This window comes from Acipenser ruthenus, chromosome 19, assembly GCF_902713425.1.
Source record: "Acipenser ruthenus chromosome 19, fAciRut3.2 maternal haplotype, whole genome shotgun sequence".
Classification (NCBI taxonomy): Eukaryota; Metazoa; Chordata; class Actinopteri; order Acipenseriformes; family Acipenseridae; genus Acipenser; species Acipenser ruthenus.
Window position 1 is genome coordinate 7252882 of NC_081207.1, and position 60948 is coordinate 7313829.

General features: G+C 39.4%; 1 protein-coding gene across 2 annotated transcripts; it reads right to left on the minus strand.

Annotated features, from left to right (window-relative positions):
• Window positions 1-22260: 22260 nt before the first annotated feature.
• Window positions 22261-60142, minus strand: LOC117424828 (mitochondrial dicarboxylate carrier). 2 transcript variants are annotated; one of them, XM_034041537.3, is made up of 11 exons: window positions 59348-60137; window positions 51113-51232; window positions 44955-45069; window positions 44679-44727; window positions 38422-38463; window positions 30930-30973; window positions 29888-29958; window positions 29233-29325; window positions 28702-28779; window positions 22814-22870; window positions 22262-22609 (listed from the first exon to the last, which is right to left on the minus strand). In XM_034041537.3, exons 1-11 carry the CDS (start codon window positions 59435-59437, stop codon window positions 22508-22510), a joined length of 861 nt encoding a protein of 286 aa, XP_033897428.2. In that variant the 5' UTR covers window positions 59438-60137; the 3' UTR covers window positions 22262-22507. The 2 variants fall into 2 exon arrangements, with proteins under 2 accessions (XP_033897429.2, XP_033897428.2); XM_034041538.3 differs by lacking the exon at window positions 29233-29325 and having other exon boundaries at window positions 22261-22609; window positions 59348-60142.
• Between the last annotated feature and the right edge of the window lie 806 nt (window positions 60143-60948).

The following is a 60948-nucleotide window of genomic DNA, read 5'->3' on the forward strand; positions in this document are numbered from 1 at the left end:
CGATCCTCAGGCTTTCATCTAAATCCATTTAAATAAACAACTATTTAACTAGACTGCTTCTGGAAAAAGACAAGGTTATACTGAAACCTCTTGGCTGATTTATTACATTGCTCTTAAATAACTATAACATAGGGGATAATATACTGTATGATAATATACTGTATGATGTTTGATCAGGGGGATAAATTCATGTGGTTGGCTGGTGTATTGACTGGAATAAGATAAATCTAGTGTACTCATTGCACACAAACACCACATTATGAATAAGATCAACATCCCTGATCAATTGGTTAACACTTTGCGGTCCTATGTCGGACCTGGTCTGACATTGCAATTATTCCTATCCAGTCCATTGTCGGACCCTGTCCGACATCATCAAAAAAACGCAAAAAACGGGTTTCTAGTCGTTTTTTCTCTGGAAAAGCAGAGAAAACCATTCAATGGCTGAGACAAGCCGATAAAAAAAAAAAAAAGAAAAAAGGGAGTATCTCATGAATAGTCATACTTGCCCCTGGCATCACATAGGGGCGGTCATAAGGAAACAAGCTGGCTGTTACTGAATCAGCGCACAGAGACTATCCCGGACATTTGCAAAGCTTTTTTGAGATGTTATAGTAATAAAATAATGACTTGGATCGCATTATTGAGGAGTTTGGTGATAAAACGAGTGATCAGGAGATGATTGATCGGTATGTACGACTACTATTATTATTATTATTATTTATTTCTTAGCATATGTGAAAGCGATAGCGAACGAAAGGGTGGGGCGGGGCTGGAGATGCCTAGTGAGTGCTTTGTTGATATGCAGGGCCATTTAAACTCGTTTGACTGTGGAAAAAATACTTTTAAACAGCGCGTCTAAAATTAACTGCGCGTGTGAAAATAAATTGGACCTGACGCGCGATTAATAAATGGACTGCAAAGGGTTAAAGATCTCAGAATAGAAGAAACAGAAAAAACTTAATTTACAATGATGTTATTGTGCAACAATGTAAATACTACTTTATCATGGACAAGCCAAACTGGTTAACATTTAAACTACTGAACACTCTGTATCAGTGTGTCAGGATGTGAGTGGTGTGGGAATAATGAGAAGTCAGTTTTATTTTAACTCCTGTCACCCCGTATACCAGCAATGGTATGGGGGTAAAAAGTCCTTTAATCCACCCATGCATGGCAAAGTGCTCCAGGACAGGTGGTGTTCTTGTGGTGCTGTGCTGTGCTGTGCTGTGCAGGGGTAGTTGTGCTCCGGGGTTTGTGCTGGCTCCTGGCTGCAGCTCCCTAGCTTCTACTCATCTGCCAACACAGAAATGCAAAACAAAACAACAGCGCTCCAGTGTGTTAGTATTTTCAGGGGAAGAGACCGTACTCATGTAGCTGCATCCCCTTTATGCTGCCAAACTTCTCCCTGTGATCAGCCTGGCGCCACACTCTATCCAATCATTGCGTGCCCCACAGCTGATTACAACAGATTTGTTTAGCAGTCTTGCAACTATGCTCTTTGTTCAAAATGGCCAACATCCAGTTCCGTCCTACCATCAACTCTGTGAAAGTGTTCCACCAACCTAGTGCCCTTCCTGGTGGGGAGGTAGACTTGCAGCTCAGTGCCACTTCGCAACTTCAGTACAGTAAAAACATTATATATATATATATATATATATATATATATATATATATATATATATATATATATATATATATATTTCCTCTTGGTGCATAACCATTGCCGCTGCATTGCCATTGTAGGCTTTTGAAGAAGGAGGAGAGAGCAGTTATGTAAGACATACATTGCTGGAGAGATGGTTTCTTGTTTGTTGGCTTAACAGAGTTGAGGGTTTAAAAGTACTAGGTGGTATGTCATCCTAATGAAGACTACTTTGTTATTTCAAAGATAGCGCAGGATTGTTCAACATACATATCAGCAGCTTCTTTGAAGTTACTGATACATTGTTTCAGCATGAAGTTGAAAACTTAGTTAAGTTCTGTTCAGTTCTATGAAGCAAAACTACGAGACATCAGTTAATACTGAGGCATGTTTGCCAAAATATCTGTCACTTTGAGGACTACATAGCGCTGTAGATTTAAAGAGGGGCAGTTAGTTACCATTACCCCCTTTGGAACTGTCAGTCAATGCATTATAAGGTCCATCTTAAAGTACTACTATTAATAATAAATATATTACATAGAGCATCTTTTGTGCAAGAACTATAATGAACTGAGGTGTTGAGCTGCTAGTCCATGAAGGCCATTAAGAAATTAAAAAAAGAACAGTCCTGGATCTAGCAGGCAAAGACTGGAGGACAGAAGTGATATGGATTCTGGCTGGGGCAAATGAAAGTGAAAAACATGGCAAAATAATTTTGGAGCCTGGTAATGCAAACAGGAAGACTAGTGCTTGCAACAGCCCAAAACGTGAGGTGACAAGAGTTTGAAATAAAACTTTGGCAACTCTGGTAGAGAGCTGTTTTATTACACTTTACTATGCTTTTACTATGGTGTCCATAGCATTAGTCCATTCTGTTACCTATCATAAGGTTCTCAGCTTTGCTAAATGAAGGGACTAACAATTGTCAAGTATTATTTTGACCACTTACAGAATGAAATTGTATTCCTATTAATATAAGCTATGTTGTTGTGTTAGGCTGATGTGTCCATGAGTGCGTTTTTCCTTCTGTTGCATTTGGATTTATCTGATGATTTCATTTGAAAGAAATTCAATACGTTTACTGACTGTCTGGGTCTTAGATAACAAACACTTGGCTTGGGTTTAAATGGATCCCCCATCTGATTTGAGAAAGACGGTGTATCCATAAATCCTAAGCCGGTTATAGCTTATATTCCAAAATAAAATTATATTTCATGGAAAACAGCATGTCAATGTGTCTTTATTTCTGTCTATTTTTAAAATATTAAAACTGATTTAGAGACGTATGCTTCTTTACAACCAAGAATTGAATAGGTATTAACAACACTAAATTAGCCTTTGTGCTCCTGCAGGGCAGGGAACAAAAGTGGACTGGGGCTAGTCTGGCAGACAGAGACTTCCTATGCTGGACCCTTGCCTCAAAAGCTTGGTAAAATCTGTTGCTTGTGTAAGATCCATTGAATATATTCAGAAGGAGAAATGTCTTTCTGATGTTTTAATTGTAGTTTTGAGTTGCAGTAATATCCAACATTTGTGATCTAATCTAGTACGAAAAAAAGTGCAGTTACAGTATGTATAAACAAAGTTTGCAAACTGGCTAAACTTGGATTCGTAATGGCAATGTCTTGTACAAGCCGTTAGACTAGTGCACTTTGATTCAAACAGACTAAACTTTCATGACTGAAGTTACAGTTTGACTAAAAAGATTTTCCTAAAGAAAAGATACTCACATTTTACCATTTGAATTAGATCCTAAACAATTTCAGCTTTACAAAGAAAGCCTTGCTTTTTCTACAACTCTGACATTATTCTCCTTGATAAATCTAAAAAGCTCCTAATGCTAAGATTTCTAAATTAAATTAACAAAACTATCAATTGGGCCATTGAAATAAAGCACAAGCTGACAGCAAACTGCAGCTTCTGTTATATAAAATATAAAAGTGATTATATAGTGTACAAATCTACATGTAAGTCAGCAAGCTAATTAATGATTAAGAGTGTGCTGAGTAACCAGTATAAACAAGCATCCGTACCGATTGGGATTTTACACTACAGCATTAAAGCACTGTCTGGTTTTGTGTAAGGGTAGTAATGTCCACAGTTTCTCCTACTCCCACTGCTAATATTTATTTATTTATTTTTATTAAACAGATTTTACTAGTTGCTTAGTGACTACTGCGGTCTTTATTGCTACAAGTGTGTATTTGTTTCTTTAATGTAAAACACTAAATCGTCATGACATGCATCAAGTTTGGACTTACGCCTGACTGGTGATCACAAGAATCATATGGAATCATACAGAATGCACAGTGCATTGTGTGGGCCTCTTGCTACAGTGTTTCAACTTGTCAGATCTAATTTAACAGGAGACAATGCTCATTCAGAATTGCAGTATAAGCTTGCATTGAAAATCAGTGACCAGTTTTGTAAACATAGATACAATGATATTCATGATGTCAAATGGCTTGTTGTATTAAATTATGGCGACCCAGTTACTCTGCTCCACTGGAGGATAGATCATTTAATTATAGCAGCTAAAGGTTATAGTAGCTTAAAGGTTATAGCAGCTAAAGGTGGCATAATGTCACATCAAGTCATTTTGACCTCTGTTTGTCTCTCAGTGCCCTGCAGAAGGAATAAGCACACCAAAACATAACTTTACATATTGGATCCAATCTGCTCAACACCCCTTCCTTGAGCCATGCACAGGATTTGAACACAAATATTGCTAAAGAGATCACTAGGTCTGAAATCACTTAGGGGATAAGAGAATGGTCATAGTATCGATGTACAGTACCTTGAAGAAATTCTAGAAGAACGATTACCAGAACAATGATTTTTTAAAGCAAATTCTGTACAATCAGCTACATTTTAGAACCCATATTTTACAATTTGATTTGTTTTATTTTTGAAGCCATTAAACAGAGATGTATTTTAATACCGTGTACCACCATTATGAAAGGTAAACATCTAACAATGCATGTGCTTCTATTTAGTGCATTCTGAAAATTCCAGTGGTTCTCAATAACCATTATTAGCACTATTTGTTTTTCTAAAAGGAACACTCACCCATTAAGAAATAACTTAAGACGACTAACACATCCCTGCATTTAATGTTACAGTGGTTTATTTTGGTGCATAATCATGTTTTAGAGTAAAAAGCTTTGAGAATCGAATCCATAGTTTTCTTTGACTAGGCCCACTAAAAGGTTAAGTTTCCTTGGTGTCTGTAAAAGAAACATAAAAGTTGGAACACATCATTAAAAAAGCCCATTACCATGCTGACATTTCACATACTCAGCGGAATACAATTCTGAATTACAATTCATTTTTTTTTATGTTGGCAGATGAAAACTGAATAGAATTTGTCCTTTAAAAAAATAAGTAAACAAAGAGTTATTATGAAAAGGGAAATTGAATAAACTTATAAACACTGAAGGTGAATAATATGTAGTCTTGTTAAAATGCTTTTTCTTAAAAAAAAAAAAAAAAAAAAAAATTCCAATATATATATATGTATAGCTAAAATGCCTGTGTGTAAGAATGTGATTTGTCAGAAGTAATGCTGAGGCCACAGCACAACATGTTTTATACGTATTGTTCAAATACTCTGGGAAATAATAAACTGTGGAATAACCCAAACAGTAACCATTGCTATTATTTAAGCTCAAACCAGAGAACTCTTCAGGTAAAGGTCACAACCTTGTGATGTATTATTATTATTATTATTATTATTATTATTATTATTATTATTATTATTATTATTATTTATTTCTTAGAAGATGCCCTTATCCAGGACGACTTACAATTGTTACAAGATATCACATTATACATTATTTCACATTATACAGATATCACATTATTTTACATACAATTACCCATATATACAGTTGGGTTTTTACTGGAGCAATCTAGGTAAAGTACCTTGCTCAAGGGTACAACAGCAGTGTCCCCCACTGGGGATTGAACACACAACCCTCCGATCAAGAGTCCAGAGCCCTAACCACTACTCCACACTGCTGCCCCATATAATACTCCAAGGGGACGTATTATGCTCTATAAGATAAAAATTACATAAAATATCCCAATGCTTCTATTAATTTAAAAATAGAAATCATATCTTTATTTAAGTGAATAACACCTTAAAGTGTGCTCCAACAGACTGGCAGTCCCTACATTTAAGTATAATGTATTCCGCTTATTTGAAATTAAGGTGGACCTCAGAGTTATCAGGAAGAAGATGCTGGGAATAAGGGAAAATGCTGGTTGACTGCCCAGGGCCAGTGAACAGTGCATTAGGGTCCACATTTTGAAGACCCTAAACATGGGAAATACTAAACTGAAAAACACTGTGAAAACCCCAAAACTACAGTGCTACCAAACCTCTAGAATTCTATAGTTATTAGTTCTAGTTGAATACATTCTCTTGTTTGAATTTCTCTGTGGAGCCTTTTGAATTCTGAAAGACTTACTGGATTGAACTGACAATTTGTTAGAACTGATTCCTAACAAACCATTCTCTCTAAACACACACAACATGTAATAATAGACCTATGAGCCTAATCATTTGTAAATAAACATTGGCAAACACCCCCCCCCCCCCCCCCCCCCACAAAATATCAAGAAAAAAACGTTTCTATGGCCAGTACCAAACCTGACAAGGCTTCCTTGCAACCTGTAACACCGACAAATAAATAATCTCCTTGTTTTATTCTCTGTAGATACACAGGCATCCATTTTTCACTCTCAGCTGTGTGTATACAGATGACCTGGTCTGTCAAGCACATTTCTTAGGGACTGCTGCCATCTGCCAGTAAAAAACAAAACTGCATACACTTTTGCAATACAGTTTTCTTATTTTTTTCACTGAATACATGTTAAACTTTGCAGATGCAAAAGCCTGCATGCTATTCTCACAGGAGTGACAAATTTGGACTCGCGGGATAAGCAGCTGGGTGGTAAAGTAATGTGTGCCCTCATCGGCAACATTTACTTATTTAATTTTAAATCGTTCCAGTGCCTTCAAAATAATGTTTTGGCTGTTTTAATAATCTTCCCCTGCCATGGTAAAGTGATATTATTTTAAAGTGCTCACTCGCTGCCAGGCTTATTGTCTTTCCTCCATCATCTGATTGATCTGCTCCAAATTTAGTAATTTAGTTTCATTCTCACCATTACTTTTTAAAATCCATTTTGTTTTTATTTGCTACTGTGAACGTTGGAATCTTAAATTAGGCTGATATACCATTTATACAGCAGTGCTAATAAGTGGTGATCCTCTGAAATAAATGTTGATTATCATTAAATGTTTTAACGCTGGAATGGAAACATCTTGGTTCTTGTTCCATAGCCATAGGGCCTAGAGCTTCTCCTCTTCTGAGTCTAATCAAGCAATAAGGGATTGAGTTACGAAAGAGTCTGTTGAAACTTTGTGGAAAAGCTGTCCCCCAGACTTGAATATCCTATGACAAGCCATCTAAAAGATATGTAGGTCAAAACTAACTTTAATAAAGATACATAGGTCAGTATTACCAACGTCTTGTGGACAGCAGCAACGTCGCAATAAAAATAATACAATTAAGAACCGCTATAAAGTGCTTGTGTTGGTTTAACCTCATAGCCAGTCACATTTGATCAAAGCACAGAAGGTTTGATGTTATTTTGACATTGTATCTATATATCTATATCGCCCATTGTCTTAAGGTTAAAAGCAGAGCATTGGGCTGCTCTGAAAAGGGGAAGACCCTGGGCCAAACTGTATTAATGTAGCTGTTGAATTCTTCGATCAGTTGTCTTCTAATGTTGTAGAGGCAGAACCTCAAGAAAGTGAGCTGGATGAAAAAAAGTTTTTTAAAAAGCTAATAGTTGCTTCTATTCACTTTAGTAACATAATAACAGAGGAGCAAGGTTACTAACAATCTTAATTTGGATGATGAAGAAAATCATGGTATGAGACAACAGTAAAGATGTCAATTGAATATGAATATGTACTGAATATGACTTATTGTCAAGAACTTTTTGCCAATCAAGCTGCTAGCTAGCTATAACAACCTGCTCTCAAGCTAACCTCTTTGCAGTGGTCCTTACTTAAGATGGTATGAGTTCTGTTATCACCAAGTCTGCAGCGAGCTCAGGTCCACAGAAACAATCAGTCACATCTTTCTCTCCTTTTCTGTTACACAATTTAACTGTCTGGTCTTAAACTGTCAATCAGATGCAAACAAAACAAATCTTCTGAATTGCAGGCTACACACAGAGTAGTATTTAATTATCTTACAGATCATATTGTCAGGTAGCACCAGTAGACCTTGGTGAAGACTATATTATATCTTTGTGTCTTAAGGGCTGTCATATAATGTCTACAGGGGATGAAAGTTACCACAATAGTCAAATATTCAAAGTCTAAGTCTTGGCAGATTTTTTCTTAAAAAAAACAAAAAAAACAACAGCAATTAATTAGAAACCACTTAAGACTACATTTATATACTGATGCCTTGGATAAAGGCATCTGCCAAATAAATAAATAAATAAATAAATAAATAAATAAATAAATAAATAATAATATTAAATGTCTGAGTTGATAACTGGTGGTTTTTTGACGTTTAAACTGCTCTTTTCACCACCTCTCCTTTAATTATTGTTGGTATTTTTAATCAATAATCCCATGGCCCAGCCCATATTAGATTCATTTTCCTTATTATCAGTTGGGCCATGCCATATTCCATGTAATGCTTATTTAACACATATCACACACTCGTGTACACTGTATACTGTTTGAGGTACACATGGCCTTTCTACGTGGGGTTGTTTGTCCTTCTTGTTTGAAAATTGTGATTGCAGCTCTCTTTACTGAGTATGGCTCTTTGTGCAGATATAAGATGAATAAAAGTCATTAAGTACATAGACCTCTTTAAAAGCACAATTTACAGAGGTTCCCCTTTTCCAAAAGATAATAGGAAATGTCTCCACTGTTTCATTAGCAACCTCTTAGACAATGGCCGTACATTAGCATAGATTTCCATTCATCGGAAATACAGCTGCTATCCGGGCTAGTCAGGTCGGCTGAGGGGAGATTCTCTCTCTGATGGGGTGTTTATGTATGGGATATCACAGTGTTGTGGACAGCTGTGTAATGCTCCTTATGCCTCAGTTAATGGCCTTTTTCAAAGAAAATCTGTATTTAAATCTTCCTAAAGTTATGAGATGAACAGAAAATGCTAACCTACAACCAGTGACTTCTGAAATGAGTGTCTAAGGATGTAACATTCCTTTATTAGATAGGTGAAAAGATACTGACATCAAAAATGTGAATCCACAACCCAAAAAGAGAAAACAAAATCAACACTGTATTTGTTTATGATAGTGTATAGAGCAACATTTACTGTCGAAGATGTTTTTTGTAAAGAGCCTTTTTTAACTGTATCATCATCAATGCAGTGATCTACTCAGGACTCTATGTCAAACTAGGCTCGGGGTGACCCTGTGATGTAAAGGCAGTTTGTACTAATCATGTTGATTGTTTAACGGGCCATGCCTCTGTGCGAGTCATTGCACCCCTGATTTGTTACAATGTGCTTTTGTAATCTATTCTTATTAGAACATGGCTTGAGTCACTACAGTGACTCCAGAATGGGGTGCTCAGATTGAAATTAACTCATCAAAGGGGCAAAAGTGATTCATCTAAAAAGCCAGGGTCCTCAGCAGTTCAAGATGTGCAATGGGAAAGAACACTTCCCATCCCTGGAGGTGCAATCAAGTGTGCAGTAAACAACTTTAAGGAATTAATTTAGTGTCCCTTTGCTGCTGGTACAGTACATCCCAGGGATTTTTACACATCTTGCTGTCTCTGTTAATTCTGCTGTTACGTAAGTGGGGCATCTAGGCATAACAGATTGAGTTCTCAGTGGATCTTTAAAAGCTCCTATAGCATGAAACTGCCACTTACAATTTTTTTTTAAAACTGGCAATACAGGACTGTAGTTCTTTTTATCTGTCAATTGCCCTTCATATTGTGGTACACAAGCAGAAGCGATGGGAAACTGCTACATATGATTCTAAATGGAACCTATAAGGAATCTGACTACTGCTGATTTCTTTAAAGGATTATTCCTCCTAGTCAGTAAACCATTACACTGGGGTTTTCATTAGCTCGACATACATCATGCTTTACTTACACACTGCTCCCAAGGCAGCTTACAATGTCACAACCCAACAATTTTTGGTAACGGAACAGTAAATGTTACCAAAACTGAAATATATATCAATACATTGGGGAATGTTTTTAGTCTTTAATAACTATTCCAATATATATATATACAAATCAGTATTTCATAGGCACTTATAAGCTGTTTGCTTCACAGTTTTAGGGAAACATTCTCCTGTCAAAAATGGGAGCCAGAAACTGGAGTAAATGCTTTGAAAATAGATCCAAGAATTCTTATTGAATCCATATGACAGCTAAAGCCACTAGGAATGACCGTAGTAAATTGTGGTTAAGCGTAGCTGTGTAAATGTATGGTAACGCATGGTAAAAGACTAGCATGGCTCACCACTGTTCAGCGTTAGGTTGACCATGGGTGTAAACATTGTGCTCATTACCATGCGGCTGAGTGTGTTCACTAAAGAAGGTTCATAAATCTTTTTACTATCCTCTTCCCTTTTCATGATGCCTGAGATCTGGATGGCACTGGCGCTTACTTCTATAAATACATATTTATTTTATAAACACAGTCCCATAGTTGATTACAGTTGATTGAGACTAAGAAATGCCACAGGTGGAAACAATGGCCATCTATATTAAACATTGGTTTAAAAATCCCTATGTGGTTGGAAATGGTTGCCTGGTATATCCATCTGATTTGGTCAACCATCCATTCTTGCACAAGAAATTAAACTTTCACAGTGAAGATTTAAACACTGGCTTCTCTCCTATCATTATCCTCTTGGAATGCTGGCAGCGCATGGACTGGCGAGGTCCCGGGTTGTAGTAGTTAGTTGCCTTTTCATAGCCGTATATTTTTTTAATTGCTAGAAGCGAGACATTGGCATTTTAATCATTTTTTTAACAATTTCCTATCCTCTTACAGCTGAATTTCCATCTACAACCCTTCTTACTTTGTATAAACTCAACATACCAGTGGTGCCATTTCAATGTAATATAACTAGTATCCAACAAAATACCTATTACAACCTTTTATAAACCAATTAGACTTAACAAATGTTGTCAATTAAAACAGACAGCATGCTGAAAAAAATATTATATCTTATTGCAAATAAATATATCCTATATCAGTAAAAAAAAAAGATGAACTTCTGATTCAGAGCACAAACTATTCAGACTCTTTCATCTTAAACTGTGTTTTATGTAAGAAGAATTGCATTTGTGGGTAATATTGAAAAAGCCTTGTTTGTCATATTAATAAGAAAACAGCTGGAAGATAAATAGATAACTACTGCAGGGAGTTCCTGGGACACTGATCCATATTTATAAATGTTATGTTATTATAACCTGGCTGTCATTATAAGAAAAAAATCCAATAGGCTTTCTAATAAACTATGTTTGGCTTCCTTTTCCAAAAGCAGCTTTTAGAATGTTGACTATGTGCCCAGAAAAACTAATGAATCTAGTCACAGAAAAATAGGAGCCAGTCTGTTTTTACACTATAAATGTCTCTTTGAGGGACAGCTCTTCTCTGTCATACTTGGCACCTTCAACACCACTGGGAAGACCTTTACTTTGAAGGAGTGCCCTGCTCTGGAAAGAGCAACTTGAATGTAAAAAAAATGCAGCAGTAAAGATTATTACATAGAACAAGTGTTGTGTTGAAGGGGGAAATATTACTGGTTGCACTATGGTGTACCAACTGTACTTGCAGGGTAGACATGATCCTGAGAGCGCTAGAGAACCCACAGCAGTACTTTAAACTTCAGCATTTTAAAAAGTCACCAGAATGTGATGATTGAAACACAAACCAACCTAAACAACAGTAAGAATACACAAATTAAGATATTCCATGCCCATAAATTGCTCCTTACTCAAACACAGTTTAAACGTAACCCCTTCAGCTATCTTTTAAATCAATACGGCTTACAGACAGTGGATGTTTTTTGGTTTTAGTTTTTACTCTGAGGAGTGTATTCATGCAAAAAGGACTCACAAGACACTTTTTTCAGTTAGCCTATGATAATCTTACAGTATATCCACCTTCAGTCACTGCGTGTATAATTGTACCATGTTAAGTTTCCTGTCTATTTTATAATACATAATGTTTTTTTCAAAGTTTTGGCAGGGCAACTTCTCGAATTTCATAGAGGACACAAATGGTTTTAAAATTATTAAAAATGAAATAAAAAAAAGTTATTGACCAAAGGGGATATACAAGCCCCTCCTATACTGTTGCAATGGCAGCTTGTATTACTCTCTTTAACTTTGACCCCCTTCTCCACCTCGTGGCTTACCTTCTGGGAAAATCCACTATCCTTTTTTTATCTTGACTTCAGCTTAGGCTGAAATTCAGGGGAGGATTATTGAATGACTGCTCTCTCATTAGATCACCTCCTCGTATGCTATATCAATCTCAGGTAAACTCATCTGGGCGTTGCCGTCGCAATCCCAGTTGTAATCCTACCCTCCATCTCCCCAACTTCCACCTTATTGCAGGCAGTCCCCTTGATGGGGCAGGGGAAGGGTGTGGCTATATCACGGGTCCACCCTGCTGACCAGCGTCCAAGTAGTCCATAATCACCACACCCATACAAGCAGTCATGATCTTCACTCTCACCACACCCATACAAGCAGTCATGATCTTCACTCTCACCACACCCATACAAGCAGTCATGATCTTCACTCTCACCACACCCATACAAGCAGTCATGATCTTCACTCTCACCACACCCATACAAGCAGTCATGATCTTCACTCTCACCACACCCATACAAGCAGTCATGATCTTCACTCTCACCACACCCATACAAGCAGTCATGATCTTCACTCTCACCACACCTATACAAGCAGTCCCAACATTGAATAAAAGAAGAGCACTATCTTCTCTTCATTCTCTACAATGGAGGTATCAAGCCCCATCATCCTGCATCAAACTGCATTAGGTGAGGCACACCTTTCCATCCATTCATCTGAACACTCTAGTTTGTTTTAATCTCAATTCCTCAGGTGGCCCCATTCCTACTGAACAAGGTCTGGTCACATTCTTTTTATTTTTTACTTCTGTTATCCTGTCAATAAAGAATCACATTTGATCTGGTCAGTGTGTTTTAATGATGCTTTGTGGAATCTGTATTCTGTCTACTGTAAAATCCTTCAGTTATTGAATGGATTACCAGGAGCTGAAAAAAAAGCTGAAGCTAATGTATCAGGTCACATGGATGTGCCTTTTTGCACGCCCTTGTAATTTGCCCGTATAAAGCAATGCTTAAGAAAGCCGAAATACATTCCATGAGCACCCAGTCAGAATGGTAACGACTGTACAGTTTAAAAGAAAAACACAGTGCAAGTATAAATCAATGCAACTGAGAGGTCTCCTACTGGGCACATAGCAGACAAAAACATAAAGCATTGACACGTTTCTAAAATGAAAAAAAGGCTTTGCTTTAGCAATGCATAAACAGTTTTTCCATGGCATCACATGTCATTCAGCCAAGATGGAGTTGCTTCTTCATATAAACAGCTTCACCTGGTTGATATAAACTGCTTTGAGTCTCATTTCTGCATTTTAAATGGGTGTTTTATATGGTTTCAGTTTCATATTATTTAGTTCCTTACCTGTTTAATATCATACAGCGGTATGAATTGATGTTCCTCTTTCTTCCAGATCATGTTTAAATTTTACAGGTGGCACCAAGGTAGAAGTATTTAAAGAATGTGCACCTTTAAAATTAGAGCTGCAATGAATGAACCACTGAACCACATGGCTCCTTGCTGAGTAATTTGCTTTGTAAAGCTGGAAATAAGGGAGAATAGTCCAGTGGTGTGAGGTGAGGGGGCACAGCAAAGGGGCGGCCCCCCTGAATTTGGGAGTATTGGTAGGTATTTTTGAAGAAGGCTGAACAGCCCAAACATTGGCTGCTAAAGTATTTTCCTTTCCAGGCTTAAAGTAGAATAAAAGCAAACCTTATTCCTCACACCATGACTGACAAGCAGTCATCACCACTCATCCCTGGCACGGACCAAGCAGGAGGGAGTGCGAAAAAACAGATGACAGATTGAAAAAACATCAGGGCTTCCCGAATATCCCTGAAGGGTAACAATACCTGCAAAGTGATGATGTGTAACTGTGGTTGACTGCATATTTATTTGTTCCTTTCAACCATTTATTTATTTCATGGATGTATCATTTGGGGGGGGGGGGGGGGGGGGGACAAAAAAATCCACATCATAATGATCAAATTGCAGCTGCAAGTAGACCATTACCATTAATTCTTATCATTAGAAAAAATATAAAATATAGTGTGTAATTTATGTCTATGGTTTAAAAGGTTTGTGAGTTTTTTTCAAGGTTATTTCCCCCCCCCCCCCCCCGATACATTTCTTTAACACTGCCTTAATGGTAATGTTTGTATTGATGAGGCAAATGCGCTTGACGAGCAGCAGGTCCCTATAGGGATTCAAGCTCAATAGCAGCCTTTTTTTTTTTTTTTTTTTTAAATCATACCATTTAGAAAATGCAACCTATCTGCCTGTTGAAGTGAACTAGAGAGTCGATTTAAATAAAGCAAAGTTTGAAGTTTGCAGAAGATGACAGATCTGCGACCTGCGGGGCATGGTTTGTGGATGTAGCTGCGATTTACTGCTCAGGGAGAGGAGAGGTTGTGTCTCCTGCTTCTTGGTTATTAGCCATTGTCATGGAAACCAGGACGGAAGGAAAATCCTCATACTCCCTAGCTGAGGGCCTGCGGTGCCAAAACCTTGTTGGTAGATGAGATTGGAACAGCAGCCATGTCAAGGCAGTAACCCCGGGTTACCAGTTACCTTGGAAACAACAGGATTTTCATTCTGGTCAACACTAATGAATATTTCCAACCTTCACTGGAAACCAGTAAATAATAAAAGCATATAAAAATATACAGTATTCAGTATACAGTATATCATAACATTTTTGCCTTGTACTACATGAACTGAAGTGTCACCTTCCATGTAATTCTGTAAGGCTGCAGATTCAAATCCTGCATGCTGTGTGATCAATAGTAATGTCTCTTAAAGATCAAGCAGCACAACTGTCATTCTAGATAACTGACTACTGCCACTTCTGTTCCAGTTTAAATTCATAACGGAGGGACCAGAAATAGACATCTGCTTTCAGTTGTACATACATTTGAAAATGCTGGTAGGAAGGATGTTTTATAATTGCATTAAAAAAGCATGAAGTTATGCACATAATGGAACACTTGCAATGGAACACCCTGTGCCATTATGTGAGTGTAATATATACCTTTTCATTCTTTAATGCTCAGTGGTTGCACATGAATATAACATACTGTATGTGTGTGTGTGAAAGGGTTCTTTCTTGGGTTGTGGGGATTCACTGGGCAAGGTCATAGAGAGTTGTTTGACGTTGCCACGGTGCACAGGCACGCAGATTTATTTATTATCACACAATGTAGTGCCGTGGTACGTGGCCGCCACTAGCGTACCAGCAGTGGTATCCCTAGTGCGGGTGAAAACACTCAATCGTCTTGACACAGTGTAAAAATGTCCCAAAACAAAACACAGCTAATAAGTAAAAGGTAGTCAAGCTCGGGTCATGCACTATCTCCACTATAAGGAAGGTCCCGCTGTTAAAAAGCTGAACTGAACCCTCACTATAGTATTGGGGATCAGTAACCAAATTCCATAAACTCTCCATGCTACGACACCACAAGTCCTGGTTCACGTACCTTCCGATCTCAATCCTGACGATCCTGAGTCACGCACACGCCAACATGTTGCTGTTGTCCACTGTCTTGTTTTATTTCGCTCTCACGTTTCACTGATAACTTTCTTGAGCCGAACACTGACGCTTTCAGCCAGACCTAGATGTAATCAACTGGCTGTCAGTGCATCCTCACTGCATGGTAGGAAGTGGACAATTACACAAACAAAACTTGCCAGTGTGTAATAAATTTAAAAATAAATGTACACAAGGTAGGAAATTATTTTAAATCTTGCATATACAGTGCCTTGCAAAAGTATTCAGACCCCTGACCAATTCTCTCATATTACTGAATTACAAATGGTACATTGAAATTTCGTTCTGTTTGATATTTTATTTTAAAACACTGAAACTCAAAATCAATTATTGTAAGGTGACATTGGTTTTATGTTGGGAAATATTTTTAAGAAAAATAAAAAACTGAAATATCTTGCTTGCATAAGTATTCAACCTCTGTGTTGTGGAAGCTCCCAGTTTACACAGATGAAAGAAATTGCCCTAACGAGGACACAATTACCTTACCATTGGCCTCCACCTATGAACCATTAAAGTTGCTGTCACATTTTCTGGATAAAAACCCCACTGTTGAAGGATCATTGGTCAGGCTGTGAATCTGAAGGAAAATAAAGGACAAAGAGCATTCTACAGAAGTTAGTGATAAAGTAATACAAATGCATAGATTAGGGAAAGGGTACAAAATAATATCCAAGTGTTTGGATATCCCAGTGAGCACAGTTGGATCAATAATCAAGAAGTGGAAGCTGCATCACACCACCCAGGCACTGCCAAGAAAAGGCTGTCCCTCAAAACTCAGCGCTCAAACAAGAAGGAGACTTGTGAGAGAAGCCACAGAGAGGCCAACAATCACTTTGAAGGAGCTACAGAGTTCAGTGGCTGGGAGTGGAGTAATGGTGCACCAGTCAACCATATCGAGAGCTCTGCATAACACTGGCTTGTATGGGAGGGTGGCAAGAAAGAAGCCGTTAGTCAAAAAGTACCATCTGAAAGCACGTCTGGAGTTTGCCAGAAAGCATGAGAGTGACCCAGCTGCGATGTGGGAAAAGGTTTTATGGTCAGATGAGACCAAGATAGAGCTTTTTGGCCAAAACTCAAAGCGCTATGTGTGGCGCAAACCCAACACTGCCCATGCCTCAAGACACACCATCCCTACAGTGAAGTAAGGTGGTGGCAGCATCATGCTGTGGGGATGCTTCTCATCAGCAGGGACTGGGCATCTTGTTAAAATTGAAGGAAGAATGGATGGAAATACTGCAAGAGAACCTGCTTCAGTCTGCTAAAAAACTGAAGCTTGGGAGGAAATTCACCTTTCAGCAGGACAATGATCCCAAGCACAAGGCCAAAGCAAAATTGGAGTGGCTCAAGAACAAAAAGGTGAATGTCAGTCAAAGTCCTGATCTCAATCCCACTGAGAATCTGTGGCACTATTTGACAATTGCGGTCCACAAGCGTCGTCCAACCAACCTGAACAACCTGGAGCAAATCTGCCAAGAATGAGCCAAAATCACTCCGACACTGTGTGCAAAGCTGGTACATACTTACCCCAAAAGACTTAAAGCTGTTATTGCAGCGAAAGGTAGCTCTACCAAATATTAATGTGTGGGGGTTGAATACTTATGCAAGCAAGATATTTCAGTTTTTTATTTTTCTTAAAAATATTTCCCAACATAAAACCAATGTCACCTTACAATGATTGATTTTGAGTTTCAGTGTTTTAAAATAAAATATCAAACAGAATGAAATTTCAATGTACCATTTGTAATTCAGTAATATGAGAGAATTGGTCAGGGGTCTGAATACTTTTGCAAGGCACTGCATATTGATTTCCATATTAAATTAAGCCATTTCTGTTATTATTTTATCATACTGTATCTCATCCATAGCACCATTCTACCAATGGCTCCTACCCATAGTACATAACCATGGCATTACTATTGTGATTCAAGCGCATTTTGCTAGGAGTGATGCTGGTAAAGATATTGATCTAAGTTTAATGGTCTGGAATAAATGTCATCTGTGAGAAACATCTCTTTGCTGAGTAACTCTTTTGAAAAGCTGAAAAAGAGGGAGAATAGTCTCTTGATGTGAGATGAGGGGAGACAGCAAAGGGGTGATCTTGAGCAAAGGGGTGAATTTCAGAGGATTGGTGGGTATTTGCGAAGTTAGCTGTTGAGTTCTTCACCCATGCATGCATTTGAATAGGTCAACCCCTATGATTAAAATTAATGTACACACCCATTAAGAAATGATAATAGCTTTAGAACTCTAAAGCCCCTTTCACACTGGCATGATCTACCCGGGTCAGAACCTACTCGGGCAGGACCCGGCATCATGCGGGTAAAGTACGTGATTTCACACTGCTTTTGATAAAGCAGGGTTGACCTGGGTGACAATGCACGTATCAATGCCCCGGAAGCAGCTTGTTACAGACGCTTCCATCTAAGCGTCTCTGGATTTAATGATCAGCCCAAATGTTGATTAGAGCAAATGTTTCTTTATCCCTGCTGCAATCTGGCTCATGGTGTGTCTCAAGCAACAAAAATATGGCTAAACAGAATAAACAGAAATGTTCCTTGTGGAAGTGAAACTTTCACGCAGGCACGGCTGTTTGTTATTGCATCGGCTCACGAACGGCAGTCAAGCATTTTGTCTCGCTCAACCTGGGTCAAAGCGTGTCAACCCACACCCTGAGGTGTGTCACTGGGACCCGGGTTAAAGTGGTTTCACACTATGCGGAATTGTGACCCAGGTAGCCAGTGTGAAAGGGGCTTTAGAAATCATTTTATGAAAATCAAAATAGAGTACACATTTCTCTTGACCTTTCTCTCAGCCTTCATGGAAATAGATGACTGGACACATAGCAACGATTGGATTAGAATGAAATAATAATCTTGAAGAAAAACCTGTCCCCGGACCCAGACCCAGGTAGCAGTGACAGTGTGAAAGGGGCTTGAGGTATATATATTTTTTCTAGAATCCACTTAATTTACAAGATTTTGTTTAAAAAAAAAAAAAGACAAAAGATGAAACAGTTGTAATTTTCTTCTTTATTTGTACCCAAAATTGCAGCATTCGTTGGAATCAGATTGTATCCACTACAGATAAAAGTACAGCTCTTCCTCACTTGTTACGTAAACTAACATAGACTTACAGTTTAGGAACAGATTTAACACTGAAGAAATTTTAGATATTACTTTTTTTAGTTCCACTTCCTTTTTTAGACAGCATTTAAAAATTAATCAATATATGCCGCAAACTATGAGAAAATATTGTAAATCAGCAAACAAACAAAAATCAACATTTTAGTTTTTACAACTATAGGATAGTGTACTGTAACAGCAAACACTGATGAAATTCTCTTCACATTATTTATTCACATTAACGATAGCTTCCAATGCCATTTTATATCTGTTGACCAGCATTGAAAAGGTGCTATAGTGCCTCTGTATTTTGACCCACTGACTGCCACTTCTTTTAGCTGGGGCAACCCCACTGCAGTTCATTGATACTGGTCAATGTTTGTATAACAGTCTTGTATAGTGCAGTAGAAAGATCACTTTATATGGATTTTTAGATCGAGGAAATTAGAAGACATTATTAAACTTTAGAGTGAATTTAGCATTCCAGTTGACTAATGCACATGACCAAAAAAAATGGCCTATAGTCAAGCGGTCAATATAGTACCCTGTGATGCCACCCAGCAATAAACAAAATGGTGGACTAGCACCACAGATTTTCTGGATAGATAGACAGATAGCTAGATAGATAGACAGATAGATAGCTAGATAGATAGCTAGATACAAAGATGTTTTTTTTAATACTGGCTATTTAAAAAATAACAATTTAATAGAAAACTATACAGACTGTTCCGCTTCAGGAAATAATGCCTGCAGTCAATATATCTATATATCTATATAAAATAACTTGGCAACTAATGGTTCTTGCTCTTCTACCTGTGGAATAAGTGTGTAATTACAAGGAAATGGCCTGTGCCGTGTTGTTACCATTACAACAAGTTACAAAATGTTGTTCACAAGCCCATGTAATGAAATAGAAGAGCCCAAATAAATCAGGTTTTCACCCAGTCATTACAATGTGACTATGTGGCTGTGCATGCATTTAAAGACTTACCACATTGTATCTTTAATTTAACCAACACTGTGTAGAACTGTCATTAGACCAGGTTCAACAAACCCCAAATCTGACTGTGGGCATTGAGTGAATTACTTGTGGTTGTGGGTCAAGGCAACGCAGAATCTGAGAAAGTTCAACAAGTAACATTTTGTTTCCAGATGGCATTACAACTGCAGGCACACAAGCCAGAAAAACACACAACACACAAGCCAGAAAACAACACAATAGTTTCACACTCAAAGGTAACATTAATATGGAAATGCTCTAGTATCCTGTGCTGAGTGCCTAGACACAAAAAATGTTCTGTCTCTTGCCTTTAATACCTTTCACCACAGGGCATTACCTTTCTATTCTGAAAACTCCCTTCAATAATCAAGATTTTCTCATGACTGATTTCCTTTTTGTCAACAAGCAGTTTGAGGTTGGCCTCAACGGGAAAGGCGAAGGAAGGACTTCCTGTGCAGACAAACACCACTGCCTATACTCCAGCATGGTTTCAAATCTGCCAAGATTACTGCCTCAACTTTTTATGCATCATAAAGACTCAACCATGCATTAGAATTACATAGAAATTAATCTATAGAACCTTGTTAAAGTCAGCAGTCCCTGGTGTCAGTAATGTTTGAAAGTGTGGATAGATTATGCCTTTGTGCATTACGCATTCAGCGCTTTTGAAAGATATTACCTTTCAGATTTACTACCTGTATAGAGCTTTTAGATAATGCACGAAGAGCTTGTTATAAGCAAGTGTGCATATATTTACAAAGACAAACTTACATCAGTCTATTGATCACTATTCCCACAAGGCACTGACCAACATATGTAATTTAATAATATATATATAGATCCTATTATGCCTTATCTATTTGGCTATACAAATTATATTATATATATATACAGTGCCTTGCGAAAGTATTCGGCCCCCTTGAACTTTGCGACCTTTTGCCACATTTCAGGCTTCAAACATAAAGATATGAAACTGTAATTTTTTGTGAAGAATCAACAACAAGTGGGACACAATCATGAAGTGGAACGAAAGTTATTGGATATTTCAAACTTTTTTAACAAATAAAAAACTGAAAAATTGGGTGTGCAAAATTATTCAGCCCCTTTACATTCAGTGCAGCAAACTCTCTCCAGAAGTTCAGTGAGGATCTCTGAATGATCCAATGTTGACCTAAATGACTAATGATGATAAATAGAATCCACCTGTGTGTAATCAAGTCTCCGTATAAATGCACCTGCACTGTGATAGTCTCAGAGGTCCGTTTAAAGCGCAGAGAGCATCATGAAGAACAAGGAACACACCAGGCAGGTCCGAGATACTGTTGTGGAGAAGTTTAAAGCCGGATTTGGATACAAAAAGATTTCCCAAGCTTTAAACATCCCAAGGAGCACTGTGCAAGCGATAATATTGAAATGGAAGGAGTATCAGACCACTGCAAATCTACCAAGACCTGGCCGTCCCTCTAAACTTTCAGCTCATACAAGGAGAAGACTGATCAGAGATGCAGCCAAGAGGCCCATGATCACTCTGGATGAACTGCAGAGATCTACAGCTGAGGTGGGAGACTCTGTCCATAGGACAACAATCAGTCGTATACTGCACAAATCTGGCCTTTATGGAAGAGTGGCAAGAAGAAAGCCATTTCTTAAAGATATCCATAAAAAGTGTCGTTTACAGTTTGCCACAAGCCACCTGGGAGACACACCAAACATGTGGAAGAAGGTGCTCTGGTCAGATGAAACCAAAATCGAACTTTTTGGCAACAATGCAAAACGTTATGTTTGGCGTAAAAGCAACACAGCTCATCACCCTGAACACACCATCCCCACTGTCAAACATGGTGGTGGCAGCATCATGGTTTGGGCCTGCTTTTCTTCAGCAGGGACAGGGAAGATGGTTAAAATTGATGGGAAGATGGATGGAGCCAAATACAGGACCATTCTGGAAGAAAACCTGATGGAGTCTGCAAAAGACCTGAGACTGGGACGGAGATTTGTCTTCCAACAAGACAATGATCCAAAACATAAAGCAAAATCTACAATGGAATGGTTCACAAATAAACATATCCAGGTGTTAGAATGGCCAAGTCAAAGTCCAGACCTGAATCCAATCGAGAATCTGTGGAAAGAACTGAAAACTGCTGTTCACAAATGCTCTCCATCCAACCTCACTGAGCTCGAGCTGTTTTGCAAGGAGGAATGGGCAAAAATTTCAGTCTCTCGATGTGCAAAACTGATAGAGACATACCCCAAGCGACTTACAGCTGTAATCGCAGCAAAAGGTGGCGCTACAAAGTATTAACTTAAGGGGGCTGAATAATTTTGCACGCCCAATTTTTCAGTTTTTTATTTGTTAAAAAAGTTTGAAATATCCAATAAATTTCGTTCCACTTCATGATTGTGTCCCACTTGTTGTTGATTCTTCACAAAAAATTACAGTTTCATATCTTTATGTTTGAAGCCTGAAATGTGGCAAAAGGTCGCAAAGTTCAAGGGGGCCGAATACTTTCGCAAGGCACTGTATATATATATATATATATATATATATATATATATATAACATGTATACATCTACCAGGAATGTGGTTTTTCCATCAATCAATTCAGATATTTCTTTCTATTCACAATATATTAAGATTCTAGGGGCTAACGGAGGCTAACAATCACTGACAAAGGAGTTCAAGAGAAATTGACAGAACTCTAGAAGAAGAAATATATTCTAGGATTATTCTGAGTTGCTGTGGAAATAGAAGGTCTGAAAGGAAAGTTCCAGGGTTTCTCAGGCGATTACTTTCATCCCAAAGTTCTTGCGCAACTGCTCCAGGAAAATGAAGGTGAGTACTGTGTGCGGGACCAATCGAATTCCAGCTGGAACTAGACCCTGCAACATGATTGGAGAACTGTTGTCAACCACAACGGTTAAGGTGAGAGAGGTTATACAGCCATGAAGTTCACCGTTTAAGTGTCTTTTCCTCCCCAAAAAATCTGCAAAACCCATCTACACAACATCCCTTTTCTAAACAAATAACAAGATAGAGATGTGTATCAATGTAACAGACCAAATTCCATCTGTTCTATACTGTACCTTATAAAAAGCCATGGGTCCCAACTTTGCCGTCTCAATCAGACAGTGCATGACGCCCTGCAAGGAAACCAACACAAAGCAAATCAGCCTCAGATAAAATAAAACTCCCTTGGAAAATCCTTGTGCATCCCCAAACACACCAAGCGATTTTGTCAGTTTAATCCACTTTTAATTTCTTATCATTTGTCATCAAGTCTTGAGTCTACAATTTTCTATGAATTATTCAACTCGTTTGTTGTCTAGGTTTTGTAAGCCGCCCCTTGCGGTAAAACACTCATTAAGCTATTGCAACAATCACAAGCCTATTATCCACTCCAGATGCAATTATGGGCATCATGTTCTAACAGGGCCAGTGCTAAAAGCATACAGCTCCCTCCATTCTCAATCCCAGCCAGTCTGTGTTGAACCTGCAGCAGATGAAATGCTGCACACTCCAGCACTCTTTCTGATCACGTTCTCAGACTGTAAGCTCTGTAACAGCCAGAGCACTAAATCATGCCCTGCTGCTGTGACAGGTACCAGTTAACTGTTCCAATATGTTTACAACCCCTGGACTTTGTAATGCATTATAAATGATCTCTTCTCTTATACCTCAAACCTGATCACACACTACAGAAGCTGGACATTAAGGTTTTTGACTTTTAACAATCCTTTACTGAATAAATTCAATTTAACATAACACTACATTTTCATAAAAATGATAAAGGATTTAAAAGGAAGCCTTAAAAAAAAACCACATTAAAAAAAGATATTTGTTTCTATAAAAATTCACAATGAGCTCTCCCTCCTCACTGACTGAGCATACAGCCTCTACCACACACCACCTCTCCTGCAAACTCTGCAGGTCATTAAAAAGTTTAAAATGGGCAAAATCAACCTTTAACCTGCTAACCACTAGCACTCTGAAGAGCCTGACCACGTCCGTCTGCCCTGTGCATGTCAGTCTATTCTTCCTGGATATTAAAATGGCCAGCTTTGCCTGACCTAAAGAAAATTTATCAGTACACAAGTATGCTTGTGTTTTTGCCTATAGGGGACCCTAAAAATAAGGGGGGCAGGGCTGAAGGGGGGCTCCAGTCTCCTGTAGTCACTGTATTTGTGGTAAACAGTCTCTTCCTGCTGACAGAAGTCACAGACCAAGCTGGTGTCAGGGCTGATTCTGTGCAGGAGCCAGCCTGTGGCCAGGATGCCATGCAGGAACCTCCACTGGATGTCTCCTGCTCTCTTGTCCAAGGGTGGTTTGTACAGCACCCTTCATTCTGGGGTCCCCTTGTCTCCCAGAGACAGATGAGCCCTCCATTTGGAGTCAGCCATCCCTCTCAACTTACGGCAACGGGCTACCCAGTTTGTACATTTCTTTACTGTTTAGATTTTTTTAAAATTTTAGGAGCTTTCCTTTCTCTTCCTCCTCCCCCTCCTCTTCCTTAGACTCTACAGGAGTCTCCAGCAGCCCCGGGAAAACAGTACATTGTCTCTGTTCCCCCTGTCCTCGACCCATCTCTTCTCTCAGAGCCTCCCTGAGCCCAGGGGAGAGACGGCTCCTAACCTGACTGACCTAACCTGACTCACCACCGTCTCCACCTGTCTCTCACAGTGCCAGCCCAGCCTGGCAGCCAGCTCAGTCGCACTGAGCCAGCGAGAGAGTCTAGGGGCCATCAGGTGTGCCAGCCTGACAATTCTAGCCCTCACAAAGCTGGTCTGCAGAGACTGTGATTGGAGGCACTGCGCTGAGAAGAGGGGATTGAAGAGGAGGGGCTCTTCTAACAACCTCTGGGCTGTCAGTGTCGCTTCCTCTCTTCCCCCTCACTTTCCTCCAGGTCTGTAAAACACTTTGATAAAAAGACGGCAGGTCAGAACTGTCCATAGCACAGTGGTCAATTAAGAACGGGTCATATTTAAACCTCAGGCAACTGTTTCCAGTGAAGCCCCCTCCCCAGTGTACAGGAGTTTCTGCATTGTAAATATATGAAAATCTGCCTCCTGCCATCGATGCTGACCAACCCCTGCCCCCATCACCCCGGGGGAGGTAGAGCACAGCCGGCTTCAGCCAGTGATTCCCTCCCCATAAAAACTCCACAAGGCGCTTCTGAAGGCTGGTCATCAAGTCTCTCGGAGGGTCCAGACACACCAACCTGTGCCATAGCATCGAGGCCACAAGATTGTTAATGACCAGGACCCTCCCGCTATAGGACAGCTGAGCCAGTTGGTCCTTCTCCTTGTCAATCAAGCCCTCTCAATTCTCTAGGTAGATAGGTATCTGTACCAAGGAACGCTCCCTGCACCTTCATCCCTGTCCTGCCCCACCTCTGAACCTGGGGCAGAACAGGAGGACCACTCTCCTGCCAGCTCCCGGACAGGAAGATGTGCCTAGGCTCTGATGCAATTCCTGGATGTCTCTGTTTCTGCTGATGAAAACAGTGATGTCATCAGCATAAGCCAACACTGTAGCAGAAGCAGCTGAGCAGGGCACTGTCCAGCCCGCCAGCCTGCTCTTCAGTAGAGCTAGCAGGGGCTCGATGGAGAGGGAGTACAGCATCCCAGACAGGGGCAGCCCTGTCTGATTCCTCTGCACACTGAGGAGGGCTGACTCAGTCCACTGTTTATTTTTAAAACATTAAAAGCATTACTATATAAAAGCCTAAGGCTTCCACGGTCTCAAAAAGGTAGTGGTGGTAGACGCGATCAAAAGCTTTCTCTTGATAAGGAGACCAGTCCCATATTAAAATCACCCTTCTTCGTTAAGATTAAAAAAATGTTGTCAAATGTTGTTCTTCCAGGCACACAATAAGTCTGAGCAGGGTGAATTACTTTGTCCATACAGGTCTTCAGTCTCATAGCCAAGCTTCTGGAAATCATTTTCAGATCGGCACATAAAAGTGAGACAGGGCTCCAGTTCTTTAGTATGCACAGGTCCCCTTGCTTGGGCAGCAGTGTGATAACGGCCCTACGGCAGCTGAGAGGCAGCTCCCTGGCCTCCAGGCTCTCCATCAGCACCAGCAGCAGGTCCGGCAGAAGTGCTAATAAAACTCTGCTGGCAGTCCATCAATCCCTGGGGCATTCCCTCTGGCCAGCTGCTTGGCGGTGGTGGTCAGCTCCTGGAAAGACAGCCCCATTTCCAGACTGCTGCTCCTCCTGGCTCAGGTAAAGTATTTGTATCAGTCAGGTCGCATGCTCGCTGAAATACAGATTGGTGTAGAACTGCACCACCACCTCGATGATCTCCTCCTGGCCAGTCAGCTCTCTACCGCAAGACAGCCGGACGGAGGGCAGCCGCTTGCTGTTCACTCTCTTCCTCTCCAGGCCAAAGAAGCAGCTCGTGGGGGCATCCATGTCTCTCAGCTCGATGAATCGAGAACACACTTGTGCCCCCCGCACCTTCTCCTCTAGCATGCTGCCCAAAACTTGTCTCTGCTCCACCAGGGTCTCCTGTGCTGCTAACACTATTCCTATCTTTATTAAAATCCACTGTACAGTTAAAATCTCCCCCCACTATTAAAATATCATCATCATTAATTGTTAACCCTTAGTGGTCCAATTTATTTTCACACGCGTAGTTTTTTTTAGATGCGCTGTTTAAATGTATTTTTTTCACAGTAAAACAGGTTTAAAAGGCACTGCATATCAACAGTACTGCATCTCCAGCCTCGCCCCACCCCTTGTTCGCTATATTTTTCAAATGCCTCTTAATAATAGTACATACCGATAAATCATCTCCTGATCACTCGTTTTATCACCAAACTCCTCAACAATGCGATCCAAGTCGTTATTTTATTACTATAACATCTAAAAAAAGCTCTGTAAATGTCTGTGATGTTCTTTGAGCACTGGATGCGGAAGCAGCTATCTTGTTTGTTTATGTCTGTGTTATCTATGTGGTGTCGGGTCTATCTGTATTCATGAGATACGCCCCTTTTTCAGCTTCTCTCGGCTCCTATCGGTCTCACTCGGCCATTGAATGGTTTTCTCTGCTTTTTCCGGAGAAAAAAAGACTAGAGACCTGTTTTTTGCATCTTTTTGATGATGTCGGACAGGGTCCGACATTAGACCGGAAAGGGAAAATTGCGATGTCTTCTTTAAAATATTCAGGAATACAATTCTGTCCCTTCCTATAGTGGGAGAATAAACATTAATAAAATCATAATTGCCTCTCCTATCTTAGCCCTCACTTTTACAAGCCGTCCTCTAATTATCTCTTTAAAATTTAAAATGTCAACTTCCAAACCTGGTTGAAAAAGCACAGCCACCCCTTCACTGTTATTTGATCCATGGCTCAGCACACACTGTGCTCTCCATTCAGCAAGCCACCCTGCCTCATTCTCTCTGTCTGTGTGTGTGTCCTGTAACCAAGTCACTTCTACCCCTTTCTGTTCTAAAAATTCAAATAATTATGCTCTCTTAATTTTGTCTACAACCATTAACATTAAAAGAGATAAAATGAATTATGTCCACGATGGCTAAAAAGTACAAAAAAATACTAAGAAAAAGCAAACGGTAAAAGATGTAAAATTCCTATAAAACTTATCAATTTAAAAAAAATAATATTAATAATTATGCTTTGGTTTTCTGATTTAACATTTTCTTAACTATTTGCATTCATTTCTTCAGTCTGTGCTGCTTTGATTGATCTATTTATTTTACTGTGGCTTTCTTAAGGGCTATACATGCAGAATTCAAAAGCAATTTCAAGTCTGGAAATCTACACCTCTCCTACGTTTCGTTAGATCCAAAAACTAGCTTATTTGGTTCACCGAGCACAATATTTTCCTGGCAGTTTGGCTGTCAGGAATGTTGGAGAACAGCGAGGAGTCCGAGACATCGCTTTCTTCTGCCTCCTATCTCCTCCTCCTCATACTCCTCATTGCTGTTACTGACCGCTGTCGTTGTTGTTTTCAGCTGTTCCGCTCCCTCTGGTTCTGTTGCTGTTTGTTGAGAGCCAGACAGAGATGGATTCACAGCGGCTCACAGCGCGCCTCTCCCTCTGAACAGGAAGGCGCTAAAGCCCCAGGTAGAGCCCCACAGCCACTGTCACTCCTCCCCGGGTTTGAGTCAGGAGCCCCCGCAGCACGGGATTACACTCCCGCAGTGCCGTGGCTCCCAGACCCGGACCTCGGTCTCCTATCAGACTCAATAACGAGGTGCAAACAACTGACTGATCGATCTGTCAAGCTTTTACCACAGTAAAGTGCTGCCTTTTGTATTGAAATCTATGTGAATGGCAAGGTAACAAGGCGAAAACAGCTGATTGGTGGATAAGTAAGAGTGATTACTACAGTAATAAGCAGTGTGTTTGTTATTTAAATCTATGTGAATGACACATAACGAGATCCAAACAGCTGAGTTTGCCCGAAATATACGGCGTGCTTAACACGGCATAAACGATGCCTTTGTTATTGAAATCAATGGGAATGGCAAACGGCAAACACTATTTGTGTGATATAAAACGGCTGCCTGAAATAACCCCATACGGTGTAAGTGGTTGATACTGTACTGGGTAATATGATTTTTATAGATTTTTCAAATGCAGTGCCTCACATGGCAAATTAATGTTATTGTATACGTGACTGGATGCTTTTACTATTGCAGCCCTGCTTTAATTGGCAATTCCTTTTTCACCTGCTGAGTCTCTTCCTACTTTGCAACTGTATCTCCCTGTATCTCAAATGTCCTCCATCACCCAGCCTCGGAGGTCTTGCAAAGCTCGCCCTTAAACATGTTATATTTATCAGCAAAGTAGCCCTGGTCTTTAATTTGTTAGTTCAACACATCTTATCCATACTTGTATAGAAACAAAAGGCAACATGCAATATCCATCAATATCCATGGCCAGTAATGTATTTCATCATATTACACTAGCGGTGGGGGGGGGGCGATGGGTTGGGGGTTCTTACCCGATATTCTCCTTTGGAGTTCATCAGTCTGGTCTTCATCACGTCTAGAGGTTGGCACAAGAACGTGGCACAACCACCCTGGGGGAACCCCATTGAAATGTTTACGAGTACAGAAATTAAGGATATTTAAAAAGATCATTCTATTTCTTTAAAATGACAGTAAGGATTTAATGCCATCTTTACATTTTTTTTTTTTAATTCCCAGTATATTTTTTATTGCCTAGGTACCCCTTTTCCCTGATCAAACTAACCTTGTTTTAGGATGCCGCCTAGAGGCAGAGGCAAGAATGAGACACTGTTTTAATCCAACTATCCTAAAAGCATTGTGTATCATAAAAACAACTGGCTAACATGTAGAAGATAGTTTTGTTGCATTATTTGGGGGTCCACAATTTTTTCAACCACTTTGTGTTTAGTGTTTTGGCAAATACCTTTATTCTTCATTAGTTATGCCTAAAAAAAATCTAAATAAAGACAGTTAAGAGGACATTTACAATTAATAAAAAAGCAAGAAAGAACAAGTTAACTTACAGCGATAAAGCTGGCGAGGAAATGGGTGAAGATATTGTCTGATAGAATACCAGTGCTTAAGACTGCTTGTTTAGCTTGGTCATAGCAAGACAGCTGTAGATACAAACATCCAAATTAATCCCTTTTCCTCTAGTGTATTGTGTTCCCCTGCATCAGGAATCACCCATTTCCATAGTGATAACAGATTCAAGGCCCTTTTCAGACAAGAGCAGGAGATCTTATTGTATATTCCAATATAGCTAGAAAGGGGAAAAATTAAATATTGTGGTTAATACCACTTGACATGTAATGTGTCACTGCTTACATTGAATCTAATGGGGTTTTTTTGTTTCTCTTTTCAGTAGACATATGTTATCCTAGAGTAGTATATCTGTAAAGTAACTTAGGGGCTGATTTGTTCAACCTACTCTATACCCACTGGTAATAGCGACAGCTAGACTTTTAGAGCATTTTACAGCACCAGGGAATCCACTTGGATTTCGCCAAACAATTATTTTAGTGGTTTTCCCAGCGTTGTAAAATGCTTTAAAATCCAGCTGTAGTTTATCCTGGTGCGGTATAAGCTGATCAAATCAACTGAAATACATATAAATAGTCTTCAATCTATTTTAAAAGACAGTTGTCATTGTCGTCTATGAATACTGTCTCAACTTACCTGCCCGACTGTGACTAAAGCTCCTCTACTGGATGCCATAGTTGCTCCTGAAAACAGCCTCCTCAGCCCCTCTGTAAGAATGAGAAAGTAACGTTTAGGAGCTATTCATGGAGATGCGTTTTGCACACCCACAAGGAAACCTCATTTCTTAAGTTACTAATGATGCAATTCATAAAGACATTTTTAGGGTTTAAAAAAAATGCAAGGATATTTCTGATATGGCATCAAACTGCTAAAAAGCTAAAAGTAACCAGAATCTTAGTGGGATTGATACAAACCTGGCATTTAGCAAAGGCTGTCTAATTAGTACATTTAGTATTTCATTTTAAAAGGTCCAAAATGAGATTTTCTTTTTACTGTTTTACAGAACATAATGTTTATTAAACAGTTTAACATTAGATTTCCAGCATTATAAGGAGTTTGGTCAAATTTAAATTGTTGCTGATTTATACTGGACGCTTCTCTTAAAAATCATGGTAAGCTTATTAAGAATTGGACAATTCCCAAAGCTAAGGCATCAATAGCGATGGTTAAATTATAAGCATTCGTATGCATAATATTCATACCCTCCCTCCCTCCCAGGTAATGTGGATTTTCTATTGTTTTAAAGCCTGCCACGTGACAGGGACACAATCTCCATTTTCAAAGCAGTTGTAGAAATGCACTAAAGCAGATGGACATGTTTTAATTAATGTTTTCTGGTAATGTGATGTGAATGAATTGTACTGAATGCACTGCAAGTATCTCCCCCTATACCACTTTGTCTCTAAATCCAAGTACATCCTCTGCACTACCAGTCATGTAATTTCAATGTCGAACTCTAAGTGCATATTTCATTCACTACAGTTTTGTCTTTATTGGTGTAGTGTTCTATATGGTGGAATGCTCCAGCCTGAAAAATGTTACTACTAGCATCCACAGCACCTAACCCAAGATGCTTTGCATACACAGTATGGAACTTCAATATCAAAACAGACTTTTAAAAAAAGTTTTTCAATAAGTTTGTGAATAGGGGCCATTACTCCACCCTTTGCATTCTTACCTTCATGCCATACTCTGTATAACCCATCTAGTGCATGGGCATAACTGGAAGAAAGAAAATATTAAAAATCAATATATTCAGTTCATGGTAATGTTGAACCTGACGCAAGTGGAGATGCTCACCATAATAATAATAATAATAATAATAATAATAAATAATAATAATAACAACAACTAGAACTGGCAGGCAGTTTTATGGCTTCCAAGCTCAGTACCAGTTGTTAATTTTGACAAGCTGTAGCATTGCAGCACAAGTGTCAGCAACAGATCAGTTTTATGGAGCAGTTTCAATTCAAAATATTGCATTAGTTCATTATCTCACGATGCTTTATAACTTTAAACACCATAGTTACCACGAGCCTATCTACACACTGTAAGGAGTTATAAGCTAGTTTTACATTTTACCTTAGGGAGGTCAAAGGTCACTGGCAAGGTGATTTTTTGGATAGAGCATATATGGGTTCCTGTGTTCTATAGTAACCATTAACCTATATACACTCTGTAAGGAGTTATAAGTAGGGGTCTACTTAAATCGCGGTAAATTTACGTATTTTTCACAGGTATGTTACGGAATAAAATTAGGATTTCGCGGTCATGTTTAAACATTAAATAAACCTAAGTAGACAGTATTTCAGAACAATATAAAGCCTAAAAATTGTGGTACTTGCTTCCTTACTAAAACAGAGTGCTGGCATTTGTTAAAGGTGAGTATGCAGCATCCCCTGCAGTTGACTTGCCCATACATTGAGACTGCACGTCTGCATCCACTGAATTGGTTGGAAGTTAGGGTTCCCCCTGCCAAGTTATACAGATGTGGAAATCGATTAGAAACAGCCCAAAAACTCGGCTACACAAGGGCATCTGGCATACTTTAATAAAGTCAATGTGTGCAGCACGTTCGTTGTCCTGTTATTTGTCCTAACCAATAATTTATTTTATTAGTACCGAGTCAAAACAAAGAAGACGTGGCTATTCGGGTCTAAAATTCCAACTGTAAGCAGCAGGTTGAAGCGAGGTGGCTGTGCTGGATAGTTTTAGTACTGATTTAACTTGCAGACAGGCATACATCTGCACTGACTTTCCAGTTTGGTTTTCTGAAAGCTGTTTATTTTACGTTCTATTCAGCAGCCTCTGAAGTAGCCTTTTGTTTAATGTGTGACTCTGAAGCTAAATAGCGATCGATCGTATTTTCTCCAAATACACATTACGATATGGAAAACAATTACCTCTGTCTGCATGTAGTTTCTTTGGGAAATATCTTGAAACGATCATCGGCCGAAATATACTTTGCTTTTTTTGTCGTCCATTTCTACTATTTTCCCTCCAATGCTGGAAACTAGATTTTAGCAACCTAAATCAAAACAATGCAGCACCAACTTTGTCCCGCCCCCTCCTGCACAGTACAGGTCACATAAAAGCAGTAAAGACGCACTGATAGGCTGAAAACGTTGTCATTTGAATAGTAAACAAGAACGTTGACTGCTTTGGAGAATTTATTTTGTAAATGTTACTTGTGGACATTTTTTGTTTGTTTGTTTTTTGCTTAAGTGCAGTGCACACAGGACGGCGAAGGAATAAAAAAGGGCTATCCACAGAAGGAAGACACGTAGTTTGCGTCACTTGCGTTGTGCTGTAGTTCATTTAAACAAGTTTCCTTTTTTTTCCCTCTCCGTACTTGTTTGTATGCATTGGCCCCTAAGAGGTGAATTTCGCGGTGACGCCTCAATTTCACGATTTCCACGAAATTGCGATTTAGGTAGGTCCCTAGTTATAAGCAGGGGCACGATTCGTGAGCACGAAAAATCACAAAAAACTACTTTTTTTGGGAGGGTATTGTGAAAAACCTATATAATGAAATAATTAAACATTAAGTCCTATAAAAGAATGCTCACTTGTCTGGGTGCATTTCATTTTTACTATGCTTCCTACCACTATGCTCTGGTTAAACGGAAGTTAAACACAAAAAAAAAATAAATAAATAAACCCCCAGCTTTTTAACCCTTTGCGGTCCATTGTCGGACTGGGTCCGACATTGCAATTATTCCTCACAGGTCCTTTGTCGGACTGGGTCCGACATCATTATAGCAACACAATAAACGGGTGTTTAGTCGTTTTTTCTCCGGAAAAAGCCGAGAAAACCATTCAATTGCCGAGTGGGAGCGACAGGAGCCGAGACAAGTCGGAAAAAAAATAAAATAAAAAAATAAAGGCGTATTTCATGAATAGTCATACATGGTATCAGGTATCAGATAATGGGCGTTCATAGTAAACAAGCTGGCTAAGTGCGTCAGCGCACTGAGACTATCATGGACATTTGCAGAGCTTTTTTCAGATGTTATAGTAATAAAATAATGACTTGGATCGCATTATTGAGGAGTTTGGTGATAAAACGAGTGATCTGGAGATGATCGATCGGTATGTACGACTATTATTATTATTATTATTTATTTCTTACATAGCTGAACGCTATAGCAAACAAAAGGGTGGGGCGGGGCTGGAGATGCCTAGTGTGTGCTTTGTTGATATGCAGGGCCATTTAAACCCGTTTGACTGTGAAAAAAAATACTTTTAAACAGCGCGTATAAAATTAACTGCGCGTGTGAAAATTAATTAGACCTGGCGTGCCTGACGCGCGATTAATAAATGGACCGCAAAGGGTTAAACTGCAAACCTGGCTCCCTGGATGTGCAGCAACACCCTGCATTACAGCAAAGCAACACAAAAAAATTTTCCTTCTGGTGAGTTACATTCATCAGATGATATTTTTTTGTATATAGTTCCAGTTAAAAGCAATATGTTAAACATTGTTCATTCATTTCTTTTTTTAACGATCAAGTTTTCAGCAGCGCATTAACCCTTTGCGGTCCTACGTAGAACCTCGTCCGACATTGCAATTTTCCCTTTCCGGTCCAATGTCAGACCCTGGCCGATATCAAAAAGACGTAAAAAACAGGTCTGTAGTCGTTTTTTCTCTGGAAAAAGCCAAGAAAACCATTTAATGGCCGAGTGAGACCGATAGGAACAGAGAGAAGCCGAAAAAAAAGGGGGCGTATCTCATGAATACAAATAGCCCCGACACCACATAGATAACACGGACATAAACAAACAAGATAGCTGCTTCTGCATCCAGCACTCAAAGAATATCACAGACATTTGAGCTTTTTTAGATGTTACAGTAAGAAAATAATGACTTGGATCACATTATTGAGAAGTTTGGTGATAAAACGAGTGATTGGGAGAGGATTTATCGGTATGTACTATTATTAAGACGTATGTGAAAAATATATCAAACAAGGGGTGGTGCTGGGCTGGAGATGCAGTACTGAGTGTCCTGTTTATATGCAGAGCCTTTTAAACCTGTTTTACTGTGAAAAAAAATACTTTCAAACAGCGCGTCTAAAATAAACTGCGCTTGTGAAAATAAATTGGACCTGACGCGCCTGACACGCGCTGAATAAATGGACCACTAAGGGTTAAAACAATCAGTTAGTAAAGTACTACACTTATTGATTTAAATTGTAATACTGTAGTCAATAGTTATCTCTACTGGGGTTGGCTGGTTATTACCAAAGATTCATCCCAGAATGTGCCAGTTGTCAATCCCTTAGTTGACCTCACTAAAAAGAGTGCTTAAGTGGTCAGGAGAATGTCAGGAGGCTGTGTGGTCCAGTGGTTAAAGAAAAGGGCTTGTAACCTGGAGGTCCCCGGTTCAAATCCCACCTCAGCCACTGACTCATTGTGTGACCCGGAGCAAGTCACTTAACCTCTTTGTGCTCCGTTTTTTGGGTGAGACGTAATTGTAAGTGACTCTGCAGCTGATGCATAGTTCACACACCCTAGTCTCTGTAAATCGCCTTGGATAAAGGCGTCTGCTAAATAAACAAATAATAATAATAATAATAATAATAATAATAATAATGTCAGGGGGTGTTTGATACTATTAAGCAAAGGCTTTGCCAGGGCCCCACTCTTATCACACCAGATTTTACCAAGAAATTCATCCTCCACACCGACGCTTCGGATGTTGGTTGCACTCCCGGGGGAACATCTTTTTATTTTTTATTTATTTTTTGCTCTGTCCTGCTCTTATACGTTCTGTACTATAAACTTTGCATGTTTGTGGCAAAGTGGTTTGCTCTGCGCAGGTGTAGTGGTGATGTGATTACGAAACAGAAGACAGACAACAAAGTTCATGGTCCAAGCAATACATTTATTTATAATCCTGGTCTGGCGACCACAAAGAATAATCCCAGGCAATTTCTGAAAAAGTCAGTTGTATTGACACAGGGATGATGCTTGTCAACTTTGGAGTTAATCAACTAAACTGTGTTCAAATGAAGCGGTTTTAAATTTAAGAACGAAACGTAGGACTGGCCGCCATCTTGTTTTAAGAAAGAACACCATTTTGCCGTATTTCAATTCCATTGTCCCCAGGATGACGCCTACCAAGTTAGGAGTTAGTTGGTTAAACGGTTTGCAAACAGAAGCAGTTTGATGTTTGGGCGCGTTTTAGCGAATTTGATGGTAGCCATTTTGATAGTAAAATTTATCGCAGCAACTTCTGCTTCGCAAACTTGAAGCAGGTTTGGTTGCTGATGACATATTCAGATCAATCGGTTCACTGATTCCCAAGGAGATGATTTTGAAAGGTTTTTCCATCTTGGTTGACTCAGAAGCACACATTTTTCTGCATCTGAACTGTAATTTACATGGACTGATACCTGCCAAGTTTCATGTGGATTGGTTACACCACGTGCGAAGAGGAGCAGTTTAAAGTTTTGGGAGGAAAAACGGCAACAATAAAATATATATCTTTACAATAACAATAGGCTGCCCAAGCCAACTTGGAAGCCTAATAACTCTGCTTGTTATTTCCCACAAAGAAGTAACGCTTTAATTCCTGATGTTGTTGTTGAAAGTTTTTTTCTTTTTTCAAAAACTGTATTTTTTGTTGGAAAACTACCTGAAATCAGCTGTTTAATGTCAGCTCTCATACTGTGTGATTCTAATAGGTTCAGCTTTGCTCCAAACACACAGTTTATGCAAAATTATAAAAAATAAATCCTATTAATTGAGCATTAATGTCCAACACCACAATCATTACCTGCTAGACAACTAATGGTGGTTGCTAGGTTACAAAACCAAAAGTAAGGTCAACTAAAGATAAGCTTGATTATCTACATGCATGACAACTGCATGTAGAATATTAATGCTATTGTAAACTGCACAAATGTTTTTGTGTATTAATATTAAAACATTTTTAAAATATGTTTTAGTTATATTTTGCTATGAGTCAGTTAGCCTGCTTGAAACTGTTTGTGGTTTAAAAAGAGTTTCAAGATTCTGAACTTCTGTTACCTTTTGAATGGCATCTACATTTCCTATGGGATAATGAGTGCTATACTTGGAACATGTAGGCTGAAATCATCCTCAAGGCTTATAATAACGTTCTAATGACAAACCTACATGTACAACTAATGGATCATTATCCTCTCCTAATTTGGGGTTAGTTAAAAACCCTGAAAGAAAAAAAGAAAAAAAAGAAGACAGACATCAGAAAATGCAATCATTCAGCACTGCTTAATTAGCAACAGTATTCAACCATTCTAAAGTACAAAATCAAAGGACAATTTTTGAAGAAACATTTCAGTCCACGTGACAAACGTTTGAAGAGTTCCAGTCTGACGTTCTCACTGTGAGAAGACTGAAGCAACAAACAGCTTTCAACCCACCTGTGGCGGATTGTCCCGCCCCTATATATATTTATTATTATTTGTATTTTTGTTTGCGGCGCGTATTTGTTGTTGTTTTTATAATTTAAAAACCTTGTGAAGATGCGTGGCTGATCAGCTACTGATAATTTAACTAGCTGTCAGTCACGCATCCTTACTAAACTCGTGCAGACTGTGGCCGAGGGGTAATAAGATAATTAACAGCTAGTTAACCCCTCGGCCAGAATATAAGAACCTGCAGCTGTCCGTGCTCAGGGGGAGAGTGTACAGAGGAGAGTACGGGGAGCGGAGAGAGCAAGGAGAGAGAAAACACATTTAAAAACAACTGCTAAGTATCGTGCTGGTGCTAAAACCAGCACGCTTATTTGTTTGATTATTTGTTTGGCCAAGGTGCCCTTTTGTTTTGTGCAAGTGGTTTTTGTTTTGTTTAAACTGTTTCTTTATTATTTTAATAAATACGCTGAGAGCAGTAGAGTTCAGCTTCACCTGCCCATCCATTGTTTTGTGTCTGGTACTTCCTGGTCCGTGATGTCACCACACACGCCACTCAACAGCTGCTCGACCACACCACCCCTGCAATATCTCCAACGGAAGCTCGACGAATCTGTTGTCATGCATGGACCTGGTTACACACACCATGCAAACGCTGGCTTGTGTAGGAGTATCTTCAAGGCAACAATAGGGAAGTCCTTAGAAAGCCATTTGAAAGGCTTTAAGAAAGAGAAAAAAATGCTCTCCTTGACCTTCTGAAACTGCCAACTGAATTCAATTAAATTCCTTGCATTTTAAATTGACAAGTTTTCAATTTGTCCTATGTGGGCAAAACGTGTTATAAGAATATTAACAGTGATGTATAATCAACGTATAATCAAATAAGCACGCAGACTTTATCCTGGGTATCTGTGGTTTTCTGTGAAAATGCAGTTGCTCCTTTGGTTTCATATATTAGGCCGAATATAAGTGCAAATGCAAACCGTTTATACATTAATATACAACTGCATGGTAAATTAAAAATAATAAGACAGCATAATAAAAAGGGTTATAGGTGGATTGATTTTCACCTTTTCTTTTTAAAATAGTTCTCATCACATATATGAGCTCACCCTAATCTGTATATAATCACAAGTAAACTCGGGTTTCCCAAAGCATCAAACATCCAAGCATCAAAATATACTGATCACTCAATCCTGATCCATTGTCCAAAATAAACAGCTGTACAGTATACTGCTCCAAGATGGACAAGTTGGGACAAAAACGAAATAAACGATGCATCCCTTCAATTTAAAATTTGAAAGTTCTCTATACGTTTCAGAACAGAACATGTGCATTACACTGTTTAATTGAAATCCCCCGCCATGCCACACATAAAACCTGCAAGTGCATATGATAAATTCTTGCATGTTTCCTCACTAAGCAACTGAGGAAAAATCTATACTGGGAATTATTCCAGCTTATTGCATAGTGCTTTGAGAGTATGACCTTGCAAAGCACTCTTCTTATTAAAGCAGAAAAGAAAGATCCTTCCAGACCATTAAGAAAAACTACATGTTTACACATTAATGCCAAAAGTGTCATTACCAAATGCAGCTGTGAATGTGCAGCCTGCTAATAGAAATGGGAACATTATCTGTTAACATGAAACCTGTTGATTTCAGAGAAAACATCACTTCTGCAGATGGCTAGTCTTAGGCTAGGGCATTTGAGAGAGGAAAGTGGATTAATATGTTTATAATCTCCCTGTCAGATTAATAAAACACTCACTTTCTCCTGAGGTGTGCAGGAAGTTTCACGTCATTTTGCATTCTGGAAAAAAAGAGAAAATGTTTAACAAGGAAATGATGAAAGATGACTTCAGGGATGGTTTTCAGGAAGTGAGATGGGGAAGCAGTTTTCAGGACACAATGCGCAGTGTAACGCAAATATGCCTCCCCACCCCACTTACTCACAGTCTTCTGGAGAATTTGTGTTGGAACAGTATGGCATGGCAAAAAATGATCTAAGCAGCATCAACAACACAGAATCATACAGAACACGCATTATAGGATAGTAAACAGGTAAAAAATAGTAGGAAAATGTAGATGATATAAAAATATCCCTTTAACATACTATTAAGTCTATTTAAAAGATGAGTACAGAAGAGTAAATGTTAGAAAAACACTGGGTTTCTACAGTGATGCTGGCTCCAGGGATCAACCAGAATAAAATATCATAAAATGTTATGGGGACAGTACAAAAAACACTAACAAAACGACATTCAAAGCCAACATATTTCAACAAAAACACATTCTCACATCACTCAAATATAGTTAAACTGTTTCGCAGAGCCATGCAGCAGATACAACACCATCAGACTCATTTGATGAACTTGGTATGAACACTCCCCTGGCTTGTAATTCACCTGAACAGATCACTGAAGAGACCAGTGGCAACTTTAAAACAAGCATGTTGTCCACTGAAAGAGGTCGGACAAGCATCGAGGGAGGTACCTTAAGTGGCATGCGTCCATGTGATGCTGTGAGGTTTGTCTACAGCGCACTGAGTTAAAGCTACTGCTCAATGACAGGTTGCAACCCCAGGCTACACAGATCATAAGACAAGGTTGACTTGAGCTCAAGGCATCCACAATTATTAGGTCAGAACCTGATTATGCATTATAGAACAGAAGAGGGGGCACCAAGTCAGTCACAAGGGTAAGTGTGGTAAGTGTGAAACCTAGAGGTCACAAGGAACTAGAGAGCATAAAGGACAGCACTGATATGACTAGCTCATAAATAAGGCTCCATTTGTCGTACCCGATCTCAGCACAGTAAACAGCTACAAGGTGTTGACAGAATCATGTTAAATGGCAGGAGGACAAACAGCTGCCTGCCTCCCAGTCTTTCCGACCCGACAGCCTGGGTGTGATTAGGCTTGGATAGAAACATGTGGAAGACACAGGAAAGGCATAGTGAAATATCGGTTTGCACAGATCATAAACTGGGGATACAGGTCGGAAACACATGCTATATATTTTTATTTAGTCTCGTTTGGAGCCTCCCACCACCTTACCTTTTTCCAGCTGGATCTGTCTCTCAGAAGTTTGCTTTTCCATAAGCCCCCTGAAGACGACACTAGCTGTAACGTTTACCTACTCGATTTTCTTACACATTTTACCTTAGAGTTGTAACTGAACATTTTGAAGTTATGGATGATTTACCTACAACACAATGTTATTCCAAAGGGCTTACAGAGTAAATGGTAACCCCCAGTTCACTGTGCTCATGAATAGCTTTCTAGGTCTAAGGCACTAGAAGAAATGTGCAATATTCATAGTTTCTTCCGCAAGTGAATCCCTCCTTGTCTCGCTGTGTTTCATTTCTTCCGTTTTCCACCTACTGTGGCACATTTCCCTTTGACTCATCATGATGTCAATAATAATATATTATATAAACAATAAAATGCAATGCCATTCTGTGTTGTTGATATAATCACTGGACAACGATGAACTATCAATAAAATGAATGAATGCAGCCGACGCCTTGAGACGCAATTACATCACCATGGCAACCACTGCTGACTTCATTCCAGATCCAAGTTAGATTAGAAAAGAATGATTCTTGAAAAAAAGTATTTTATTCATTTGGAAAGAAGTCTTCCTGCCTTGTATCTATCATTGATTCATTCTGAATACTTTAAACCCGCCCCAACTACTGAGTGACAGCACATTCCTACATTTTATTTTTTTTTTAATTTAGTATTATTTTCTCCCAATTTGGCATATCCAATTATTTTTAGGCTCAGCTCACCGCTACCACCCCCGCGCTGGTGACGAACACACGCTGTCCGCCAAAGCGTGTGCCATCAGCCGACTGCTTTTTTTCACACTGCAGACTCACTGTGCAGCCACCTCAGAGCTACAGCGTCGGAGGACAACGCAGCTCTGGGCAGCTTACAGACAACGATTTACATAAAACTCAAATAGCTAAAAATAAAAACCAAAAAATAAAATGAATAAACACCAAAAAACCCTAGATATAAACTACTTAGGACATACCCTAACAAACAAACTGGAAAGCCAACCAAGCCTGGTTTCTGATGAAGTAGAGTGGAGAGAAGTATAAACTATGGAAGAATGCCATTCAAGGTACAGAACAGAATTTTAGGACATTTACATTTGTATACAGCAGTTCAGCTATTGTAATAGATTTCTTATGAATACCAGGTGCTGTATTACCATCATTCAGGTTTCCCCAAATAGACATTTTTTAATATCCACATACAGCATCTACTGACGAGACGTAACGTCACACACAAAAGGAGGCAGTATGTTTTGACAGCAGCACTCAAAATTAAACCTGCAATTACCCTTCCCGAAATATTACTTGAGTCAATTATTCGATTAAGAGATGCATTCTGCACAAAAGGTCACCCATCCCAATTAGTCAGTGTGCTTTTTTTCATTTCAGATTCCGGTTGATTCCATTAGCATATAAAGGCAAGCAGGAAAGTGCTCTAATACTAGGAAGGTTAGGATGATAATTGGCATACAGACGTGCTCAAATTTGTTGGTACCCCTCCACAAAAAACGAAGAATGCACAATTTTCTCTGAAATAACTTGAAACTGACAAAAGTAATTGGCATCCACCATTGTTTATTCCATATTTAATAGAAATCAGACTTTGCTTTTGATTTTTTATTCAACATAATATTGTAAATAAGAAAACAAATGAAAATGGCATGGACAAAAATGATGGGACCGCTAACCTAATATTTTGTTGCACAACCTTTAGAGGCAATCACTGCAATCAAACATTTTCTGTAGCTCTCAATGAGACTTCTGCACCTGTTAACAGGTAGTTTGGCCCACTCTTCCTGAGCAAACTGCTCCAGCTGTCTCAGGTTTGATGGGTGCCTTCTCCAGACTGCAAGTTTCAGCTCTTTCCATCGATGTTCGATAGGATTCAGATCAGGACTCATAGAAGGCCATTTCAGAATAGTCCAATGTTTTGTTCTTATCCATTCTTGTGTGCTTTTAGCTGTGTGTTTTGGGTCATTATCCTGTTGGAGGACCCATGACCTGCGACTGAGACAGAGCTTTCTGACACTGGGCAGTACGTTTCGCTCCAGAATGCCTTGATAGTCTTGAGATTTCATTGTGCCCTGCACAGATTCAAGGCACCCTGTGCCAGGCGCAGCAAAGCAGCCCCAAAACATAACCGAGCCTCCTCCATGTTTCACTGTAGGTATGGTGTTCTTTTCTTTGAAAGCTTCATTTTTTCGTCTGTGAACATAGAGCTGATGTGACTTGCCAAAAAGCTCCAGTTTTGACTCATCTGTCCAAAGGACATCATCCCAGAAGGATTGTGGCTTGTCAATATGCATTTTAGCAAATTCCAGTCTGGCTTTTTTATGTTTTTCTGTCAAAAGTGGAGTCCTCCTGGGTCTTCTTCCATGGAGCCCACTTTCGCTCAAAAAGCGACGGATGGTGCGATCAGAAACTGACGTACCTTCACCTTGGAGTTCAGCTTGTATCTCTTTGGCAGTTATCCTTGGTTCTTTTTCTACCATTCGCACTATCCTTCTGTTCAATCTGGGGTCGATTTTCCTCTTGCGGCCGCGCCCAGGGAGGTTGGCTACAGTTCCATGGACCTTAAACTTCTTAATAATATTTGCAACTGTTGTCACAGGAACATCAAGCTGCTTGGAGATGGTCTTGTAGCCTTTACCTTTACCATGCTTGTCTATTATTTTCTTTCTGATCTCCTCAGACAACTTTCTCCTTTGCTTTCTCTGGTCCATGTTCAGTGTGGTGCACACAATGATAGCAAACAGCACAGTGACTACTTTTCTCCATTTAAATAGGCTGAATGACTGATTACAAGATTGGAGACATGTGTGATACTAATTAAAGAAACTAATTAGTTTGAAATATTACTATAATCCAATTATTTATTATATTTTCTAAGGGGTACCAACAAATGAGTCCAGGCCATTTTAGAATATCTTTGTAGAATAAGCAATAATTCATCTCTTTTCACAGCTTCTTTGCTTTATTCTATGACATACCAAAGGCATGCAAGTATACATGATAAAATAGCCTTTAATTTCATCACTTTTCAGGAGGAATGAAGCATTATTTCAATGAGCTGTTAGGGTACCAACAAATTTGTGCACGTCTGTACAGTGAGTAAACCAAAAGTTCAGACTTTATTGCATTCTGAATGAACACAATTTAGTCATAGTATTCACATACTATGGTTTTTTAAAGAAATTAATAAGTCTCATTTGTGACGTTTGAAATTGTCATGTTAAAAACATGTGTCTGGTAGTATACTAATGCCGGAAAACCTGGTACCCAGCCATGAATCTGGAGTGGATGTTTATCAGCTGGCTACCTTCACCATCCACACATCAAGGCCTTGAGCCCGAGAGACTCCTCCAAGTGCCGGAACTTGAAGAGCTTTGCCAAAACACTGAGATAGTCAACCGGGAGTGATTAAGAGATTGTCAAAGGCACTCAGTGCCATACAGATACAGAATTTAGTTTTTTTTTTTTTTTTATCAGCCATAAAATAATGATGTGAGTTGAATATTCCCTATGCAGTCGGAAGCTTCCAAGGTTGCCAAGGGGAACATACGAACCGAAAGTAGGATTTGTCATCACACGGCTGACAGGCCATGAGAACTCAGTTGAGCAGAAGCACAACCCCTTGTGGCAGCTGCTCTGAATTAAACACTTTTTTATGTTCTGTTTTATTATTAATTTTTTTAAATTTATTTATCAGCCTAGTGAATGTTAATGGTTGGTTAGGTTTTATTATTAAAAAAAAAAGTTATGTGGAGTAAGTGGGTTCCCATAAAACTTAGTTTTGTGACAGAATTGTCAAAGTGACAATAAAGGCAGGAATACTGTTATTCTATATAAAAAAGAATACTACTACTACTACTACTACTACTACTAATAATAATAATAATAATAATCATAATAATAATAATAATAATAATAATAATAATAATAATAATAATAATAAATCACCATCATCATCATTAGCCCTGTAAAGAAATGCCAACCAAGAGTTTAACCAATAGCTCCTTGTATACTTCCAAATTACTTTTAAAGTATAAGTTAGCACTGCTTTAAGTCCTCTAACTCAGTCTTTTAATCGCTCTTAGAACATGTATCTTATATGTGTTTTAAACAGCGCTCACATGTTTCAGCAGATGCTACTGGCTTACATTGGGAGCGGAAGGCATGCCAGTTCTTGCACTCACTAATTCAACAGTTTACATGAAGGAATAGAAATGCATTGCCAATGAGATTGCTGCAGCTAATGTAAATCATCTTGATGCAGGTGCTACACTGTCCACTTAGATTTACCATTCACCTACAGCACTCTCTTTTGACCTCCTTTCCAGTTGTTGGAATACTGCCGACATCTTCTGGTAGTACAAATCCATCCACAACATTACTGGCCAACCCAAGGCCTGGAAGAAAAAGTACTCCATGAAGAACTCTCTGTTTACCAAGCTAAATGTACAATTGTGTGATATACAGCTAGTTGGGAAAGCACCTTCATACCATTTATCCCTAGTTTGAGTTATTCTAATAGCTTGGATAGGCAGTCCTTCAGATGCATGTACAAATCCCATTCACTTTCAAATCCCATTCCCTCTTTACAATGTCTCAGACAGGACCACTTCAGAACTGGCTCCCAGCCCATACCTCGATCTCTCCTTCTGTCTTATTGAAAGAATATTTATACTCCATAGCCTGGCCTCAATAAACATTTCCCAACACTGCTGTCATATATAATTTCAGCTGCACATTTTTCTAGCCTGCTAAATGTGTGGATTTTTTTTGTCTGTGGATGGAAGTTCAGGGGAAGAAGACAGACAGACCCAACTGGAGCCTGTGCTACCAGCACAGGGAGCAGCCAGCCCAAGCACTAGGAGGCCAGGCCTAGCCAATACAAAAACCATTATCACACATACACTCACTATGCGTCACACAAGAGTAATCAATAATGTTACAGCTTACCTCACATTAACCAAATCTGCAGGTGTTCCTACGAGGCCACCGGTAAAACCTGCAGAGAGGAAAGCATTGGACAGTCGGTATATGAGGAATGGAAAATGTCTACCATTGCAAACCTGAATGAGCTTGGCTTTACTAATAGCCTAAGGAGTCCATTCACAGAAAGACTGGCTTAACAGAAGAAACATCTCCCTAAATGTAGTCTAGTTGAGTTGGCATGACTTAATAGCACTAGCAAAAATAGATACTGGTTTACTAATGAACCGGACTCTACTGTACCTCCAAAGGCCCCCAGCAGCACTTTCTGGTAAAAGGGGAGGGGTGCTTGGCTCCCGCTGGAGATCCTGTCCCTCACCGTCTCGTAGATTGCAAAGCGGGTCAGGGAGTACGTCATCTGCAGTGAAGAAATACAGAAATAATAATGAAAATCACGGCAGGGTTTAAAACCATCATGTTTCTAAGCCTGAACTGAACCAGAAACTGTCTCTTTCCCTCTGCTGTTAAACTCTGCTTGGTGTCCCTTGGCAGCCATTAAGGGGTGTGATGATAGCACAGGGAGGGCCAGAATAGAAAGTACTAGTATACGTTTATATGTTTTCACAGCCACAGTCTGAACATACTATAGTCCCGCCGAGAGTGGTTCCTATACCTAACTAACTTAATACAGTTGTGTTGTGTTCATTATTTAAAATGCCAAGATGTACTCTTGCGACACCTAGTCCAGTATACAGTACAGTCCAAAATATAATTGATTTATTAGGCACCTGGGGTTTTAAGGGATATAGGTGAAGTTGCCACTCATAAGTTCTAATGAGGACACGGCTTATACAACAAAGAGGGCACAACAACACTCAACTTCTCAAGACTACTGCTCCAGGGAGCTGGAAGTGTTTTACAGCAGAAATGAATCTCAGTTCCAAAGGCAGATCGCGACAGCTCTGTCTCTGGAACTTGCCAGGCAACTTTCCAATAAAAGGATGCATAAAAAACAGATTCTGCTGCTGGCTTGAAGTGTTTTATAGTCTCAGGGCTCCACCTTGTGGTACACATTGAAAATAGCAATTGAACACCAATTCGCTTGAATCAAATTATTAGCCCTTGGCTTAAAGGATATACAGCTAATAAATTCCAGTAAATGTTACTCAACATGCATTGCCATCAATGTGTCAGATTCAAGAGCAGGGTTAAAGTATGTACAAGGAGGACTGGGTTATTTTTTCTTCTCTAGCTGCTGCAAAAAATGCTACTAGAAAAATGACATCTCATAATATGCAAGATGTTTTATGAAGCCCACCTGCGTAAAAATAATTTGGATAGTAAGACCAGGGTATAAAATCCAAAACTGTATTTTCAACAGGATGTTAAGCTGAGCCAATGTCTAGGGTTGTAGTGAAGCTCTTTTAAAAAGCACTAACATTATCCTAAACAGTTCGTGTTGCAACATAACAAATTGTGACCAGCACAAATCATCAATCAATCCATTTTATATAGCACCATTCATAGGGCTTTACAAGATGCAGTAACAAGAAGAAAATCCATAATACTTTAATACAGAGAAATGCATAATACATGAAATAGTAGCAACAACACAGCAGTTAATAAAAACGCAAGAGAGAACAAATGGGTCTTGAGAGTTGATTTAAAGCTAGTGACTGTGGGACCATCACACACCAAAGCTAGGAGAGAGTTCCAGAGAGTCAGAGCCAGTGTGGTGCACTTTTGCTTAGGGATAGAGTCGGAGGACCTCAGCTTACAGGCAGGGGCATAGCGGGTACACAGGACCTGTGTGATGAAGGGCATTGTAGGTGAGCAGGAGAGTTTTGAAAGTAATCCTGAACTTTACAGGTAGCCAGTACAGCTGGGCAAGAGGGGGGGTGATGTGATCACGTTTTGTACATCTGGTAAGGATCCTGGCAGCGGCATTCTGAACTAGCTGCAGTCGGTTTATGGTGCGTGCCTGGAGACCACCATACAGAGAGTTGCAGTAGTCGAGTCAAGAGGAGACAAATGCATGACAAAGTATGTCCGCATCCGGGAGGAAAAGGTAGAGACGGACTTTGGAGATGTTTCGAAGATGGTAGAAGGAAGATTTGACTACGCAGGAGATGTGTGCATCAAAGGAGAGGTTGCAGTCAAGAAGTACACCAAGGCTTCTTACTGTGGGGGAAGGCAGCAGCAGACAGTTTCCGAGGTTCAGGGCAGCTGTATTTAGATTCTTAAGTTCAGTTTTAGATCCTACTAGAAGGAGTTCAGATTTGCTAGTGTTCAGCTGAAGAAAATTGGCAGACATACAGGCTTCAATATCTTGAATGCAAGCCGAGAGTCGGACCATGACAGAGGGGCTTCCAGGATCGAGTTTTAAGTAGAGCTGGGTGTCATCAGCATAGGAGTGAAACATGAGGCTGTGTTGGTGGATGAGGTGAGCCAAGGGAAGCATGTAGATATTGAAGAGAAGGGGCCCAAGAACAGATCCTTGGGGGATACCACAAGTGACAGGGTTTGCGACACCACTGCATCCAGCATAAAAAACAGACTGCATGCATCCGGATAGGCAAGAGGACATCCAGGAGAGACAGGTTCCAGGGATCCCAGCATACTTCTGAAGGCGGTCAAGAAGAATTCCATGATCTATGGTGTCAAAAGCAGCTGTTAGGTCAAGGAGGACAAGCAGAGGGAGCAGCAGCATCAGCATTAAGTAGGAGATCATTCACAATCCAGAGCAGAGCAGTTTCAGTATTGTGATGCTGTCGGAAGCCAGACTATAGAGATTCAAGCAAATTGTTATCTGTGAGATGTTTCATCAGCTGGCTGGCTACATCCCTTTCAATAGTTTTGGAGAGGAAAGGGAGATTGGAGAAACAGAAATTGGATATGTCAGCCGGGTCGAGTGAGGGTTTTTTGAGTACCGGCGTAACTCGGGCAAGCTTAAGGGCAGCAGAAACTGAGCCTGAGTCCAGGGACAGGTTGAGAGTGTGCATAATGGAAGACACAATATCAGAAGGACAGAGATGGACAAGTTCAGTCGGCCAGGGATCCAGGGGGCACGTGGCAGTAGCTGATTTCAACAGTAAGCCAGAGACATCAGCAATGGAGAGAGGAGAGAAAGAGGAGAGGGCAGGAGGGGCAACAGGAGGAGAATCAAGGTGGTCAAGCAGTAGACTGGGTTTGTGGCGGGAAAGCGTAGAATAGATGTCAACTTTGTTCCGAAAGAAAGAGGAGATATCATGACAGGTAAGAGAGGAGGATGATCGGGAGATGGATCTGTCGATGGCTGGATGTAGGATTTAGTCAGTGGTCTTAAAGAGAACATTGGCTTTACCGTGTCCCATAGTTATTTCAGAAAAGATCATAACATCCAAGAGACCTGCTTGTCGTCCATATGAAGAGGTATATATCTAGTAGAATGAGGTGTGTGGGAGGATCATTTTAGTATACAGGGACTTATAATTATTAGTATAATTATTATTATTATTTTTTAGCACACGCCCTTACACATTATTTTTACATACAATTACCCATTTATACAGTTGGGTTTTTACTGGTGCAATCTAGGTAAAGTACCTTGCTCAAGGGTACAGCAGCAATGTCCCCCACCTGGGACTGAACCCACGACACTCCGGTCTAGAGTCCAGAGCCCTAACCACTACTCCACACTGCTGCCTAATTAGCAGTAAGCACAGTGAAGGACGAATTGTAAATGCTGTATATTAAAGAAGAGCTGTCTGAGAAAGCAATGCAACCTTTGCTCAAGGTAAATGGCAGCTTTTCCATTTGCTTTGTAACTCACTCTGATCTACAAATTTAGAACCCGATGTTCCTGCCAATAACAGTGGACAAAAGGAAGAAAAAAACAGCAATTTTACCCACTAAATAAACTAAACAATATCTAAAGAGTAAGCAGCATCACATTTTTTTGTATAATGCTTGCAGCCATTTAGTTCCTGTTCTAATTACTCAGACTGTTAAGGTGCTGTGACTAGGAGTTTTGAAGGCGTTGTTGGGCTCTAGATACAAGCCGTAGACATACAGTACTGTGCAAAAGTTTTAGGTAGGTGTGAAAAAATGCTGTAAAGTAAGAATGCTTTCAAAAATAGACATGTTAATAGTTTATATTTATCAATTAACAAAATGCAAAGTGAGTGAACAGAAGAAAAATCTACATCAAATTAATATTTGGTGTGACCACCCTTTGCCTTCAAAACAGCATCAATTCTTCTAGGTACACTTGCACACAGTTTTTGAAGGAACTCGGCAGGTAGGTTGGCCCAAACATCTTGGAGAACTAACCACAGTTCTTCTGTGGATTTAGGCAGCCTCAGTTGCTTCTCTCTCTTCATGTAATCCCAGACAGACTCGATGATGTTGAGATCAGGGCTCTGTGGGGGCCATACCATCACTTCCAGGACTCCTTGTTCTTCTTTATGCTGAAGATAGTTCTTAATGACTTTCGCTGTATCTTTGAGGACGTTGTCATGCTGCAAAATAAATTTGGGGCCAATCAGATGCCTCCCTGATGGTATTGCATGATGGATAAGTATCTGCCTGTACTTCTCAGCATTGAGGAGACCATTAATTCTGACCAAATCCCCAACTCCATTTGCAGAAATGCAGCCCCAAACTTGCAAGGAACCTCCACCATGCTTCACTGTTGCCTGCAGACACTCATTTGTGTACCGCTCTCCAGCCCTTCGGCGAACAAACTGCCTTCTGCTACAGCCAAATATTTCAAATTTTGACTCATCAGTCCAGAGCACCTGCTGCCATTTTTCTGCACCCCAGTTCCTGTGTTTTCGTGCATAGTTGAGTCGCTTGGCCTTGTTTCCACGTCGGAGGTATGGCTTTTTGGCCGCAAGTCTTCCATGAAGGCCACTTCTGACCAGACTTCTCCGGACAGTAGATGGGTGTACCAGGGTCCCACTGTTTTCTGCCAATTCTGAGCTGATGGCACTGCTGGACATCTTCCGATTGCGAAGGGAAGTAAGCATGATGTGTCTTTCATCTGCTGCAGTAAGTTTCCTTGGCCGACCACTGCGTCTACGGTCCTCAATGTTGCCTGTTTCTTTGTGCTTCTTCAAAAGAGCTTGGACAGCACATCTGGAAACCCCTGTCTGCCTTGAAATTTCTGCCTGGGAGAGACCTTGCTGATGCAGTATAACTACCTTGTGTCTTGTTGCTGTGCTCAGTCTTGCCATGGTGTATGACTTTTGACAGTAAACTGTCTTCAGCAACCTCACCTTGTTAGCTGAGTTTGGCTGTTCCTCACCCAGTTTTATTCCTCCTACACAGCTGTTTCTGTTTCAGTTAATGATTGTGTTTCAACCTACATATTGAATTGATGATCATTAGCTCCTGTTTGGTATAATTGTTTAATCATACACCTGACTATATGCCTACAAAATCCCTGACTTTGTGCAAGTGTACCTAGAAGAATTGATGCTGTTTTGAAGGCAAAGGGTGGTCACACCAAATGTGGATTTGATTTAGATTTTTCTTCTGTTCACTCACTTTGCATTTAGTTAATTGATAAATATAATCTATTAACATGTCTATTTTTGAAAGCATTCTTACTTTATAGCCTTTTTTCACACCTGCCTAAAACTTTTGCACAGTACTGTATGTAACATAGGCGTACTCCTAATAGTCCTTCACAGACTATAGTATATCAATATAAAATACCTTATAGCAAGCCCGCCTGTCTAAAACATTGCTTTGGTTGCTCCCTTTATTCTAATTGCTTGTACATGGGAAGTGTTTTTGGTCAGATAGATATTTTGTGAAAATATCCTGACTGCTAGAGCCATGCTGCCTTCCCAGTTTTCTGTTCTTTTTTTAATCCTAACTTGGCTTCAGCGACTAATTTGGACAATGCCAAAGTGCAACAGAGTTCAAACGGTCAACCTCAACCTCTACAAGTCTTCATATGCTATACAACAGGAAGAACTAGAAGAATTTGTTTACTAGCTGATGATTTCTTTTGTGTTACATAGGTACAGAAACACCTCAATAAATTCCAGCAGCTGCATTTCTAAACATGCATTTCCTAAGTGAGACAATGTACAGTTTGTGGGTTACTAAGATAAACCAAGGTTTGTAGTGAAGTCATCCTTTTCATAATAACAGTACAGGATGGTGTGCATGTACATCAAGTACTGGTGATAAAATTCCTTTGCCTGATTAGTTACCAATTTGGATGAAGGACTGCTAACACAACATTTTTTTCTTTTTAAAATTACTGAACCCCTGATCTTGTTGATCAAAAAAAACAAAACCCTCTTTTTGTAACACTGTCAGCAGGTTCAATATAACACTGTCACAGTCGCATTGTGCTTGTTTGTTTTCTGGTCGTAGGATTTAGCTTGTTTTGAGTTTTGGGACCAAATAAGTGCCTTTGTCCCAGTATTTTCCAGCTTGCCCACCAACGGAGTTGCAGTACCCACCTGTCTGCAGAGGGAGGCACTCAGGCCGCTGTAGAGCGCCAGCACACCGTCGCTGCGGACCACCTGAATCACCATCCCGGTCATGCGACTCTTCACCTCCTGCTGAGTCTGCAGGTGTACCTGACGGGGCAAGGACAGGGTCAGACTGAGTGAAGACAGCTATTACACAGTCAAGCACAACACTGGGTCAGAGTTAAAGGAAGACACATCTAGCAATGTTACAGCTTGCCTGACAACACCTTATTATTTATTTATTGCATTTATATAGCGCTTTTTATACGCAAGTATCACAAAGCACTGTACCAAACATGGCAGAAAAAAATAACAAACCACAACACATTTGTACAGCATGTCACACATACAACTGCCACAATTTAAATAACAGCATACATATAATACAAAAGCAGCAATTTTAAAGCTACATTAAAACCAACTATGAGAAGAAAGCCATTTTATAAAAGTGCGTTTTAGTCTTGACTTGAAAACTGTAATGGTTCCAGCTTCCCTGACAAACGAAGGCAGAGCATTCCATAATTTAAAAGCTCTACAAGAAAAAGCCCTACCTCCCGTGTTGCTTTTGTTGTCCCTGCATCCTGTGATCTCAGAGTGCAGTTTGGAAAATATGGTGTCAGTAGCTCCTGCAAATAACTAGGTGCTAATCCATTCAGGGCCTTGTAAGTTTAACAGCAAAATCTTAAAATCAATTCTATACTGCACAGGGAGCCAGTGTAAAGAAGCCAAAACAGGGGTAATATGTTTACTTTTCCTGGTTTTAGTCAGAATTCTAGCGGCTATAATCTGAACTACCAGAAAAAAGTGCATTACAATAATCAATTCTAGATGAAACAAAGGCATGCATTAGTCTCTCTGCATCACATACGATAATAATTGGTCTAAGTTTGGCTATATTTCTCAAATGGTAAAAAGATACTTTAGTAACTTCCCTAATATGAGTCACAAATGATAGATCAGGATCAAAGATGACCCCCAAACTCTTAATTTCTAGTTTAAGTTTTGATGAGAGACTGCAAGGGGCGAGGAGCTCATGTAATCCCACATTTCCTTTTAGTTGGTTCTGTGAACCCACTAGCATAACCTCTGTTTATCTGAATTCAACTTTAGAAAATTCTGTGACATCCAAGATAGGGATGGAAAGGTATTTTGCACAGTATGATAACTGCTAAAAACATTTTTTTAATTCTGTGCATCCAAAGACATGTAATTAAGTTTTAAGAATCAAGTCTACTGTTTGGTATTATGTCTTAAACCAGCAGTTTGTCAGCCACAGACTGTTGTGAAAAATGATATATTAAATAAACAGGGAAAAATGTGTTAATCAGATTATTCTGCTTTCCATTGCAACTGGTACCATTCAGTGAGCAAAAACTATAAAGGGTACTTTAGCTGAAACCTCCTGACAAAAGGGGTACAGTTTCAAAAAACGATTGAAAACCCCTGGTCTACAGTATCAAAGGCAGCACTTAGATCTAGAAGAATTAAAACTGATGGAAGGCCCGAGTCAGAGCTTGTCAGCAGATCATTCACAACTCTGACAAGGACTGTCTCAGTGCTATGTGCAGTACTTAAACCATGCAACCACTTTGACAGCATATTTCTATTAATATATTCATCTAAAGAGGTTCAGAAAAAATACCTCCACTTAAAATACTTTGCTAGTGTCTAGATGGCATTCACAGTTGGAGCAGTTGGGTGCTGTATAGGTCACAGAAGTTTTTCTCTTTATCATAACCTTTATAACCTATAATCATACCTTTATCATAACTTGGCTGGAGTCCATTAACATTAAAACCGTTTTTTTCTTGACAGACAAAATGTGTGTGTGTTTTGGAGGGGGTGGCTTCGGAGAAACAATGTGGCTTAATTTTAATCAATTAGTACATTGAAAAGCAGGTTTACGCAATGATTCACTAGGTGATGTATTTGGTGGCATAAGCAGAGCCAACTGGGGGAAAGGTCACTTTTACAGAGACAGTGACACTTCTGTACGCCAGCCAGAAGGCATTCCATTTGCTCTTGACTTCATTAACTCAAGAACTCTAATCGCTAAGATCATATACTGCTTAGGGATTGATTTGATCAACCTGTATCCTGCCAGGATAAAGCATATGTGTTTTTAGACCATTTAACAGTCAGTGCATTTCCTGGAAATTAAACAGCACCATTTCTCCATTACAACTCCAAGAAAACAGTGTTCAGTACTTCTATTAGAGGAATGCAGCACGTGCTAGCAATTTCATGGATACAAGCAAATCTTACAGTGTATATATGCATGAAGAACAGAAATGTGCGTTTTTAATGCCGTTGTAATTCACGCTTTGATATGCTGCAAAGATACTGTTAAGATCACAGCAAGAACTTTCCTCCATGTTCAGCATAATGTCAATTCAAACCCCAAGTGTCTTCCACAGGTGGTGGAAACGTGTGTGTCTACACTTTGTAGGTAGAGTGAGCAGATGGGTATACCAACGGGTAAACAAAAATGTTGCAAATCATATTTTAGTTTCAAATTGAATAAGGAAACTGCAGTTTTACCGTTTGTGATCATTATTATGTACAGTATGTCATATTCAGTTAGACTTAGCACAGCCGGGGCAAGTAGACCCAAGGGACAGAGCTGTCTGCCAGTAAAAGAATAAGGAGCCCCTCAAACAGTGAAAACAGCAGCTGCTCATCGCCTTTTATCTGACAGAGAGGAATGCAGCACACCAGCATTCTAAGTTTGCAAACAGCACTTTCATGCTTCCTGCTGCCAATGATTCTGCAAATCTTACTTTGTGGGTTGCAGTAAACCTCATAGCCACTGAAGCCAAGAAGCCTCTACAGCCAAGCACTAAAGAACAATGCTGAACCATCAATACTAAGGTAAACGATATAACTAGACCAAGGTAAGGTGAGCTGAGAGACCCCTATCTATCCCCTAAAAGTGAGTGCAATACAAAGTACAGTACTACTGCATTAAATATGTACTAAACAGAGGTAGATGCAACTAATTCATTTTAATCAAGCTGCCGTTTTGAGCAGTTTTTATAATCATTAAACAGATGCCACAGTCAAAGATACAGACCTCTGCAGTATTCCTATTGAAAGAAACTGCATATACAAGTGTCAATTTGTTTAAAGTAGGATACTTTGCATAGCAGTTGGATATATTCCAGGTTCAGTGGTACATAAAACCTTAGACAATGTGACAAAGTGATAAATACACTTTAATGACAGTTTCTTTCAGTGCTGAAGAATATGGTATGAATGAGTGTTTGAAGTTAGGCTTAGATGTGTTTAAAACCGAGGATAAACCAGTATGCAGTGGTAATGTGGGACAAACATGGCCGTTTCTATGAATGTTGAAATGAGAAAGGCGAGAAAGTTCTATAGATAAATTCTGTATATGAAACTTAGGTATATAATTCCTTCAGTTTGTTATTCTTTGCTTTGTTGTTACTTGAACTTTTATATATACAGTACCGGCATAAATTATGGAAACAGTTAATGATTTACAAAAAGACTAGGGGTGGGGATTGTATTGCCCATTTTTCCTCACTTAGACCCATTATTATTAAATATCCTGGTGTCTCCGAATAGACAATCATCGTCAGCATCTTTGCTAAATATTTTAATAAGCAAAACATCTAACAACTAAAACGGTGTCTCAAAATGATCTCCTTTTTCTAGGAAAGCAGCACAATGAGATGGGGAGTTTGTTGCCAGATAACTTCACTCAGACTACTTGCTCACTAAATATCTTGGTATCCCTGAAAAGAAAATCGTCATCCACTATATATATTATTCTGTATCTCTTATTAATTGAACAGCACTGTTGAATGTAATACTTAATTACACAATTTCTGAACCAGATGCCTTACTGCAAACTTCCTATTTAGAATCCGAGCAGATGCCCTGTGGCCCTAAACAAAGAAAATCACACCGCAAAAGAACTTGAGAATACATGACAGACATGGTGGAACTACCCATTTAGACTGTACAAGGCATTCAAGTAGCAACCGGTTTACATCAATGACATGCTCTACCATCAATACAATATAGTGACCAAGGTTCCCTTTGTCACTATAAATTCTGGTCTGTTTCCTTCCGCAGTACCAGACCTTGTTGTCTTGCCAGTTTGTTTACATTCTTTAAAAAGGACACTTTTGTGTTTGTTTACATTCTTTAAAAAGGACACTTTTGTGTATTGTTTTTGCTGTTGGGAGTCAGGACGCACGTTTTCTGCTCAATGGCACGTGGATCACTTCACCTGTTCAACCCAACTGCTGCTCCCCTTTCCCCAGAACCTCACGTGGAAGTTTCCTGAGGACTGAAGCACTAATTCAGGTATGAGAGTTCAGTGCTTACAACCAGGAATGCATGTATCCACATGCCAACTGGGAGGCATCCAGCCTGACTAGGTGTAGGACTGAATAAGCTGCCACCCCTCCAAGACACAACAGCTGTGTATGTATCTACGTCTACCTTTGGTCTCGTAATTTATGACGTCACAGAAACCCTAGATGGAATTATTTTTCTGTAACTCACTCCAGCCTGTTTATTATGCTATATTATGGCAGGACAGTAGTTAAGGTTGCAATGTTCTTTCAATTGTAAGTCCCTATTTTGTGTAGCTCCAAAAGTGGGGTTAGATTCACTCAATCTGCCTGCCGTTTTGGATTTCAGGTCTGATTGGTAGGCTGCATTTTTTCTATAACTTTTATGTTATTCTGTTCAGTAGTTTTTGAGCTAAAGCACTTTTTAAAAATGGGTGTTTGTTTGTGTATGTTTGTTGCCGGAAGAGCGTTTTTTTATTATTCACCTGTAGGTAAAAAAACTATTGGACAGTTACTACTCCCATTTGGCAAGTTACTACATCTAAGTAGTCTTTAGTAGTCTTTAAGTACTTTTAAAAACGAATGCTACGCATTCGCAGTTGGACAATTTGGTAAACGTTTTTGTGTAGTTCTGACTGGACCTGTAACAATACAATCACTTAGGAACGCTCCCCAGTTTGAACTACAGCTACCAGAATGCACACCGAACGGCTGATTGTAGCTAATATTTCAAGTTTTTCACAAGCGTAACAAAGCATCATATTATACTGTACAGAGGATGTAAATAAATAATAATAAATGTGTCAGGCAGGGATAGAAGGTGAACGAGTATTTAAAACCTACATGTACACTTAAGCTGAGAGACTGTACGCCAAAGCAGCTATAAATAATGGTGAAACATTTCAAATAGGCCTAAAATGATTATTTACATTACATTAGACTTACAAAAATCGAAAACCATATAACCACAAAACCCAGAACTTCCAAAGAAATATTTTTTGCTTATTTCTAACGTAAAACAAATAGCTATGCACTTTGATGCTCTAGTGTAAATAACATGGAATGTACTGTATAGAATTAAAAAAAATATCTCAATTAGCCGTCGTAAAAAAAAATGGAAACATACAAAACCATTTCATACACTGTACTGTACAGTCATGGTGGTTTAGCGCAAATACTGTAGTCATGTACTCATTAAAAAAAATAAAATAACACTTAGGACTTAGGCTAGACATTTTCAGAGATGCAGAATCACAGTCAAATTGTTCTTGCAGTTTAACAGTAGATTTATAGAATCACTTAAATTTAGTAAATAATATAGCAAACTGGGCTACTCAATGGTTTCATTTACAAGTTGTACAAATAAAACAAATTGATGCAGACTTTATTTAAGCAATCACCAGCAACAGATCACCTGACAGCATTTTGAATAAACTTTATGAACACAACAATCAGCATGATTACCAAAAACATAAAAAAGTAGCCTAACATACTGAAATTTAGCTGGCAGCACAAATATGCACTAAAACCCTACTTAAAAAAAATAAATAAATAAAAAATAAAAAATATGTTACGGGTCATTCCATGCCAACTCAACCAGAAAAGGGACATTTCGTTGCCCGTCCGTCTTACATTTTCCTATAAAAATTCACCTGGGGGGTTTCTGACATGCTTTGTTCAGAATTTTTTTTTTTAAAATGTCCCCTTCGACCTGTGACCTTGCAAAGGTCAACCTAAAGTGAGAAAGGGACCTGGACCAGAAAAATCACCCTGGGTGCAATTTAGATGCTACCATCATGTGTAACACCTTGTTCTACTCGTATTGAATAAGGCTTTTCAGAAATAAATAATAGGAGCACCCTACTCACTTCTGGCAAATTGCCAGACGAGGGATAACAGACAAGTTTTATTCGAACTTCAGCCTAACCCTTTACCCTGTAGGGGATGCGAGTCCTAAAATGTAAGTATTGCTGTAAGACCCTTAGGAACCAGTCTTCCAAATTCTGTGAAAAACATTTGGTTTAAAGTCCCACCACTTGTCATTAAACCCCCTTGAAATTTGAATTTTTGCTATTTGTACCAAGTTTAGGCTGTAATAACTTGCATGGGGGGGACTCCAAAAAATCACCTAAAGATATGTTTGGATAGATTTTGATGCAATCTATAAGCATCAAGCAAAATATTATGGTATCCGGGGATTCTGGATTTTTGGCAGATTTTTGAAGTTGCATTTGTCATGCATTCAAGCATTGCTTATGGCCACTTTGGTAAAGCTAAAGTGCCACATAGTTGTATCCAAACTGGCTATTTCTTCAATTGTGCATTCTTTGAGGATTGATCAAGAGGAAAAAGTAACAGTATGTGCTTCCACTGGCACTAGCTTGGAGCCGAGGGGTTATGAACTTGCATGGGACTTGGGACTTCTTTGTTACAATGACATTTGAAACTACCAAAACCTTACTTTAGTTGGATTATAAAAACCAAAAAGTGATAGTAAAGGTTTTTTTTTTAAGTTGTGGTGCCTATCTAGGGGGATAATTGATTGACTGACCAACCATTTGTAAAAAAGCCATTTGCTGCATTCTCATGCTAGTCAATCAGTCAATTTCAGGCACAACTGAAAGCCTTTGGTTTAGGAGGTCTTTGATGAAGAGGAAATTCAGTAACAAAAACTTTGTTAAAATAACGTTAAGGTTGCAGTTCAAAATCACAAATCAGATATGATGTCATACATGACATCAGTAATGAGATCAGCAATGACTAATCACATGACAAATGCTGCACCAACAGTGCCCAGAAGGACATACCAAAATAATAACCTTTGGAGAGTTTCTGTGATGTCATCATAAACTAGGAGACCTTTAGTTCACAGAGTCACAGAACCTGTAACTCACTGAAGTACATCTTTTATTTTTTATAATACCTGGATATTAGTGTATGTTTAAAAAATGTGTCTTTGCTTAGGTCAGAGGTCAAATCTCATAATATGTCTTTTGTTTTTGTAATTAAGTTGAACATGAATGTTGACATAACTAATCACATAACAAATGCTCCACCAAGACTGCCCAGATGGACATTACACTGGGAAAAAAAAAATTCTCTGTGCTGGACTGTAGCTATCATGCTTCTTGGCTTACCTGCCAAGGTAGACACAATCATAGAAAAAACAAGTACACTTTCATTGCACTCACTGTCACTCGGGTCACTCTTACAACCCTGCTGCTGAATCGCCGTGAGCACTCAGCACTCTAAAAATACTCTAACGCCTCTCACCATGACCTACATCTAGGCTATGACAGGGTGTGTTTCAGAATGCACTGGGGGCTCACTTCTGTCATGCACGCTGACATTCTTAAGTTCATGTATTTGTTCTTGCCCTGTTATAAGGTTATACGCCTGCACTAAAAATATCACGACTTTCAGTACAACAAATTTTATAAAACACATGTTATTCATGATTGTGATTTTGCAGACAGACGCTCATTCTTATAACAAAAAAGTGTCAGCCGCTGTATTGATAAAACAGTATGTGTACCAGTATCCACAAGAAAGTGATCTGCTTATACATTCAGCGGTTTTATTAATAAAGAGGTATACGGGCAATAGGCCATGCAACAGTAACAACTATCCAGCCTCAAAATATAATGTGACACTGAGAGTTGCACAGCCCCAAGCAAGCACAATTGGCAGCTGATGATGTAGGATACAAAACTCCACGATCTTCAAGATAAGCTAAAGAAGGCATTATTATTAAACCTCGCGGGGCAAAAGTAAAGCTGGTTCTGAATTACTGTAAACAAGTATATTGGAAATATTGATCTGGGGTCCTTCATACTGCTGAGTGATTAGTCTTTGTATACAGTAATTACAGAGATATTTAGAACAGGAGCCAACATACCTTTATCAAATCAAGGGGATGCGTACAACACGCCGCTCCGCAAGACGCAAGTCCTCCAAAATACCATCTCGATACCCTCTTCTCGGTCATGGTGATTGCTTCTGTTTGGTTTAATTGACCTCTCCTTTAAAAATCGTTTTTTTTTTTCAATCCTTGCGCTCCCACAGCAGCAGCAGAAGTAGCAGCGGCGGCACCAGCCTTGTGCAGGCACACACCTTCGCACCGCTGTTCTTAGAATAATCACCTCTAGTTAATCTTTAAACTTGAAATAACTGTTGCATGCTGGTGATTGTGGAACGTTATTGCAACTAAGCAGTATTTTACATATAGCCAGAAAAACAGAAGAACCAAAAAAAAATATCCAGCCAATCTGAAGCTGCAATTAATGGAACTGCCCCCTAAAGAGACCCACCCAATTCAAATGATTTGTTAACTGGACTACAATTGAAAGCCCAATGTTCCGTAAATGCACTGCTTTGATTCCATGCGGCGCAGTCTACCCTGATCGTACGTAAACACCGCCCTATATGTCTGATTGGCAACTACAGTTTGCAATCCGGAGTAAGAATTTGATCTTAAAGTGGCAGACACGTTGAATACAGCGTTTAAGCGCCTGGGAAAGAAGTGCGTTTTAAAGTAACAACGACTCGTTGTTGCATTGATTGTATCTAAAACGCAAACTCGTAAAATTGTAGTCTATGATTGCCTTTGTTATTGTTTCATTGCAGTGGCTTTAAATAACTAACAGTGAGTTCATTTTAGAAGTCATGAACAACTATTATTATTATTATTATTATTATTATTATTATTATTATTATTATTACGTGCATGCAAAACGCTATTATAAGTCGTTATACACGTCACACGGCAAAAGTAAAGCAAAGTTGGCACTGAATTAAACAAGAACTACACACTCCATTAATGTTCTTGATAGTTTTCAGTCAGAGCATTCTTGCAGATTTTCCAAACATTCTCCTCGCGCTTTCCTTTCCAAGTGTTTTTCATTTCGTTATATTCCTGCATGCAGCTCACAACGCAGCTCCAGTACTGCTATTGAATGTTGCAGGACTGGCTACATGACATGCATACGGATTCTTTTTTATTGGTATAATTTGGCTTCACTAACATGTATTCAGATAGAAGGTCTTGACTGACTGATAGAGGGCTATTAATAGGCAATATAACACGTTGATGATTTGTCACAGCTGGTTCATACTTCTTCTGTCGCAGATGAATGCGATACATCAGGCGCAGAAAGATATATAAACCTGCAGTTTAACCTCGACCACAACATTATCCGACCCTATGCGATTTCAGGTCGCAGACGCGTGAGAAAAGGCTGTACGACTTTCCAAAAAAGACGCATGTCGCAAGAGTGTGGATGACGTAATTCCGACCTGTCTCTCAGGGTAGGAGACCCTCAGCTCCGACCAGAAATTATGTCAGAGTCTGAAGTAGGAACCAACCTTAAACCATATATGAACCCAGAAGAACCCCATAGAACCCTGGGGGTACGATTTAGAACCCTCAAGAACCATTTTTTCTAAGAGTGTACTGTTCAAAGACAAACGTCAGTATTGTCTTTGTCAGTATTATTAATG

Coding starts and splice junctions, on each gene's coding strand:
- LOC117424828 (XM_034041537.3), bottom strand. CDS start 59,437: ATGACCGAGAAGAGGGTATCGAGATGGTATTTTGGAGGACTTGCGTCT. Junction 51,233..59,347: donor ATCCCCTTGATTTGATAAAG/GTATGTTGGCTC, acceptor TTGCCCCGTCAG/GTACACCTGCAGACTCAGCA. Junction 45,070..51,112: donor GTGCCTCCCTCTGCAGACAG/GTGGGTACTGCA, acceptor TCTTCACTGCAG/ATGACGTACTCCCTGACCCG.